Below are 71,663 nucleotides of genomic sequence, written 5' to 3' on the forward strand. Positions count from 1 at the left end.
AGTGGTGTCATTCAATACCAAATAGTTACTCTTAGGTTCCAAATAAACGCCCCCTTGTTAATTTTTCGAAAATTTTCCAACCCCCCGGACCTTATTAGGACGGGGGGGGGGGGGGGCCGTTTATTAATTTTTAAGAATATTTTTAGCTAGCAAGAAGAAGTCGCCTTACTTTGCTCCAAAAAGCCTATATTTACCTTATTTTTGGGTTTTTAGAAGTACAATCTCCAACCCCCCGGCAATTAGGTAGTCTTCCAATGTCACAGGCATAAAGCCTTAATTTCCAAGCCGCGAAAGGGCTAGATCCGAAACTCCTGGATTCTAAACTGATGACTTATTGCTTGAGAAAAATTCCTACTCAGTTGGTTTTATTAATATTTCTGATAGTGGCGCTACGAGTAAAGCTTTATATCTAATGATGGTACTGATCCCATCGCGAATAAACAATCCGCCCTAAATAACCAACCAATACCAAGGCTATTTACAACATTGAGTCAACCAATTGGTGATGGGTTAGCTGGAGTTTTCACAACATCGGCTGTAGTTGTATACACTTTTTCGACCGTAGTCGCGCGGTCATTTTTTTGTCCGCTTTATCCCACTAAAACCGTCCCAGTCCTTTTTTGTACAAATAGACAATAGAAAAATGCGTCAAAAAAGGATTGGAACAGTTTTAGTGGGATAAAGCGGACAAAAAAATGCCCGCGTGACAACGGTCGAAAAGGTGTATTAATATGTATCTTACAGAACGAAGGGATACAGAATTAAATCTTCAATTCTCTTCTGTAAATATTTTTTACCTCCATGGTCCCGAAGGTCCCGAGCACAAAGATATCAAAACTATCTCTGAAAAGAATCTCTAACTTTTTTTTCTTCATTAGTGACGGGACAGAATTTTAGTACAAAGTCGCACGGTAATTTTGGGTCAATTTTTTTAAGACTTTCTTAAGCAGAATTATCATTTGAAAAGAACGAGAAGATTAAATTAAAGATAAAATAGATAAAATCATTCGTCAGCTGTTGACGATGCATCAAATGACGTAAGCATAACTGTCAAAATTCAATTCAGTATAACCATGTGCAATGAAAACTCCAGTCTGAAAGGGATATGTCGATTTCAGATTATGAGTCTACTCTCCAAGATTTGACCTTTGCATGCCACAAGTCTCTGAAGGCGAGGCCTGGACTTCAAGGGTGGAGAGGGGGGGTTTCAGGGGTCTTAAATACCGTCATACCGACAAAAATTTGGGTCAAATGCCGTAATACCGTCGATAAAGGAAGCCTAATTACCTAATTACCGATACCGTCTATAGGGCCGGCGATTTACACAAAAACTTCGGCGCTGCGCATAGGCTTCGCAAGGCAACATTTAAATCTTATTCAAGTTCTTACTTTCGCAGCTTCGGCGCAGCGGCGAAAATCGTCGCGCAGCGCAACCTTTATCGCAAGAAAATATTTAATCTTATTTAAGTTTTTTACCTTCGCAGCTTCGGCGCAGCGGCGAAAATCGTCGCGCAGCGCAACCTTTCGCAAGAAAATATTTAATCTTATTTAGGTTTTTACCTTCGCGGCTTCGACGCAGCAGCGAAAATCGTCGCGCAGCGCAACCTTTCGCAAGAAAATATTAAATCTTATTTAAGTTTTTACCTTCGCGGCTTCGACGCAGCAGCGAAAATCGTCGCGCAGTGCAACCTTTTGTGAAATATTGACATATCTAATTTTTTATTCACAGATTAGAAACATTTTTTTCAAATTTATTGAGACCTTTAATATTTACCACGATTAATGAGTAAAAACATTTATCTTAAATTTTTATATACATCCCTATTCATAAATTTAAAAATATAGTTATAAATATCCCAATATTGTAATTTTTAACTCTTCCAACATCTTCATTAATTCTTTATACCAAAAAAATTAAACAATTTATAATTAAAACACACCTGCAACTAAAAGTGAACGAAACACTCGTGAAAATTTTGAATTATACAGCTTTAATTTAACATCTTTTTTAACCATCTCAATAACTTAACTTTTTAGAAAGCCTGGTGTTATAATTGTCATCCAGTAATTTCAATAAACATAACCTCTTTGCATATGTCATATTCCTTGTGATGTTTTTGTAACAATTCAGTACATGAAATGTTTGCTCACAGACTTCCGTATTCATCTTACGCACATCCTTAAATTTAGGAAGATCGGGATGGTATTTACAGTCGTCACTACTGAGCACGCATTTCGACTGCGTGTGTTTCTCAGCATGAAAAACGTCCACAATAAACATTAATTCTTCAATTTCCTTGGCAAAAACATTCCCTTCCCTTGCTAATCTACAGACGTACGGGTGTAGATCACAGGATCTATCATAAACTATACCTTTCAAGTTTCCATTAAGATTTCCTTGAAATATATCAATTAACCCTGTAAACACCATTGATAGACTTTCAGCAGTATACATTTCAAAATGGGACAATCGAATGCCGCATGATCTAAAAACATACAACATACCAGCAGTCCGTGTCTCGTACTTGTTGCAATTCTCTTCTTTCTTGCAACCTTCTCCACTTGTAATAACATTCTCCAATAGCTTTACTCTTTGTCTAGTCATAGGATAAAGGTCTAATCTTTCATTTTTGATTTCATTTTTCATCTCTCCTGACTCGTTAGAGTGGATGTGGCATAATTTGGATCCTTTTAAAGATTGATTTCCTCTAACCGGATTATTTATACAACGAACAACTTTGTTAACTTCTCCTATCTCATGAGGCAACTTAGTTATCGGTTTAGCGCAACAATATCGATACAATTTTTCGTTTCCGTCGATTACAACCATCTTATTCTTGCAACCTATAATTTAGAAAAGTCATTATTTTGATTAATTTTGAAAAACCCCACTGGGAAACAATTTAACCGGGATGCTGAGACAGGGGTGTAATAGTCATTTTTTCAATTTAAGCCTACACATATAATGATAAAATGAATCAAGTTCAAAATGTATCCGAATTACCTGTCTCGTTACATTCGTGTGAAAACCATTTTTGATCGATTACTTTTTTCAAGGTTGGATACACATCTTCACATATCTTTTCAATATCGAAATGTTTATTGTGGTCCTTTCTGTGCCATAACATTGTGGGGCAAATGCTTATTAGTCGTTTTATGAGCCAATGATTTTCGATGACTTCGGCAATCAGTTTCTTTGTAGAGTCATCAATTCCAAATTCAACATTGTACATTTCGGAAATCTTATCAAAACTTGTAGCACCAATACAAATCTGTAGAGAAATCCTCTCTAGATATCGTGTCGTAAAAGCTATGGATGACGTGATCATAAAGTAGTCATCTCCATCTGTTAGATACGTTCGATATCCATCTTTATTTTCTGTCCAGTGTCTGTAAAACTTCGTCTTACACGTCTTACCCAAACCATGGTAATTCAATCCATCAATAATGCCATTTTCAGTGTAAATCCTTACTTGGGATGCTCTAGGGTTAATCCTGATCTTCTTCGAGCAACAAGTAGTGGTAATTGGGATAAATGCTGGCTGCTCCATGTATTCGCTGTTCCCTGTTTTATACCTAACCATACAGGTGCTGCAGTGTAGGATATGACTTTCGATTGGACGAAAATAAACTTCACCATTTGGTAGGTCAAGGTCTACTAATACCTGTAGATTACTGTCACTAAATGTGGTTACATACGATTGCAAAGTCTTCGTTATGTATTCGATTCGGTGTGGAGTGCGTAATGAAACATTACTAAGTAAATTCTGTAACACTTTCAATACATCAATCCGAATAATCATCTTCGCGCCTCCCTCGCGCCTCTTAACTTTTCTCCGTATCTGCTTCCAAAAGGTTTGTACTCAAACAAATTTTTCTTTTGTACATAATTTGTTTCATAAAAAACTGACGTTACAATAAATCTTTCAAGAAGACAATGCAATGGCTTTTTTTTAGTTGTGACGTCGGATTTTGATTTTGGGAGAACATTGCATTGCCATCTTTAAAAAATTAGAAACTTAACGGTCATAAATTCATTTCACCTCAATCAACACTCGAGGAACAATCATGTCGAAACCTTTGAAAGAAATCTCAGACGATGTTTACCGGCGCGCACTGGAAAAATGTTGGGCGGTAAAGTTGGACACACAGAAAACCTTCCCTACACTAATCGATGAATGGATAACAGTGGAGAAGAAAAAACTTGGAGTTCCGTATTCTTACCTTGCATACCCACTTCTAACGAGTATATCATACTGTCTCGGTGTGAGCAGAGTAAAACTGGCTGAATCGTACCAAGAACCCGTCATCCTTTACTCGTTGGTATCAGGCAGAAGTGGTACAAATAAATCAAGCTGTGTATCACTTTTCCGAAATATCATCAACAAGATTGAAACAAATGAGCGAGATGATAAACAGCACATCTTTGACAGTGGCACTATCGAGGGTCTCATGACCACACTTCATGAGAACAACGGCTCCGTTTTATGCGCTGTAGACGAGTTTTCCACATTCTTAGATGCAATGGATAAAAACTCAAATGGAAATGTCGAACGCTCAAGGTAACTTTTTACTTAGTTTTGTAATTTTAAGATCCCATATACCTCACCGTCAAATATAGGTAATACGCACTCCAATGGAGAACCTAAAATCTTAATTGTGTTCGCACGGGTTTTCGCATAATCTCAGTTAGTATTAGACCTGACATCCGTATGTTCAATTTTAACGTTTATCTTTTGAAAATAGCTCTTCATGTAATGGTATATGAACATAAGATACTTTTATCTTTAGATATCTATCTCTTTGGTCCGGTTCATCATGGTCAAAAAAGACAAAGCACGGCGGAAAGGTGGAAATTGAAGACCCACGATTCAGTTTTTATGGGTTTAACCAAAACTACTTTCTTATTAACATGATCGTTAACAGCAATCATTTTGATGGATTCCTGCCAAGATTTTTGGTCGCTACTTCTGAAGAGGAGTATGTTCCAATAACGGAAAAAAATTGCAGCTTCGAAAACAAAAGTTCCACTCTGTATCCAGAATTTGTTTGACAAAATTTTCAAACACTTTTACTATAAAGGTCATGTTTTTGAGCTAGACACTGAAGCATTTACTTTGTTTGCATCATATGATCAAAAAGTTTTGGACTTCAGAAAGGCAGATGTGTTCGAAGACATGAAATCAATGATTATGTCCAAAAGTATCGGTAATGTGCTGAGAGTAGCTGCTCTCCAGTGCGCACTACGCGTTGTTACCTCAAACCTCGATGCCGATGACTTATCAAATCTGGATTTCACAATTGGGATGGTCGACATGGAACGAGCCATCACGTTGGTAACGTATTCGGTTAACTGTTTAATTGCATTGATAGACAGCACGAAAAATACTTCACGAAATGGAAGGAAACGACATAGCGAAATGCCTTTACCTGAAGTAATGGATGAGGAGTTTCTATTGGTCCACAAGGCGAAAATCAAAAAGATCTTCACGCAAAATTCAAAGATCGTACCGGTTTCATCCATCACAAGAAATCACATGTGTCCTCAAATAGGTGGGAAAAATGGTTCAGAAGAAGCTAAACGTTTTCTAAAGGGGTTAGAGTTGAATGGTCTTGGTAAGCTGTCAGTGGAGAATGATAAATCAGTATTTATTGTAACCGATAAAGAAAACATTGAAAATCAGATAGTCTCAGATTTGATGACTAAACTCGATCTTTGAGTCTTATACATTATCACACTTAATATTTATGGTTTGAATAATTAAATTTTTACGTGTTTGGATGATTTTTAAATTTGGCAGTTAATGATGTTTTAAACATTATCTTGTACTCTGCCTTAATTTCAAATTTTGGGTTTTAAGGTTAGGTTGACCAGATATTTATGGAAAAATTCAGTTTTTTCTCCACACATCCATATTTGTATTTAGTCAAAATCAAATCATATAATTGTATTTATTCTTCAGATGTTGAATTCTAATTATTATTTGTATATTTTCCAATAACTTATTAATCACATCCTTACTTTTTTCAATGAATTACTCTATCCACCATTTAAAAAAACTCATATAAACCGTTTTGGGTCACATCTATACATCATTTGATTTTAAGTTTTGATTTGACTTTAAAATTACAAGAACAAGTAGGTTTTATTGACTTAACCTTTACCTAACACATGTATTATTGACACCACCAGGCCATTTCAGACTTTATAGTATAATAGCTCCTATCACACGCGAAAGGCTTGCGCAGTGCAAACACTGACCTTTATATACCCTGGACCAAGCTTCTCAATCCCAGCCAAGCAAAGTCTTTGATCGGAGTTTTTTGAAAATTGATACCCTAATGGCGGCACTACTCGATAGCGGTGTAAATGCATCGAGAGCGCTAGGTCTACTTTTCCTCGAATTTATTTTATGATGTAGCGGCGTTAGATGTTAATTTTTAACATTGCAATGGCTTTTCCTCGGGTACCAATTCCAAAAAAACTCCAATCAAAGATGGCAGATATTTTTTTTTTTCGGTCAAAAAATCAAAGATGGCAGATATTGCTTGGTCCAGGGTTATATAAAGGTCAGTGAGTGCAGCATTCTTTACCGCTACGCCGAAGTCGCGAAGGCCATTTCAGACTTATAATAGCTCTTATCACACGCGAAAGGCTTGCGCAGCGCGCAACGTTCTTCGCCGCTACGCCGAAGCCGGGAAGGCCATTTCAGACTTATAAAAGCTCCCATCACACGCGAAAGGCTTGCGCAGCGCAACGTTCTTCGCCGCTACGCCGAAGTCGCGAAGGCCATTTCAGACTTATAAAAGCTCCCTATTCACACGCGAAAGGCTTGCGCAGCGCAACGTTCTTCGCCGCTACGCCGAAGTCGCGAAGGCCATTTCAGACTTATAATAGCTCCTATCACACGCGAAAGGCTTGCGCAGCGCAACGTTCTTCGCCGCTACGCCGAAGTCGCGAAGGCCATTTCAGACTTATAAAAGCTCCTATCACACGCGAAAGGCTTGCGCAGCGCAACGTTCTTCGCCGCTACGCCGAAGTCGCGAAGGCCATTTCAGACTTATAAAAGCTCCCATCACACGCGAAAGGCTTGCGCAGCGCAACGTTCTTCGCCGCTACGCCGAAGTCGCGAAGGCCATTTCAGACTTATAAAAGCTCCTATCACACGTGAAAGGCTTGCGCACGTCAAATACGTGCGCTAACTGCGTATACCACGCGAGGGCCGGCGATTTACACAAAAACTTCGGCGCTGCGCATAGGCTTCGCAAGGCAACATTTAAATCTTATTCAAGTTCTTACTTTCGCAGCTTCGGCGCAGCGGCGAAAATCGTCGCGCAGCGCAACCTTTATCGCAAGAAAATATTTAATCTTATTTAAGTTTTTTACCTTCGCAGCTTCGGCGCAGCGGCGAAAATCGTCGCGCAGCGCAACCTTTCGCAAGAAAATATTTAATCTTATTTAAGTTTTTACCTTCGCGGCTTCGACGCAGCAGCGAAAATCGTCGCGCAGCGCAACCTTTCGCAAGAAAATATTAAATCTTATTTAAGTTTTTACCTTCGCGGCTTCGACGCAGCAGCGAAAATCGTCGCGCAGTGCAACCTTTTGTGAAATATTGACATATCTAATTTTTATTCACAGATTAGAAACATTTTTTTTCAAATTATTGAGACCTTTAATATTTACCACGATTAATGAGTAAAAACATTTATCTTAAATTTTTATATACATCCCTATTCATAAATTTAAAAATATAGTTATAATATCCCAATATTGTAATTTTTAACTCTTCCAACATCTTCATTAATTCTTTATACCAAAAAAATTAAACAATTTATAATTAAAACACACCTGCAACTAAAAGTGAACGAAACACTCGTGAAAATTTTGAATTATACAGCTTTAATTTAACATCTTTTTTAACCATCTCAATAACTTAACTTTTTAGAAAGCCTGGTGTTATAATTGTCATCCAGTAATTTCAATAAACATAACCTCTTTGCATATGTCATATTCCTTGTGATGTTTTTGTAACAATTCAGTACATGAAATGTTTGCTCACAGACTTCCGTATTCATCTTACGCACATCCTTAAATTTAGGAAGATCGGGATGGTATTTACAGTCGTCACTACTGAGCACGCATTTCGACTGCGTGTGTTTCTCAGCATGAAAAACGTCCACAATAAACATTAATTCTTCAATTTCCTTGGCAAAAACATTCCCTTCCCTTGCTAATCTACAGACGTACGGGTGTAGATCACAGGATCTATCATAAACTGTACCTTTCAAGTTTCCATTAAGATTTCCTTGAAATATATCAATTAACCCTGTAAACACCATTGATAGACTTTCAGCAGTATACATTTCAAAATGGGACAATCGAATGCCGCATGATCTAAAAACATACAACATACCAGCAGTCCGTGTCTCGTACTTGTTGCAATTCTCTTCTTTCTTGCAACCTTCTCCACTTGTAATAACATTCTCCAATAGCTTTACTCTTTGTCTAGTCATAGGATAAAGGTCTAATCTTTCATTTTTGATTTCATTTTTCATCTCTCCTGACTCGTTAGAGTGGATGTGGCATAATTTGGATCCTTTTAAAGATTGATTTCCTCTAACCGGATTATTTATACAACGAACAACTTTGTTAACTTCTCCTATCTCATGAGGCAACTTAGTTATCGGTTTAGCGCAACAATATCGATACAATTTTTCGTTTCCGTCGATTACAACCATCTTATTCTTGCAACCTATAATTTAGAAAAGTCATTATTTTGATTAATTTTGAAAAACCCCACTGGGAAACAATTTAACCGGGATGCTGAGACCAGGGGTGTAATAGTCATTTTTTCAATTTAAGCCTACACATATAATGATAAAATGAATCAAGTTCAAAATGTATCCGAATTACCTGTCTCGTTACATTCGTGTGAAAACCATTTTTGATCGATTACTTTTTTTTTTTCAAGGTTGGATACACATCTTCACATATCTTTTCAATATCGAAATGTTTATTGTGGTCCTTTCTGTGCCATAACATTGTGGGGCAAATGCTTATTAGTCGTTTTATGAGCCAATGATTTTCGATGACTTCGGCAATCAGTTTCTTTGTAGAGTCATCAATTCCAAATTCAACATTGTACATTTCGGAAATCTTATCAAAACTTGTAGCACCAATACAAATCTGTAGAGAAATCCTCTCTAGATATCGTGTCGTAAAAGCTATGGATGACGTGATCATAAAGTAGTCATCTCCATCTGTTAGATACGTTCGATATCCATCTTTATTTTCTGTCCAGTGTCTGTAAAACTTCGTCTTACACGTCTTACCCAAACCATGGTAATTCAATCCATCAATAATGCCATTTTCAGTGTAAATCCTTACTTGGGATGCTCTAGGGTTAATCCTGATCTTCTTCGAGCAACAAGTAGTGGTAATTGGGATAAATGCTGGCTGCTCCATGTATTCGCTGTTCCCTGTTTTATACCTAACCATACAGGTGCTGCAGTGTAGGATATGACTTTCGATTGGACGAAAATAAACTTCACCATTTGGTAGGTCAAGGTCTACTAATACCTGTAGATTACTGTCACTTAATGTGGTTACATACGATTGCAAAGTCTTCGTTATGTATTCGATTCGGTGTGGAGTGCGTAATGAAACATTACTAAGTAAATTCTGTAACACTTTCAATACATCAATCCGAATAATCATCTTCGCGCCTCCCTCGCGCCTCTTAACTTTTCTCCGTATCTGCTTCCAAAAGGTTTGTACTCAAACAAATTTTTCTTTTGTACATAATTTGTTTCATAAAAAACTGACGTTACAATAAATCTTTCAAGAAGACAATGCAATGGCTTTTTTTAGTTGTGACGTCGGATTTTGATTTTGGGAGAACATTGCATTGCCATCTTTAAAAATTAGAAACTTAACGGTCATAAATTCATTTCACCTCAATCAACACTCGAGGAACAATCATGTCGAAACCTTTGAAAGAAATCTCAGACGATGTTTACCGGCGCGCACTGGAAAAATGTTGGGCGGTAAAGTTGGACACACAGAAAACCTTCCCTACACTAATCGATGAATGGATAACAGTGGAGAAGAAAAAACTTGGAGTTCCGTATTCTTACCTTGCATACCCACTTCTAACGAGTATATCATACTGTCTCGGTGTGAGCAGAGTAAAACTGGCTGAATCGTACCAAGAACCCGTCATCCTTTACTCGTTGGTATCAGGCAGAAGTGGTACAAATAAATCAAGCTGTGTATCACTTTTCCGAAATATCATCAACAAGATTGAAACAAATGAGCGAGATGATAAACAGCACATCTTTGACAGTGGCACTATCGAGGGTCTCATGACCACACTTCATGAGAACAACGGCTCCGTTTTATGCGCTGTAGACGAGTTTTCCACATTCTTAGATGCAATGGATAAAAACTCAAATGGAAATGTCGAACGCTCAAGGTAACTTTTTACTTAGTTTTGTAATTTTAAGATCCCATATACCTCACCGTCAAATATAGGTAATACGCACTCCAATGGAGAACCTAAAATCTTAATTGTGTTCGCACGGGTTTTCGCATAATCTCAGTTAGTATTAGACCTGACATCCGTATGTTCAATTTTAACGTTTATCTTTTGAAAATAGCTCTTCATGTAATGGTATATGAACATAAGATACTTTTATCTTTAGATATCTATCTCTTTGGTCCGGTTCATCATGGTCAAAAAAGACAAAGCACGGTGGAAAGGTGGAAATTGCGTATACCACGCGCAGCGCCGAAGTAAGTGTGCAAATCGTCGCCCCACTCCGATACCGGTAGAAAATGAAATACCGTAATCCCGTCGTTTTTTTTCTGGTAATACCGATTTACCGGAGGAAAAAAGCCCCAATACCGTCGTACCGTAAAAGTGAAACACCCCCCCCTTCAAGCCTGTCTTGACAAAATCCATAACTTTTGGGCTGGCAAATCCTGTAACAAAAACCTTCTAATATCTTTCAAAGATTATTATTAAAGACGGTCTCTCTATTGGTTAGGGCCTTGTGTATTTTAACCATAGTTATCGTAGCATTATCCTCTATGAAAATTAATTTTTAAAATTCCGTTGCAGCTCTAATTTAGCTAAAACGTTAATCTATTTCATATAAAATTCCTGCAGGGTGAATAAATCCCTTTTGAAAAGGTTTTGTGTTTTTTGACGGGAAAACGAAAAAAACTTTGTGAGAGAATTTTCTTCATGAGCTAACTTACCGCAATCGTTGCTGAAATAATCTACACTTTCAACCAACTTGTTTTGTGTAGTGTAAGAATTATAATCAGAACAAAACACTAAACTGCGAAGAAAAGGCTGTCTGAGAAGATAAAAAGCGTCAACCATAGCCTCATTTTGACGTACGATTTGAAAGAAATCTGCCAATAGGTATTCTTATTAAAGAACCTTCTCAATTTTGACGAGAAGATAAGGTTTCAAATCAATATTATGCAGGGTATCTCATACCCGTTACTAGTTTGTATTTAGTCTCAGTTACCTATTAGCTACCGGTCATAGAACTGTTGTTTTTTTTTTGTATCAAATGCATTGTTTTTTTAGAACCAGTAGATTTTGGCTCAGGCCGATCTGTTCTTAATTTTTTGAAATTTTCAGACTTGAATGTTCTTACGATGGTCTTAATACGTTTAGTTTTCCAGCTTATCCAGCTAAAAGCAAACCCTTGTAGTGAACTCTATAAAAAGTACACCATTACGAAGGTCTCGAAAAACCTAGCATTAAGGGCGGCACGTACTTTGGGACGTGCGTCGGCACGTGCACCCCCAGGTGAGGGGGTGATATGGCGAATCTGTGTCTATGCGATGGTATGGTATTTTTAAGGAAATCGAAAATTAACTAATCATATACAAATATATTCGGTTAGTCATGCATATGGAAAATTTTCTTCCCTGCTCAGTAATGTAGTTATAAAAAGCTCTCACATAAAATACTCGACCCTTTAAAAATCAAATCCTAATGATGAAGGATATACACTTATAAATGTAATGCTTTCTATAAGAACAACGAGGCTCAAAATCGTCGAATCCTCAAAATCTCTGAAAGATTGAAGATTGCATCCTCTAACAAAAATCCGTAGATATTGACCATCCAAGGCAATGTGCAAAATGTTGATTTAGTCACGTTAGTGGTTGGTATTTTACAGACCGGTCCGGCTCTTTACCTAAAATCCTCACTTTCAGCATAACCGCTCGTCCGATTTTGCTGAAATTTTGGCTGTAATCTTGTATCATTAATACCTGCCACTTGATAAAGTTTCAAATCAATAGCATTTTCCAATCACTAGATAAAGTATCCTAGGTCTGTTTAGGCAAAAAGGGGCAATTTTAGGCCAGTCTGTAAAATACATGATAGCAACAGTTGGAAAAAATTTACCCTCTGCCCTAAAAATACATGTCACGTGGAGTTGCCAAAATTTCAGCAAAAAAATGAAAGTGAAATAAAGTTAGAGGGAGGTCATATTTGGAAATCAAACGTTAAAATATCTTTGTTGCCTTTCATTCGTGAAAGTTTATTACTGGCAGACCCCATTGGCATTTTTACATAACACATTGAAAAATGTGTAAGATATACAGCAACGCACAATTTTGTTTGACTTTTTTTGTATCATAGGAAACATTGCTGTTGCAATTTTTTGTTTTACGTGGATGCCCAAAGTTTTATCTCTTCAAAATGAAAACGATAAGACTTTTAATTATTTTCCAAAATAAAACTAACAGACCAGCACAGTGTGATATTACTTAAATTTTAAGTACCTGAATTTAGGTATAGTTTCCATAATTTAACGAGTAGACACCCTTTTTTATTAAAACTTTTCATTAAATATAAAAAGAAAATAAATTTCCTTTTCGTTCAAAATTATGACTTTTCTTGCAATCCAAAAATAGCCTCAATAACAAAAGGATTATCTTCACCTCTTATGTCTGCAAAGTCTCTGTTTTTTTTCATTTCTGGCAAAACATTTGACTTTAGGCTCTTAGACAGTGCTTTCAATGTAAAACTCCGAGGCTAGTTATTTTCATGTTGAAATGATTTTTTCATTTTTGGTACTGGTGTTTCTATGCAAGAACAGTAAAGGTATTTAAAGTATATTTTGTACATTTTACGAGAACACAGCATGACGTATAGTCTTTAATAAGTAATAGTAAACTTTGGTAGACGTTAAAGGATTTGTTTTTAAATAAATGTGACAGTGTTTGCTTAATCATCAATTTTAATTTACAAGCTTTTTCATATTGATTTGACACGGAGGTGGAGCAAAATTGGTCAGAAAGAGAAACGGAAAAACATTTCTTTGCTCATACCAGCACAATATAACAATAGGAAGAATCTGTCCAAATATGAAATATGTGTCTGATATGAAACGGGAACACTCATGTAAAAACAAAACCTTTAAAGGATGTGCTATTTCTATGGTCCTTGAGCGTCACAGTGCCTATGCCCAGAGAAATGGAAACTTCTCTGGTATGTCACAATGTCACAACTGTTTCGTCCTTAGAGACCTGATTTAAGATTCAAATGTATATTCCATCTAAAGATTTGAATTCAGTGTACTTTCCAGATGGTAATGGATTTTTAAGTCAATCAGTGAGTAAAACGAGTAGGTAAGAAATTTTTTCGAACATATTTGCCTGGAAATCACCAACAATAAATCAGCTGAACCGCGCAAAATACACCGTGTATTAAATGTGAGACAATGAGAAATATAACACCCCCTTCTCACAGACCAAGTGGCTTTCCACTGGAAAAATTAGCCAGAATATCGTACGCAGTGGAACATTATATTCTAATTTTTGTCTCCGCCACAAATCCTCACTACAAAATATTGTACTATTGTTCCATCCCCACTCAATTTTTTGGCTCGAATACAATGGAATTCAAATCCCCAGCCTTATAAAGCGTGGGAATATCAATCCCCATGCAGTTTTAGTCCATTATTTTTACCCTCACTGACTAAAAAAATCTTACCAGGTACTGTTTTCAATTTCAGGGGATATATTTTACCCATACGGCTTGACGGAAAACGACACTCTGGTCAAATCTGACAATTTCTTCACAGTTGCGAGTGGTTTGATCAACCTTGACGTACCTTATAAAGGGTATCCACAATTTCACGTGAGTTGAAACTTAAAAACATTTTTCATGATACAGTATACAGTTGACGCTTTTCAATACACGGCTTGCAAAATTATATCAATGCAGTCAAAACATGTAATTACTCGCATAAAGTTCACGTGATTCTATTCCCATGTTACTTGCTTTACAAGTTACAACTGACAATTTTATTAGTGTTTTTTGGTCCCTTCAAAGAACTGACTCAATTCATTTCATTCACGTAATGTTTTCGATGGAAATATGCCGCATATTTAGTAATGGCAAATTGGAAATAACTTTTTCTAGAAAGTAAGTTTTCGGAAATTTTCCATAAAATGACGTCATTAACAGTGGCGAAGCCGAGAGAGATTTAATAACAGTGTTTCTTTTAGCCACAATCCCCACCGTAATATTTGGCACAAAAAGGGGAATTACCTTAACTCTGAGATTTAACATGAGACTTAAGATCTCAGGATCCAAAAGCTCAAAAATGTTCCAATAAGGCTGAGAATAAAGCCTGGAAGCCACTTAACCCTTCCCAAATCGAGAAATCCAATGAAACAAAGTAGAAGTACTGAAAATGAAAATTCTCGCCCAATCTTTAAATTCTGAAAAACGTTAAAATACCCAAAAGTGCCAATATATTTCGGCGTCGATAGACTTTCTCATAAATTACGTCACGAACATCATATAACTCGTTTTGAAATTATTGCCATGGTGATTAACTCACAGCGGATTTTATACAACTACTTTCTATTCATAAAAAAATCATTTAATGTCTCAAGGTATATAATCACAATGGAGATTATTTGAAAACGAGGCAAGTGATGTTCATGACGTAATTTATGAAAATGTCTTTTGCATACTCTTCAAAATGATATGAAGACTCTTCAGCTGATTTTTTTCCGTCAGCGGTCGCAGACCTGAATTAGCGGTCGCAGACCTGAATCAGCGGTCGCAGACCTGAATTAGCGGTCGCAGACCTGAATTTTTTTTTTTTTATCTATAGTATATGTAACACGAACAAATAGTACAAAACTAAGGGTTCCTAACCTCCCGCAAAAGGACCACCAGATCATACCGCCAGGAGGAAGGAACCCAAACTAAGCTAACAATAGATTAATAAATCAATTGATAAATGCATGGAAAAAAAAAAAAAAAAAAAAAAAAAAAATACTACAGAGGATAAATACTAACAAAAAATAAAAAACAAAAACAAAAAGAGCTTGGAGAGCAGTTAAAGTAAAAGACTAAAATAACGGTCCCCCAAAACGGCCTGTATTACAGATAAATTTTATTGTTATACTCAATATATCGTGATTTTGGACAATGCTAAAATCGGGGTCGCCATAAAGAAGTATTCTACACAATGTTTTGGGATTAAATGGAAACAAGGTTATGTCAAGTTGAAGAAGGCTGTCAAACATTACAAGTCTGTCATTAGAGTAATCAGAGCAATGCATCAAAAAATGCTGTGTTGTTTCTACTGAATTTTGTCGACAGTTGCAGAAGGGGTCAACTGTGTCTGCAAAATTATGCCTGAACTTATGCTCACGAAGATGACTGAAACCAACCCTTAATCGGTTAAGGAGAACAACACCATCGTTGTCACTAGCTCTGAAAATTGAGTTAGCACTGGGTCTGAGAAATCGGAGAATTGCTTGCTTGAAAGACTTAATAGTGGGAAGATTTCGTATATGATCTCCGAGGTTATTCCATTCATTTATGCAAAAAGGAAAGAAAGAGGCACGATAACGCTCGGTTCTACAAAAAGGTGCCTCGAGTGGTGGTTTTATCCTTCGCCCTGCATTGCGTTCTTCCTCTCCTCTCTGGGGAGGAAGAATATTCGTAAGATAAGCAGGAGCAAAGCCATTGATTATTTTATAAAAAAATACGAGTCTTCTAATTAACCGTCTGTCTGCCAGGCTTTCAAAGCCTAGCTCAAGGTATATTTTTTCTCTGGATGTTCCTCTGAAGCATCCAGTAATTGCAAGACAGGCATCATACTGAACAGACTCGAGTTTTTCAGAAAATGTAGAATTACCAGGACGATCATATACGATATCTCCATAATCTAGGTGTGGTCTAACATAGGTTTTGTATATAGTGACAAGAGATTCCCTGGGTAGAAACTTACGAAGTCTGCGAATAAGACCAATACCTTGATTAGCTTTTTTTATTTTTTCATCAAGGTGACGGTCAAAGGCCAGCTTTTGATCAAGTATGAGACCAAGATGTTTTTGATGATCCTGAACTGCAATGGCTGCATTATTGAAAATAATTTCTGGGGGGTCAGCTGGATTTAACCTCCGGGTAAAGTACACTTCAACTGCCTGTTTAGAAGGATCAGGGTTGAAGGACATTTTCCATTGATGAGCCCACTCACTTATCTTCTGCATGTCACTGTTCAGTTCTTGAGAACAGCGAATATGGTCTAGGATAAGCGAAAACAAGGATGAGTCATCAGCAAAAATTTTGATCATGGAAATGATTCCTTCAGGGAGGTCATTAATGTAAATCAAAAAAAAGAGGGGTCCGAGAATAGATCCCTGAGGTACACCTGCCAAGACTTCCGTCCAATCAGAAGCTTGACCATCAAGAACAACCCGCTGCCGTCTCCCGTGTAGAAAATTCTGGATTAATAAAAGAAGGGAGCCAGAAACACCATATGACTTAAGTTTGAAAATTAAACCATCGTGCCAAACTCTGTCAAAAGCTTTGGAAATATCAAGGAACACTCCACGAGTATCTAGGGGTGGATCAACATCAAAACCATTCAGGATGTTGTGTGTTATGGATAACAGCTGAGACACGCAAGAGTCACCCTTGCGGAAACCAGACTGGGAATTTGTGAAAAGATTGTTGTTTTCGAAATAGGTGTAGACGGAGTCAAAGATGCATTTTTCAAAGATTTTTCCAAAAATAGGCAGAAGAGACACTGGTCTATAATTTTTTACCACGCTCTTGTCCCCTTTGTTTTTGTACACAGGAACAACATTTGCTCTTTTTCCAGTTTGATGGAAAAATGCAAAAATCTAAAGAATATTGATAGATCTTCATAAGAGGTTTAACCAAGGATTCATCACAGATTTTAATCATCTGTATGGAGATGTCATCCCAACCATGCGCTTTGTTAGTCGTAAGTGCGCGAATGAGGGCTAAGATTTTGGCTTCATCAAGAGCGATATTGTTTATTCTAAGATTAGTTACATATTTTTGTTGCGGTAAAACACTATCAGTGTCTATGAGAGAGCACTGATTAGCAAAGAACTGATTAAATATATTTGTTTTTGTAGCGACGTCAGCAATAAGATTATTGCTGGAATCTCGAACAGGTGGAATTCTTGGCGACTTCCCCTATGAAGAAATTGATTTAGAATAGACCAGTATTTCTTTGAACCTAAGTTTGGGTCATTAAGGTTATTTGCTAAGCGGGAAAAATAAGAATCTTTAGCATCCCTGACAGCCCTTCTACACCTAGATTGATGTTCTTGAAGGTTTTTGAGGTCTTCTTTCTTCTTTCCTCCTCCCATTTTTTACATACCGCTCATAAACTTTCGATTTTACAAGTAGGGCTCTCTTTATCTCAGCCGTCATCCATACCGCATCCTTATTCCTGATGGTTATGACTTTATTAGGCACAAAGTTTGACATAATATTAATGATGGTTTCAGTCAAGAGGGAGACCCGGCCATCCATATCAGTACCCTCAAAACACCTATCCCAGTCAACCATGTCTACCGCCCTTCTTATTAGAACGGGATCTGCTCTGGAGAAGTCCCAAACCTTTCGTTCATAAGATGGAGCGAAGGGGATTTTAAAGTTTAGCTTGCAAAAGGTTATCTGGTGATGACACTTAGGGTGCAAAGATGGGAGGATACCAGTATCCAGAATCAAATGATCTGCTGATGAAAAAATTAGATCAATGCAAGAAGTTGAATTATCAAGGAGATGAGTAGGCCCATCAATTAATTGTTTCAGACCATGCTGGGTAGCTAGATTTTGAATTTCTCTACCTCCAGGATTGGTGACATCACCGCTCCACCAGTCAGAATTCTTGACATTGAAATCCCCAAGAAAGATTGTAGCAGTAGGAGAAAAATTTTGGATATTTATTATAGTCTCCTCCCATTTGCGAGAAAAAATATCGAATTCATCAGAAGTCTGACTGGGGGAACGGTAACAGACGCAAAGAAAAAACCGGTTCGCACCGGTTTTCATCTCAGCTACAAGACATTCGTCCAAAGTAGTGAGTTGTGGTTTCACATCGAGACCTAGATGATCTCGATAATATATACAAACACCACCTCTCTTATTATTAGAGGGATGGTCGCATCTTTTGATCTCATAATTATCAATAACCAGCCTAGGATCGTTATCTTTTATCTCAGAATTCAGAAAAGTTTCACCCAAACAGACAATGTCGAATTTATGAATGCTTAGAAATGCAGAAAGTTGTTTAATCTTAATAAAATCTCCCATAGAATCTTCTGAATTAGCGGCCGAAGACCTGAATTAGCGGTCACAGACCTGAATTAGCGGTCACAGACCTGAATTAGCGGTCACAGATCTGAATTAGCGGTCGCAGACCTGATTTAGTGGCCGAAGACCTGAATTAAAAACCGAAGATTTGATTAATTCAGGTCTCCGGTCGTTGATTCAGGTCTTCGACCGTTGATTCAGGTCTTCGACCATTAATCCAGGTCTTCAGCTGTTAATTCAGGTCTTCGGCCGTTGATTCAGGTCTTCAGCTGTTAATTCAGGTCTTTAGCTGTTAATTTAGGTCTTCAGCCGTTGATTCAGGTCTTCGACCGTTAATTCAGGTCTTCAGCTGTTAATTCAGGTCTTCAGCTGTTAATTTAGGTCTTCAGCCGTTGATTCAGGTTTTCGACCGTTAATTTAGGTCTTCCAGCTGATAATTTAGGTCTTCGGCCGTTTATTCAGGTCTTCGGCCGTTAATTCAGGTCTTCGACCGTTAATTTAGGTCTTCAGCTGTTAATTTAGGTCTCCGGTCGTTGATTCAGGTCTTCGACCGTTGATTCAGGTCTTCGACCGTTGATTCAGGTCTTTGACCATTAATCCAGGTCTTCAGCTGTTAATTCAGGTCTTCGGCCGTTGATTCAGGTCTTCAGCTGTCAATTCAGGTCTTCGACCGTTAATTCAGGTCTTCAGCTGTTAATTCAGGTCTTCAGCTGTTAATTTAGGTCTTCAGCCGTTGATTCAGGTCTTCGACCGTTAATTCAGGTCTTCAGCTGTTGATTCAGGTCTTCGGCCGTTGATTCAGGTCATCGACCGTTAATTCAGGTCTTCGACCGTCGATTCAGGTCTTCGGCCGTTGATTCAGGTTTTCGACCGTTAATTTAGGTCTTCAGCTGTTAATTCAGGTCTTCAGCTGTTAATTTAGGTCTTCGACCGTTAATTCAGGTCTTCGACCGCTCAAAATTTTGAACTTCCTCTCAAATCAACCACTGATTAAATATTATTAACTTTCCAGATCTATGACAATGGTTACCTGTCAGTCAAACCTTCTACAAGACCGCAACCAAAATCAAAGGACGTGACCGGCATATTCCCGTATTACGGAATGTTTTCCGTCAAAATGGGTGGATTGTACTATAGACAAGCTAATGACCAGGTTTGTCTATTTGCTGTATATTAATCAAGAACGATTTTGCTTAATCCGGCGGCAAATTTTTCTCCATCTTCAAAACTCTTAAGGCCGGTCTCCACTTTCACGCGACATGAGCGAAAACTTTTTGACGTTTTTGTAAGGTCATTGGTTGGTTGAAAAATGAAGCAATTCCATTGGTTGATGACATAACTGATTTTTTTGTTCGTGTGAAATTTTTTTATGAGGTAATGTTTTCTTCAAGCAAAAAAGGTTAAGAAAAAAACTGTCGCCCATTTCGCGCGAAAGTGGAGACTGGCCTTTACATAGTTTAAGTGTACTCTTTTGTCAAATTATTTAGGCTTTATTTTTATTTTTTTTCAAGTTGTAAACAACGGAATCTTAAATTACTAGCCTCTGCTTGAAACAAGAGATATCCATGCCCTATTTAAATTTAGCTCCTTAATTCTTTCATTCTTTATCCCTTCAACCCTGATAATTCTCACCGGGTCATTGAGAAACAAGGGTTTTATGATATTCATGACGTAATGTTTTTTAATAGGGAAGACCGGGTGTTTGCTACTAGTTTTATTGTTTAAATTTAAAATCAGTGACAAACACATAGTCTTGTTTCCCGAATAGACGGGGGAGGGTCCAAATAAGCAGGGGGTAGGAACATTTTCTAAATTCTAATGAGCGGGGGGATGGAATAAGAGAGGGGTAGTTTGAAGACGAAATTTTTTTAACTGATATCAATTTCAACAAAAAAAAAGAAACTTTAACAAATGAACTCATTATTCGAATTTAATCAGCGGGGGGGGGGTCTTAATAAGAGCGGGGTGATGGATTTTTTTCTCTTAACAATTAGCGGGGGGCGTCTATTCGGGAGACAAGAGTAGTTATCCGTGTAAAACATTACATCATAAATATCGCAAATGTTCATCTAATTTCATCTGATTTCATCCAACCAGGCCATACGACAGTACGTAAATGAAACTATACGAATGAGGTTTCCAAAGCACGATCTCATCCCTCAAAATACACTGATAGTCACCTATTCACAAAAATTCCAGTATGTATCTTTATCTTTATAAATAATACAGTAATATGGGTGTTATATGATAATACGTGATAATTGTAACGGGATAATGTCAATTCCATGAACAAATACTGCAATCTATTATGACTTCCATTATATTTTTGCTTTTTCCCTACTATTTCAACCAGCATGCAAACTTAAGACAGCGATTGTTCATGGATGGGAAGAGACTGTGAAATTTTTCATGCGCTTTAACAAGATTATGAAGAATGCGATTAACCTAACCAGTGAATGCGACGCTACACGCTTTTGTTTTTATAAGAATGGTGATTTTTCAATTCATCATGAATATTATTAACTTTTTGAGTAGAATCATCCTGAAATATTCTTACGGTACTCTTAGGTTTAGATCTAATCCCAGCCAAAATCTAGCATTTAATACTTACTTAGAGCAAAGATTTGGCACTTTTGTGAAACTTTTGTTGGGTAATTTTGGTAATAATGGCAATTTAACGGTATACTCTAAAAATTGCATTCTTAAGTTTCGTTGCCAATGTCCATGATGGTGATATTCGAAGCATATTCTTATTCTTATAAAGTATATTCTTATAAAGAAAAGCGTGTAGCCAATACTGCGTAGTGAAAAAGCAGTTTTCGTCGAACATGCTAGTCGAAGCACAAACTTTCTAAGATTTATCTCAGGCTGGTGACATTATTCTTCCATTACATTCCATCGATTGTCTTAGCGGACGAAATCTTTTATGGCTCTGGTTACTCTGACTGCACGCTTTATTTTTACAAGAGTTTTTTTGTTTCTGTAAAATGCCTTAAAAATGGTATTTTTAGCTTCTAGATTTTTCTAAATGCTAAATTTTATGATGGTAGTATTCTTAGCACATTTTTAATTTGTGTTGAATTATCATGATGGAAATTCTTGGAGTACTCTTATATAAAATATAGCGCGTATTTGATTTCCTTACTCAATAATTTGATTCTGGAATTTTTAGGTTTCACACCGAATGGACAAATACTTTCCAAATGATTTTAACGTACAACGACGAACACTCGTACCTCATTTCGAATTATAAAGAACTTAAAAACGATGGAGCAACAGTAGCCTACAATTTCCAATGTTACCATTCTTTTGCACCACCAATCAGCACCTCTAAGCTTCAACATAGTTCCAATATAGGTGTAAAAGGAAGATTTGTGTGGAGTTTACATGACATAGATTGTGATCCGAAAAGTATGTCTTTTTCGTTAATACTTGCATAAAAAATAATTCCCAAGTGACCTTCTTCTTTTTTGACGTTTCGAATTTCGTTTCACACTTGTTTCGGAACCGTTTTGTTTTGGAACCAAACGGAACTTTAGCGTCTGAACATAGTCTAGAAGGCAGTTTATTCTTTTTCCTCTCGTCATAGAAAATTACATTCACAAGGGAATGCATAACGTGAGTATTTTAAACAAAGGAGACAATGTGGAACAAAAGGTGAATTTGACAAAACCAATCCCGTTATTTGAAGGAAGACATTCTACAATTTATGTAAGTATTGTTACACCTTAGTGTTTAGAGACTTCCAAACAACTTGCCATACTTAGCAGGATACAACCTTCACGATCGAGATTCTCACTTTAAGGGCTCTAAGGGCCATTATTTTTATCTCTAACAGGAAAAACATCATGTATATTTGGAAGGCTGCACATGTGAAGTACAAAGTGGGTTTACCGCAGCTCTTTCCGAAACTTTACGCTTTTGATTGTTGAGCCAACTTTTTCGATTGTACGGTAAAACCTAGTGAAGAACAGCCGGCCTTTTTTGGGTGTGTCCGTTTAAAAGATTGCGTCAAGAATGTCAATAATTCTTATATTACTATAACAATCATGACTAAAAATGTTTGTCTTTGTTTAAAACACAGGAATTTGCAGTAGAAATGTAGAAAACAGACCCCTTCCCCCATTTGCAATGTTCAGTGTGCACGGCCGTTCCACCGTTCATTGAACATTGCAAATGGGGGGATAGATGGGAATTGCTTTTGTCTCACAATTTATGTCTATGATTGTAGCTTTATTCCGATGGATACATCCGAACAGAACCAGAAATATTTCCCTTGCCAGCGGCCACTAACAGTTACCTCTTACATTACGATATGTTGGCTTTCTTTGAACATGATTTCAATGTCACTGGTCGAAACCAAGGTATGTTTTATATCAGTAGTTTAGTAACTTATCCCGGGCTGGAGATTGGATAGATTCGTTATTTTTCTCGGTTAATCTACTTACTTGGGAAATTTTTGAAAGACTTCTCATTAGTTTTTTCGATTTTCTAAAAGTTTGATGGAATTAACGAGAAAAAACTTGGGGCAGGGCTTGGGGACACGAGAAATTTTTTTTGTGTTGTGCAATGCAACATGCTCCACCCCACCAACACAAGAAAAAAAGTAAGTGTCCCATGGTTTTTTTTGTCTCATGGGACAAAAAGTGAGGGAAATACCAAAAAGACACGCTGATTTTGTCCCTGGGACAATGGAGCAGAATTGATTCGAATTAATTTTTCTCCATTGTCCCAGGGAAAAATGGGATGGAGACACGAGAAAGCATTCCCGGTTGGTGGGATAGAGCATGTTGCATATTCCACCAACGCGAAAAAAACTTCTCGTGTCCCCAAGCCTTAACCCTATTCGGCCTAGGGGGGGGGGCTCTTTCTGTTCGGAGGTCAAATTATTGCTAATAGTTCCTCAAATTATAGACCTTTTGCCGTGAAATTATCTGTAAATTCCTAACTTTTATTTAGCTTCAAAATAAAAAAAAAATTGACACCTAAATATTTTCACACCTTGAGCATGATGACATTTCTGACAGTAAGGTGTCACAAAAATTGACACTTTTCTAATACAAATTTATTTTTGATGTCAAATATATCATTTAAACCGTAATTTATTGAATATTTAGGATAAAATAAGCATTTTAAACTCAGACAACTTTTTTCTAAAGCCTTTGTTAGAATACAATAGCTATTTATAAGAACAAAGGAAATTTTCGGTTTTTGCTCACTTTGGGCATGATGAGTGACGTCATCGAAAATTTTTTTTGTCAAAAGTTACCTTTACGTGACAAGGATCTTGTGTGCCAAATTTCATCCAAAAAGACCCACTAGATCAAAAGTTAAGGGGTGGTACAGGAAAAGCCCCCCCCCCCCCCCTCCTAGTTCTGAACCGCCCCTAAAAGCCTAGGTTGAATAGGGTTAAGAGAGCAAAGCATTGTGTAAAGTGGATAATTTTTCCTAAAACCACAATTTTTAGGGTAAAAGTAAAGGAGAGTCAAATCTTGTAGTTTGAAGAGCAGTTTTGCCTCCTATTATATTTCTAAAATCTTTTTTATTGGCTGATGGAAAAAGGAAATTTATGCGTTCAAATTTTAGTAGATTAAATCCTCGTCATTTCAAAACTTTAAAATCGATAAAAGTCAAAAGTAAAACAAATGAAGACCTTAAAGATCATATTCGAAGCTTTACAGATTATAATATTCGAATTATGCTTTGTTTTTTTTCTAGGTGATATTTTATTCTATGAAACGACAGATAACCAAGAATTACTGGATCGAGCTTCAGCAGAAATGACTCGTTTCTTTTGGAAGGATTTTGTTGCACAACAATTATTCGTGATCTCATATGAGAATTGCGCTTCAAAAATTGGGCTGGTTAGTGATATTTCTGTTCCGTTCGATTCTAATAAACTACGTCTGGCTGATTCAAATTTGAATGGGAAGTCTAATAAACAGGCTGCAAAATTAAAGTCTGAAGACAAATCACGCTTTGGTTACTCGAAGTTTTTATGTGCTTGTTACATAATATTTATTTCTAATTGGTTCGAATTTATTTACACTAAAAAAGTTATCAGCTGTAAGTAACATGGAATTAAGGCACGTGAACTTTTTCGAGTAATCACGTGTTTTGACTGCATTGATATAATTTTGCAATCCGTGTATAAGTTAGAATTACGAACAGATTCGATTATTTTACTAGGGTTTTTTCCCATCATGGAAAATGAGAATAACTTCGGATTTTAGAAAAAGTGGAATGGGGGGGAGTTTGAATCAGTGAGACTCCACTGGTTACTATTAGAATCCATTAATTAGTTGACGCTGTAATGGGCTTTTCCAGAAAAAAAACGTATACCCCCTGTTGAGGAGGTCCATTTCCGTTCCAAGGGGGTAAGGTTTGATATGTGGCGGAATTCCATAGGGAGATACAAAAATCGGTCAAAAATAACTGGAATTCCTCCATGGGGGTAGCTTTTTAAATCCTACTAAAATTCAGAATTCCAGAGCGGTTTAAACCTGAAATTGCCTGGAATTCCAGGGGGTTACAGCATTTCCAGCCACAGAGGGATAGACCTCCTCAACAGGGGGTATACGGTTTTTTTTTCTTGAAAAGCCCAATTCAACATTCTACTTTTCGATACGATCCGTTATTCGATAATATTGAAAGCCACCGTTAACAAGAAACTCTCATAAACGACGATTCATTATTCGCTACGATGAAAATTTAATTCACCTTCAAAATCGAATTGGAGAGCGTCAACTGTATTTTCTTTACTATAACAAAATGATATACCCGCAAGCTTTTTACTTTTATTAAAAATATCGAAATGAGATTTGTATGCAAAAAATAAATGCGATTCGTTATTTTTCATCATTTTTTAGAATGTCAGCTTCCAAATTGTACTCGTTAGCAACGGTCATGACACATACGCTATCATGAGTTTCTATGGCGACTACGTGCCAGCATATATAGGATATACATCAAAACAATGCAACTTGGATACGTTTTTTGGGAGAGGAGACAAAAACTATTTGGAAAATACAAATACGGGAAAAGAAGGAGAATTCATTTTCAAAGTCAATGATAAAGCATGTATTAAAAAAGGTAGAGCATCCGGCTCACAGATTTATAAAGCCCAAAGGGCTAGATGTCGTGCTTTAAGCCATCACAGGCAGAAAAAGTGAATAGCCGCAAGAAATATACTTGCTATTATTTTCAAAAATCCACGAAGCTTGATTGGTCAAGCAATGAAATTCTATTGTAATATCACGTGACCTAGGTAGGATTTCCTACCTAGATACGACACACTTTTCAGCCAAAACACGACATCTGGCCCTTCGGGCTTTATAAATGATCCAGCAACGTTATCTGATGATATTCCAAAGCGAATTGTCAGCCGTTCACGCTATAAAACTGTAAAGGAGCGGATCAATTTCGAGCCAATCAGGTGAAATAGTAGGCCTTTGATGTGCCGCATTCCTAGTCGGGTTCAATTACCCTTCCGCGTATACCTGAAAATATTTCGGTTTTACCCATTAATTCTCGAAAACGAGGACTGGGTCCAGACCTTCCGCTGTAAAATCATTTACGCAGTATGGCGAAATTTCCGTAATCTAAACTTTCCCAACCTTCCTAGCTTTTTTATTTTCGAACACCCAGTATAAAATAGTAAGATTTAAAAAATATCAAAGGAATGAGGAAATTTAGTTTGAATCGCAGACCTCTATAGATATACTTCCTATATAGAGGAAACTTTTTTTCACTAGAGGATGTGCAGAAGCCTAGAGGAAAAGCGAGCGTATTTGACAATGGATTTCCCGAACATTTAACCTTTCTTCATTTACGAGCCAGACTTTCTACAGACTTTTCTCTCATCTTTCAGTGATGTTACCGTACGGCGGAACGGAAGGGGATTACGTCATAACGGAAGCAGATGATCTTAATTTTCATATCCGTTTACGTAAATCAATGCCATTGTTTACAAAAATGGGACGCAACCTTTACGTAAGAAATTTTTATATTTTTCCAGTACTATTTTTCGAGAATCCTTGATATGCGTAAGTTTTATCTAGCGAAAACACCAGAAAAAATCCAAGATTTGACCACTCTTCGTTACAAAAAATAGAAACACGGAGGTCAAAATACGGCTTTTTTTCGGGTGCTTCCGTTGAAAATATGACGTCATCTTGACTTACGCATATCAAGAATAGGCCTTTTCATAAACTAAACTTGAATGCAACAACTATCTCGATTTAAGACCATTACCAATACGATTAAATCCCTCCAGTCTTCAATTTTGTGTTACGTATACAAATAGAGTAAACTTTATATGAACTCCTCTGGGAATCGATTACAATAGCAATATTTTGAGAACGAGGAAGTTTGAATTTGTCACTCTGCTGGCTAAAACCGGGGTATTTCCATAGGAAACATTACGTCATGAATATCATGAATTAAAAATCGATTGGCGAGACTGGAGCTGTACAGTAGACTTTAGACTTCAATTGATTGATATTATCGGGCTCTGTTTACTTATTCAAAATGTCCACCAGAAAGTAGCATTTCTCTTTAAAAATACCTGCAAATTCCCTTTATGTTTTTTGAATATTTGATAGTCTGAATCGCAGACCTCTAAAAAATTGCATGTAGTATATATAGGTAGTAATTATTTATAGGAGGTAACAATTCGATCGTATCGATAGAGGATGCGAGCAGCCTAAACGTTTGGCTTTAATTAAAGAACGCATCAAGCTAGCAGGGATTAGATCGGTATCTTTTCTTTTCAAAAATATTTCGTTACATTTTTTTCAGATCAGTTCTAACGGGATGGTTACCCACACAAGGAGTCCATCAAATGTTGTCACAGACTTCTTAAGCGATAACATTGCGTTTGCAGGGTTTTACACTGACCTAAGGACAGATGGTATAGGTCGAATTTTTCATCGTGAAACGTTCAGAAATGATACTTTGAATTTTATCAATGAGTTAATCAATCAAAAAGGTTAGTTTCGTGAGTTTCCTAATAATTTGTGTAAAGTCTCTTTCAATATAATCTGCAGCGGGACAATAAAATCTGTAACTATTGATATAATTGGATTTCTTAGCTTAACCGTGTCGGAAGAAAATTTCTACATCCATTGTCGGATAACCAGCTACGTTGCGTCAGGCTGTGGGTTCGATCCCCAGCCAGTTCATATCAAAGATCACCAAATTTTGTACTTGAAGTCTCGCTGTTTGAAGCTCCTAAATTAGATGCCATATACAGCCTAGAAACTAATAAGAAGGTCAATTTATTTGAAACATTTTTGCTCTATGTTCCTTCACTCTAAATATTACTTCATCAGTATTATTTTATCGAACTTTCCCTTTAAAATTTGGATACTTCACCAGAAGCATATTAGCTGATAAATTTCTTTTTTCCCAATGGTAAATTTCCGGAAAATCAAATTTTGCAACAGTGTATTGTTCTGTATTTATCAGTTAGATTTTACTGCATGCATAATACGTAAATTTTATTCATGGACAGCCCAGTCGTTGATCAACCTTTTTCATGGGATCAACCGCTTGCTCAGCTCTGCTCGTTTATTTTTTCATAAGGACAAACTATATAGCATGAATTTTTGGTGGCTAAAACATCACGAACAAATTGAAAGCAAGCAGTCTAAAGAAAGTCAGAAGGCTTCAAAATTTTTAGACAATTATTACTATATTTCTTTAGAAAATGTGTATACAGTTGTGTTGACTCTCTCTAATTCGATCTTTAAGGGACCAAGAATTTCCTTCGAGTTAGAGAAAGATTCTAATTACATAGAGTAACTTAAGCCACTATCCAGCTAAGGGACCAATATTTTTGTTCGAATTACAGAAAGATTGGAATAATAGAGATTCGAATTACAGAGAGTTGACTGTATTAGGCAATACATGGGAAGGAATGGGAAAGAAACAAACTGAAATTCTTTTTCTTGTTTGTCACCTTCTTGTCCTTTGTAATTTTCATGTTCGTTTCTAGATTTCAGTTGTAACCATGCTATAGTTGTTACATATGAGAATATGCCTGAGTTTGGTGTTTACACATCAAGGAATAGCTTCCAAATCGTGCTAGCGTCAGATGGGAAAGTTACCTATGGTCTAGCTCTCTATTATCGCGTAGACTCTTATGACCGCGCTATGGTTGGCTATGGAGAAGCAACATGTAACACAGGCATTAAGGTAATATATATAGTGGCTGTTACTCCCCTCCCGGTAGAAGCTTTACATTTCTTAACATCAGTCACTGTGGCAAAGAAGACTTACAAAAACCGATTTACTTTTTCTAATACATAATATTTTTTATCCTTTTTTAATCCAAATGTTTTTGAAATAAGGTCTAACTTCTTGGATACGATAGAATGAATATAATAACAAAAATGAAGAACATTGACGAAATCTTATCTTGCCAATACCATCCGTCATGTTGCATGAAGAAAACAACCAATTTGTTTTGGAGACCTTCTTTACGACAACATTCTTCAAATCTTTACTGCATATCAATTTGGGCTATAATAGACTTTTTAACCGATGATTTCCAAAGCAATGTCTGGACGAAAAATCCTCGACTATTTTGTAATCTTTGTAGCCTTTTCTAAAGTTTTGGCAAAAGTTAAATTTTTTCTAATAAAATAACATGTTCTTGACGTACCAAACCGTTTCTCGCCAGGTTGCACCTCCATCTCAACAACAATTGGACGAGTTTGGACATCGAGTGAACACAAAGATATTCTTATTGACAAATTCAGTATGTAAAGCCAAAATTGATAGTAAGTCTATAACAATTTGAAGATCTTTTAATACACATTTAAGCGGCTCCCAGCAGAGTCTCTGACCATACAAACAACTTACCCGTCTGGCACGCAACGTCAATCTAATGTTCACAACGTCCATTTAACATTAGATGAACGTACCAGAGTAACTTCAAGAAATTGAGTAACTTACACAGTCTCGGGGAAGGGGAAGGGGGAGGGAGTCACTCGATTTAAAAAAGACATTAAAAATTAGACATGTACTGTGCAGAGAAAATTAAGCCAAATTCGAGTAAATTTAGGCGGAAAATCGACTCTTACGGCGCATTTCTTGAACATTTTTCTGTCTATTTTAAGACGCTTTACTCCCTATTAAATCCTTAGAGTGCACTTTCTCTCATTTTAGCAATTACCGTATACTTTAATTGAAAAGCCTGAAAATATACCCCTAAAGGTCACACCTATGGTAGGTCGCTTAACTTAAGTGCCTCCCCCATGATGCATTCGGATGATGCTTGAACAAAACCAATTTAGTACATACACATCATTACTCTGAGTATCAGAGGTTAAGTTTTCAAAGAATATATTAACCTCTGAAGACCAATAATAGAAATTTTATCGCGCATGTGTCAATCTAATCACTGTAGAAAGAATCAAAGATGAAGAGCAAATATTACCTTATTAATGTCTAGCAGACTGTATCAGTATGCAGTTTACTATTTACGAATTCCCCAGAAACCTCCAAGTGTAATTGAAGTGAGTTTCTTCCGAAAGAAATCATTTACATGATTCCCAAATGTATAACAGTAATTACTAAACTATTAATTATGGAAATGTCACTTTTAATTGAATCGAAATAATAGACAGACTTTTGTTATGATTCTCTATCACTCTTTTTAAAAAGCATTGATGATATTTTTTAGTTGTGTTTTCAACGACGGGAATAAGAATATCAATTTTGAACTTCATCCAAGATCTTGGATGGTCGTCATGGTTACTTTTGTCTTCGTTGATTGCGCGATGAATAGAATCTCGATTCGTCGGCACAGCGTCAATATATGATTTTGACCTGTGCTTTTCACGGTAACACATCATTGATTGGAATACGTTATTTTGAATCATCCGAATGCATCATTCTCGCCTAGCCGCAGCTTAATTCACATTATAGTTAAGTCTCCATAACTAGAAAACAAAAATGGGGAGTAACAATTTGCTCGAGTTAATGTTGAGTTAGTAAGGTTTATAAAGCATTGTTAACTAGAGGGTCCATAAAGTTCGAGTTAAAGAAATATTCGAGTTATAGAGGTCATGATATGAGTCCTCCCCATAGGGGAATAGGCTCTACTCCTTGCGAAGTAGGAATTCCTTCTTTTTTCAAGGCGGAATGCTTAGCGCTGTTCAGACACCAATGGTACCAATTCGTCGCAGAACGGGAGGTCTGGAGGTCTGAGTCAAAGAAACTCCACTCCAATAAACTTAACGCTTATAAAAACAAACTTTTAATTTATTTTCCAGGCTATTTATATTCATATGGCGAATCAGTTGGTGATCAACTTCTGCCGTATGATAGCTTGAACCCTGTTCGTGAATTAGTTGTGGAAGATCCTTTCCAATATTTTGATAAGGATGTGTACAAAATATATGCAAGTATTTTCATCATGTTAATACACCTTTTCGACCGTAGCCACCAATTGCCGCGCGGGCGTTTTTGTCCAATTTACCACCCTAAAGAACCGTCCCAGTCTTTTTTTCGCACCTAGAGACAATAGAAAAAAAGTGTAAGAAAAGGATTGGATCGGGTTTATAAGGTGGTAAATTAAATAGTAAAGTAGCACGCGCTTGACCGTGCGACTACGGTCGAAAAGGTGTCTTGCTTTTTATTAAATGGCATAATTTAACGTATCTATCCTGCCATTTGCTTAAACAGCATTTATACTTTTTCCCCTTTCAGTGGCGCGCAAGCATAAATTTTGTGAAATTCTTTTGTTGGTTCTGCTTTGTAAACATATCATTGAATGATCCGGAGCTTCTTCTACCAGAGCAACGAGTTTCTATCAGAGGCTTCCATTTCCCGTTCGGTTCATAGATAACTGTGGGTCCCGTTAACAATCCAAGAAACCCTAAAGTATCTAAATACACCCCTGTCTCACAGACCCGCTGGGACCCTAGTCGCACTAGAAAATTTGGCAAAATTTTTGTCCCCGGTGAGAAAATACCCTGGAATTTCAACTGAGAAATTGACTTTGATTTCATCTCCAATCGAAATTTAATGTTAAAAAATTGCACTCCAAAACCACGCCACTGGATTTTTGAACCTTGGGACAATAAAATTGCTTTCCCATTGGGATTTCAATAGGAACTTACTTTTATCCCCCCGAATAAAAAAGTTCCACCGGGGCTATGGGACAGTGGTGTTTAAATTACTGATCTATCCATATAAAAAATATTACTCCCTCTTGTCCGTGTCTGTGTATTTGCATTGGTATTTATATCAATTATGCCTTCTGAAAAAACAACGTTATAAATGGAAATTTCATTGTAATGCAAGGTCAAAACTCAATCATGCAGGTCACCTTCTTTAAAAAATTACAGAAAAATGCTTACGCAGCTAAAAAACATATCTCATCATCCTTGAAGTTCAATATCTCGACAAGCAGACAATTGGCACATAGCAAGCAATACCATTTTCTGATAGAATTCTTTCAGAGCTATATAAAAATACCATCTAATGATCAAAAAAAGTTTTGGCTTCAGCAAAAATGCTTAAAAAGGGCCATATCGTTGGTCCAGATGGTCCAACCAAACAAACAACCCCGCATTATTTCATCGGCTCAACAAACTGAATCTTGTAAAGAGACCCTTAACGACGTAATTTTGCCCATTGTGACCCATCATTCCATATGATTGGAGTTTGCTAACACCAAAAATTCAATTCTCACATAACATTCGGAAACATTTTGCGTACAATTTTTCCGGTAAGCTAATTTTGACCCTCGATATATAAAACGTTCTTGATTGGTTTGGCTGTAAGGAAGGTTTTGTCGGGGGACGGCAGCGTAGAAAAGTGGCTTCATAAAATCTGTCGCTTAGAAAGGTCCATTTCATTAAGTTTAAAGCCCGAAGGGCTGGAGTAGAAACTCTAATCTTTCCCATGCAAGAAAACATGAAGCCACTTATTTCCCATCCAGATCGCGCCTAGAATGCGCCGCAATCACGACGACGAATTGTATCTAGGAGTTCCTTTGTTTTTGAGGATTGTTTTAATCTAATGATAGATTTTACTTTCAATCCGGCGTTTGTGTAAAAACCACGCAGAGGCGTTCTGGATGAGAAATAAGTGGCTGGTGTCGAGTCTAGCCCTTCGAACTTGGAAGTCAATGGTCCATTCCTGACAATTTATTTAACTGTTTAAATAATTATAGATCAGCAAGTATGGTTTTATATCATTACACGAACCCGCTCAACATTCACTCGTGTGGTTCCCGTATAAATACACTTCAATTATATACGGATATCTTACGCTTCTACCCGGTAATGTTTACTACCGGCAAACAAATGATACAGCGGAAATCAATGTGTTGTTGGAGAATCTGATTGAAATGAACTTGCGAACAACTTTTGACAGTGTTATTATTATAACGTAAGTGTTTGTCAAACAGATTACGATTTAACTTAAGAGAAGAAATTTTGGTACTACAGTTTTTTATCATGGCATATTTCTATCGAAACAAAAGTCTCAATTTTCAACTATCCGGAAAAGTGAAATGCAGGAAGTGGAATCTTATAAAAAACGACAGTACAACCATAAAATTTTTCTTTCCATTTTACAGATTGATATTTAAATTCTTCTAGATATCATACAGAATCTCGAAATGATCCTGAAGATTCTCACTTGCGTACCAACAACTTTCAAATTATTTTGGCAAATCGTCCAGGAAGTCCTGTCTATATTCGATTCATGTATGAACATTTTCATGACTTTTTTTCATTTTTCAAATTTTCCAATTAACCCGGTCAAAAAAAGAATATTAACAAAAGAAAATCTGTCCTCCATTAATTTTAAGTTTCTTTTGTAACCGCTGCTGGCGTCGGTATTTCGTTCTTTGCTACCCCGCATGTCCCCATTAAATTTCGCAATCGCCTATACAAGATTAGCCTATACTAGACGTCACCGCTTTTCCGTACGCAGTAAGATATTTTCTACTTTTACGACTTTTTCGAATGTTTCGGGCCAAGTTTTTTGGGTTCTAAACATTCGATATTTTGACGTCATTTTAAAGTTTTGAAGCTATTTTAACGTCTTCTAACATTACATCACGGAGACAACAGCTGATTGGTTGCAAGTGACGTATTAACTGACTTTACGTCACTTTACAACAAAACTTGCTGTTGGGTCTATGGTGTGATGTCAAAAACATTGTAGTGATGTATATCATGAATATAGAGCATGATCATAACATGTGATCAAAAAATAGTATGGTGGGATAGAGAAATGCTAATTTCACAAGTATATTTTAAAATTGTACACTTGTTTCCCCACTCAGATATCGTCGTTTGGACTATATATTTGGAATATCAGGATTCAGCGTTCCAGGTTGTTACCAAGGTCAGATTGTGGACCCGAGAGCTTCTCATTACTTGACAGTTACATCAAATGGTGAAAGACATTATTTCGGATGGTCAAACTGTAATACTAAACATACAGGTATAACAATACACTTTTCTCGAGATGCATAAATTTATTGTTGTCCTCGTTTTCAAACAGATTTCATTGCTATAAAATTACATGTTCACAATGATAATTGTGTTGTTTACACCTCATCAGACATTTTGAATTTCAAGTACTTTATAATTTCATAGCAATGAAATCTGTTTGAAAACGAGGACAACAATAAATTTATGCATCTCGAGAAGAGTGTATTTCGTTGTTCCTATGAGAAAAGGTTCGATCTCAAATCAAGTGTCTTGATAATGTTATAATTTTGCACTCCTATTCTTTATGTGAGATTGGCCTTTTTTGTTCTATGGAAATATTGACTATTGCTCCGTATGTGCCTAATCTCAATATCAAAGATAAAAGTCACAGTTAAACTATTGATTTTGCAAGGCACTCATTTTCAGATTGAACTATTGGTCATGTAAACATCTAATTAGACTATGCTATATAATCTAAAACAAATCACTATCTAAGAAATAAGCCTACAGCCGAAGAAAATTCTCAAACGGATTTTAACCTTGCCAGTCTTTTTTTTCTTCGCTTCTTTGAAACTCTCCCGCCGATTATTTTCCCGTCTACCACCATAGCGGCTGTGAACACCGCGCATAATATGATTTTTCCACTTTTACCACCCCTGTAACGAACGGTAACATCATGTAGTAAAACAATTAAACCTGTGCTACACTTTCTTTATATAACAACCCTTTCTCACAGACCCGGTAGGATTTTTTCAGCCAGTGTGAGTAAAAATAACAGACCAAAAGTAGATGGGGATTGATATTCCCATGTTTTTTATGACTGTGGATTTGGATTCAATTGTTTTAGAGCCAGAAAATTCAGTGGGGATGACAAAATAGCACAATATTTTGCAGTGAGGATTTACTTTTTGATTATTTTCAGTGGGGAAGAATTTAGAGAATAATTTTCCACTGGGGACGATATCTTGGCTAATCTTTCCTGTGGGAAAGGGTGGTATATAAAAGCAAACTATTTAAAAACCTAAGACTTAAAAAAATTACTCTTCTCCTTGCTAGTTGCCCATTTTGGGAGCATAAATTTCCATACCAAGGGGGGGATGGACCAACCGTTTCACTTCGAAAAAAGATTCTTAGAAACGTGTGCACACCCTGTGGAAAAAAACAAAATTCGCAAAAGAACCCTTGGAAGAATTGTTTTCATAACTTAAAGTAAGGGTAGACGAACTGAAATCAGTTTTTTGCCCCCCCCTAAATATTTTAGAATAACTTTTTTCCCCTGGAAAATGGTCCTGCTTAACTTTAATGTTATCTCTATCACAAACTCAACTTTGTGCAACGTTAATATTTTTTTCCTGCACTGTAAAACATCTGATATAGACTTAGACTCCTACTTTTTCACTTTTCAGCATTTTTACCAAACGGAGCTGTTTGTGGGGACTTGTTTAATTCAAACTTTAACAATGATTTTTACCAAGAACCTCAACGTGTTGATTATTGGACACAAAAAAGATACATGCCTATCTTTTATGGTAGAAGTTTATTTCTGGTGAAGGTAGGTTATCCCAGCTGGCACACAACGTTGTTTTAACGTTCATCTAATGTTATATGGACGTTGTAAACGTTAAATAAATGTCGAAACAACGTTGTGTGCCAGCTGGGTATTGTTTTTATTGCCACAATCTGGGTCAAAATATATTGAGAATTTTAGTTATTTCCTCGTCTTTAGAAATTTAAAGTTCGGGCAGAGAGTTGCTTTTTGGCTATCTATTGAATGTAATCAAATATTTCAATTCAGGAGGGGTTCATAGACTTTCAGAATATATTTTTAGCCTTACTAGACCATTCTTGAACTTTTGGATTCTTCGGAGTCTTGATGATAAAACTCTATCCTTCCAACCTAAGTAAAAATGCTTCCAAATTGTTCGTGGCTGTAAGATTTCTTGGGAATTTCCTTTTTATCTCAAATAATATTGCCAGTACAAACAGGGGGGGGGTACAGAGGCAGGGTACTAACCCATAGGGTACTAATTTGATTTTTTACTAAAATAATAGGGACACCACCCCTAAAATCTTAAATTTTACAGATTAGGCCAAGAGAGGGGTACTATTGTTAGTTTTTCAGACTGAAAATTGACAGATAATTCAAGCAAACTATCAATGATGGAGTCAGGAGCTTTTGTCCTTTGATTTTCATCACACTTGTTGACCATTTTGGAAGTTTTGTCTTCAAAAAAATCAAAAAAATTTTCAAAAAAGTAAAAATTATTTGTCGATTTAAATTTCAAATCAAAAAAATTAATATTTGAAAAAAGTCAAAATATTAGAACAAACTACTTTTTTTATTGAAAACAGCAAAATTCTGTGAAAAAGTACCCAAATAGTATCCTGTACTTGCTTGAAGAGTAAAAAAATACACACCCCCACCCCCAAAGTAGTACCGGGTACTAACTTTTTTGAAATGCAAAAATAGACACCACCACCTGGCTATGGGTCAGTACCCTGTGTCTGTACCCCCCCCCCCCGTGGTGCAAAGATTTAAAGTTCAGTCACACAATGGCCTTTAAACCGATTTAAATTCATATAGCTATGGAAGAATTATCCGTGCTAACTACGGAGCATTCTTTCTTGACTGCTCCGATGGCCGTAATGTTTATAGTCTCCGAGCAGATTCTGATACTCCGCGCATGACACGTATTCACCTTAACGGTCAACCTCCGTAAATGTTATTTACGAAAAACATACCTGACAACTTTGGATTCCTTGATACTTTCAATCGATCATATCGTCTTTTGTATGAAATTCTCATTTCTAAAAGAAAATTCTTATAACTTTTCCGGAATCTTTCAGCTAATTTCACGGAATAACCGGCATAAGGTTGGAAAGGGTTCTTTTCTAAAGGTACGGAAAATTCTCGTGTTTTCTTACGAAACTGCCTAACTTTCCGAAGTTTCTTTTTCAACTACCCGATGTGCTGGTCTTTTTCCGCTAGCAAAATGGCAAAGGAATCTTAGTGCGGAAATGGAAATCTTATGCAAAACGACGGTAACTGAAAAAGTAGAAACTAGACTAGAAATGAATCTCCATATCAACAGAGCGCTATAAATGGCTTTAACACAAACCTCTAGATTTAAAAACGACAATTAAAATATCTTCCAAAAATACACTTTTTCGGCTGTAGCCGCCAATTGCCGCCCGGGCATTTTTTTTGTCGTTTTTAACACCCTAAAACCGTTCCAGCCTTTTTTCGCACCTTAAGACAATAAAACAAAGTGTAAAAAAAGGATTGGATCGAGTTTAGAGTGGTAAATTAAATAATAAAGTGGTACGTGCCTGACCGCGCAACTACGATCGAAAAGGTCAATTGTATTTTTATTTAGATTCATCCAAATGGGTTGATTACGTTAAATCAAGATCTTGCTGCTGAAGATGTTTGGAAGATCAACCAGTACAGTGTAATAACCGGTTTCGTTGATCCAGGATGGAAGGACTTCAGAAAAAATGTAAGAAGTAAATTTATGTTTTGAAGCTAACCTTTCCCTTGCCTGTACCAGACGACCACGGCTTTTTCCCATAGATTTATAAGCCGAAAGGGCTAGATGTCGGGCTTTAAAAATCCGCGAAGCTTCTGATTGATCAAGCGCTGAAATTCTATTGTAATGTCACGTGACTTAGGTAGGATTTCCTAACTAACCACGACACACATTCCAGCAAATGCTTGACATCTAGCCCTTCGGGCTTTATAAATCTATGCTTTTTCCTCGACACCGTTCCGTATGTTTCATTTATCCCCTAGAGATCCTTTGGGGAATAAAAATACTCGGCTTCAAGCCAATGGACCGTAGCAAAAACTCTACCAATAAAATTTGTCACCGCGAATACTATTTTAACCTTTCAAGTGAAATAACCTGTTAGTGAGCTAAGGGACTGGGTTCGAGCTTAGTTGTTTGTTACTATTTGTTTTTTTAAGGACGGATTAAATTTTCGTGAGATCGATAATTTTGGTTCCACGTTTGACCTTTTGACTCTCCGAATGTTGAACGAAGCAGTATCCAAATATCTTGGTGAAGATGAACCATTTCATGGGACAGGTGGTCTGGTCATTACTTTCAACAGTATAAACAAAATGGTATACCAAGTGGCGATCGTCTCCAACTATACACAAACCTTTGTTGTGATGAATTTGCTGGAGCTAGGTAAAGGACAAAAGTTTGTGCTTTACACGGAGCTGTCTCCAACTATACACAAAGCTAACCAACGGGAAACCGTTATCAGGGTGCAATTAGTCCTGATTACCAATAAAATCCATTTCGACTGTGAAGTAGCCTATGCTAAAAAAAGCTACGCTCTACGACAGAGACATCCAGAGATTTGCGTAAAAATATCTTGCAGACACCGAATGATGCCTAACCGTAACAAACAAACTTTGCGCTATATTTTCAGTCAGCGAAGAAGAGTTTGGTATATGCTAACTGTAGCTTATTTCTCTACCTTTTACACTGATACTTTTACCTCAGGTCCGTACGGTTTCCACGGAGTATCAAATCCGCATTGTCCTTACCCCATGGTGAATTTCATTTCTCAATATGCAGACGTAGTGGCTTTGAAAGATGGCTCAAATAATGGTGTCTCTGGACAATATGTGTATCCCCTGACGGACAGGTTGTGTATAGGTATGTCAAGTTCTCATATCTCAATTAGTACAAAGTGTCGCTTCAACATTAATCTTTATATTTCCCGTTTGTGAAATTTAAACTAACGTTAGAATAATGTCATGTGTGTCCTTTGGTCGCTCTTTTACTTTTTTTTCTGGACGTGGCATCATCATACATTCAATTCATGGCGAATTTTTCTTTTTTTTAGATTGTGTATTAGTCAAAAATTAATCTGTTGCATAACCAAAGCTTAAGGTCTTGTTTTGAATATTATCCCTCAGTATACCAGCAGATTATTTATCATAAAGCTTCAAGACATTTCATATATATTATACAGAACTTTCATATATCATTATTGTTGTTATTATTAGCTTATTATAAACACTATTTCATTAAGACCCATCTACGATCACAACAACAACAACAACAACAACAACAACCACGACCACGACCACGACCTTCAACACCTCTACTCATACTAATAAACCATCTTTAACTTCAACACTATCGCTTCACAACAATACTGTCCCACCTCAAACAACAGAGGACAAAGAAGAAGATAATCACCATGGTAATGATTCACTCGCAACAACACAAACGCCATTGCTGTATTCAACATTATCACCAACCACATCGGGCACCACTTCAACCACGCCCTTCAAACGCCCTGGAAATGATGGTAATGGTGGTGAAAATCGAGTCAAAAGTAAACGAGGTGAGCACACCACGTTGTTTCAACGTTTATTCAATGCAATATTCACAACGTCCATATAACGTTAAGTGAAACGTTGAAATATCGTTGTGTTCAACTTGGGTGACAATACAATTGCTTTGTTACTTCAATCTTATCAGCACACTTTTAGAAGTAGGATAGCAGACTTTGTGGTCTTTACATTGTTCATAAAAGGTACACAATTTCCACATAACTTTAGATGGACGTTTATACAATGTAGCCAGATGGAAGATATGATATTTCTTTGTACAATAGATAGGCACTGTGTGTTCACAGAACTCCCTTTCAAGTATGTTTGACTGTTAAGTCAGCTAGTTGTTTTAGCTTCACTAAATTTACGAAGTGACGGTGACACCAGACATTTTTAGAACCTGAATGGTCAATGAAATGGTCAATTTTCACTCGCTGCTCTAGAGCAGCGTTGAAAAAAAGTGGCATTAGGTTCCCTCTTTTTTCTTTCCCGGCACCATTATCAGCTACTCAATGAAAATATATTTTTAGTCCATCCAGTTTCATTTGAATAATGTTTTTCAATGCATTTTATTTTCGTTGATTTCGATAGTGAAAAAAATGGTTTGTTCTTAAACCATTAACTTTCACTAGCATCGTGTTACTTTCTTCGGTCCTGTACTAATACAGGCGCAGTAGTGTAGTGGCCATCGTTCTTGACATCCGTGCTGGAGGTCAGGGCATGATTCCTACTGGAAAATTTAGCAAATATTTCGTCTCTGGTGGAAACATACCCTTGAATTTCAGCCCAACTGAGAAATCAACTTTCATTTTATCCCCACTCGAAATCCAATATTCGAAAATTGTGCTCCGAAACCATTCCCACTGGATTCTTTAACCTTAATCCCTATAGGGATTTCAATAGGAATTTTTATCCCCATTTGAGGAAAAAGTTCCACCGGGTCTGTGAGGTAGGGATGTGAGACTGGGCATACTTCAGGACAAAGTTTTTTACATTCTCTTTTCTTAACTTTCGATTTTAGAAAGTCAAGTATCATCTGAAACAACGTCGATCATTGGTTGGTCTGTTGGAGCTTTTTCTTTACTCATTTTCTGTATTATTGTGTACGTCGTTTTGAAAAGAAGACCACGTGATCAGTTCGAACAAGCCTGATTGGTCAATGGATTCCACGTGATCATTTCGAACAAGCCTGATTGGTCAATGGATTCCACGTGATCAGTTCGAACAAGCCTGATTGGTCAATGGATTCCACGTGATCAGTTCGAACAAGCTTGATTGGTCAATGGATTCCACGTGATCAGTTCGAACAAGCTTGATTGGTCAATGGATTCTAAGATTCCACTACTACTTTTCTTGGATTTTTTCGCTTTTTACCCCAGTATAGCCGGCCGGCCGGCCGGAGATTGGAAAGGGTCTTTATCTATAACACCCCCTTCTCACAAACCCAGTAGGATTTTTTTTTCAGCCAGTGGGGATAAAAATAACGGTCTGGAACTCGATGGGTATTGATATTCCCCTACTTTTTATGACTGGGAACATCAATTCTTTTGTTTTCAAGTCAGAAAATTCACTGAGGATGGGAAAAATAGCATATGATATTTTGCAGTGAGGATTGGTTTATTTGATTATTTTCAGTGGGAACAAAAATTGGAGTATAATCTTCCATCGGGGAAGATATTTTGGCCAATTTTTCCAGTAGGAAGGCAAGGAGTCCCAGTGGGTCTGTGAGAAAGGGGTGTTCCTTAGATACGGAAAATCTTGTGTTTACTTACGAAACTGTCTGCCTTTCCTTTCCATTTATCAATCATTTATCCAAAGGTCCTTGTGGAATCTTAGTACGAAAAGTGGAACTAATCTTATTCAAAGCGATGGTAAAGTAACAAATTGATTGGATAATATTGTGTAGCTGATAGTAATTTCATTTGTGAAGCATGATTTGATATATGGAGTGACATTTGTTGATTTAAACTGACAAACTTTTACTTTTCTGCATCAATTGTGTTAGTGTTATTTAGAAACAAATGCAACAATAAAGATTGGCTAATCTATGGATTTATGGAATAATTATGGATAATAATAATTTGGTTGATTTTAACTGATAAATTTAATTTCAAAAAAGTTAAAGAACTGATGATCCCTAATGACATTTTTATTAGATCTTTTCCTAAATGTCTGGCTATTTAATCGTCCGTCGCAAAAAGATTACGTAATCTTAACAAGCGGACATCATATCTTTTTTATCATAGATCTTGAGCTCCAATTTAATTAGGTACTACTAAATATTGTTTCGTTTTACTGATTTTACCTTCATGCTTATTTACCTTGTAAAAGTTGATTAAAATTTATTCATTTAGAAGATAGAAACAAAAAGTAAAAAGGAAAGTCGTTAGCACCATGTGTTAAATTATTCCCAAAACCTGAATTTTGTGAATTTTTGTTCAGAGGAGTCGGCAGGGTTATTAACTCCTCATCAATTTAAGTGAAGATTTAGAATCAGCAAGAGGTTAGATTGGACATGCTGCCCAGTTTGACTTAGAAACCGTCATTTTTCGTCTAACTCGTAGGAATTGGATTGTGCTTCATGGTCAAGCAAAAAAAAAAAAAGCAAAAATATGACATAAATCAACTTTTTGATATATTGACTGTTTTTTGACCATTTTTGCTCAACGAGTGATCCAAGAACCTCCAAATTTGGTGCTGGTTTTACTTGATTCTGAATTGATGAATTGATTTAAAGTGTCACCACTTGGCACCTTTCCTTCATTCTGTCAGGTCCCTTAGCTGTCGCTTACCCCACCCTTCCTAAATCGGGCGGCGCTGAAAGGGCCCAAAAGAAAGAAGAGACGCTAAACTATCAAACGAGTTATGAACGAGCTTCTAACTCCTTCTAGATCCGGAGATGTAAGCCTTTAATTTTGAACTAGCGATTTTCTTAAAAAACTTAGATAAAAAGGACCGTGGCACTTAAATAGTTGTAGTTTCGATCATGACACTTAAATCTTTCGCTTTATCCATCAATGAAGATTTGGAGAGCCTCTTGCAAAAAAAAAGAAAAGAAAATAGGGCATTAAAAAGGCATGGATTTTTAGGATTTTTCCATAAATTCAGCAACGTTTTTTCTGGACACACTGTACTGTAGATTTTTAATTTCATCTCTTCAATCTAAGTTAATTTGATTCAATGCTGTCTATCAAATAATGCGTAATCGATAATAATGGATAAGTACCTGGGTACCCTTTAGATGGACGTTGAAAAGATGTTGTGTGCAAGATATTGGTTACTTAAATGCATGACCCTCTAATTACTAACGTTCGACTATTACTTTAATCGTCTGTGTGGTGCGTGTACAAAGTATGCGAAAAATAAATTGATTGTTGATTGACATTTTCTGGTTTCTTTTGAATTGACCACTCATGAAATTATCTGTCTCCAGACCTCTTCAGATTCCATATATAGTTGGGGGTAATGATATATGGCAACATAGTTTTAAACATCATTCAATTTTTGTGTGGATGAAGGATAGTTGTGGTACACGATTATTGAAACTCGGAAGGTATTATGGCTTGTTTGTATACACATTTACGACCGTAGCCGCCAATTACCGCGCGGACATTTTTTGTCCGCTTTATCCCACTAAAACCGTCCCAGTCTTTTCCACACCTAAAGACAATAGAAAAATGTGTCAAAAAGGATTGGATCGAGTTTAGGGGGATACTTAAATGATTAAGTGGCACGCGTATGACCGCGCGACTACGGTGGAAAAGGTGTATAGATCCAAACTTTTACAAAAATATCAACTTTGAACTTCATTCAAGATCTTGGATGGTCGTCATGGTTACTTTTCTCTGCGTTGATTGCGCGCTGAATAGAATCTGGATTGGTCGGCACAGCGTCGATATATGATTTCGACCTGTGCTTTTCATGATACCTTCCTAAATTTAGCACCTATTACGCACGCATTTTGTATTTTTAGAAAAGTCGTTGATGACGTCTAAGACCGCTAGTTCAAAAGTCATAGCTTTAAAGTACCTCTAAATTCTGAGCAATTAATTTATAAATGCCTTAACCAGGTAATGCCTTGTCGTTAATGCAATGAAGATTTTTCTAGCTAAAACTAGTTTTAACCAGTCGTTACAATAAGTTAATAGAAGTTTTACAAAAAAAAACTCCATGTATGGTTTTATTTGATAGGAAGCCAGTTCTAGGTTATAATATTTTCACAGTGTTGAATTTATTAATATGACTTTTCGATTAGATGTGTATGATTACCGAACTTTTTTACCAAGGGTCTTTCCCACCCTTATGGCTGAAACGATGGACATGACTTATTAGACGGGTATTGCCGAAGAGAATAAACAAAGTAATAATGCGAAGGGACCGTCATTTTGGTATTTCGTAGCCATCGGTTCCGGTATTTTTATAAAGATTTTAACCTGTACTGTAATCTGTTTTCTTTCATTTCCATTGAGTTTAAATCCCGAAGAGCTAGAGTAGAATCTTTAACCTTTACCAGGCAAGAAAAAGTGAATTAACTTATTTCCCATCCAGAACGCGCCTAGAACGCACCGTATCCAGGACGATGGGTTGTATCTAGTGGTTCTTTTGTTTTTGAGGACTGCACTTTTTTTGAAATCTAGCGATAGGTTTTATTTTCAATCTGGCGTTTGTGTACAAACCAAGCGCGGGCGTTCTAGACGGGAAATGTGTGGCTTCAATTCACATCCAGGAGTCTCAAGTCTAGCCGGGCTTGGAAGTTAATGTTCACATCGCAGTCAGCCTGAATTTCTAGACTATTTCCTGGTACCATACGGGAACGTTCTTTTTTTCTCGATTTTGACACTATTCACTTAAGTGAAAAATGGTCTTGTAGTAGAGATATTGGTATTGGTAACTTTATTAACACCTATTATCCCCTTCCTACCACCCAGCTGGCACACAACGTTGTTTCAACGTTCATCTAACGTTATATGGACGTTGTGAACATTGGATGAACGTTGAAACGACGTTGTGTGTCAGCTGGGCAGTATATTAGTCGACACCTGGTTAGTTGGCTACTCCAGAAATAGATATTACCGAGTTTATGTATTTGCACTTTTGAGGACGGTAGAGTGACTGAAGCGATTTGGAATAACCCGCAATTCCACCCCGCAAAATCGAGGACGGTAAAAGTGCTGATTTACCGTCGTCCTCAGCTAGTCAGGATCTAGCCAAATTAGAACCTTACCGTCTCCGTCGCTGGAAAATACACATACATAAACTCGGTATTTTTCACCATGGGGGAGGGGGTTCACCAAAAAGAATTCCAGGGGAGCCTCTCCAAAATAAGTAAAATTCCATGGATATTGGTCAAAAATTCTAAGGGGTTATCAGAAAAAATTGCAAAAGATACAGGAGAAATGAATTCTTCGACACAGGGGGTTAATTTCTTATGCTGGTGAGTTATCACGATTAGGGACTTTAACCTTTAATTGTTCTAGAATATTGTATGGAAAAGTTTTGTTTAGAAAATTCTAACAGTCAGGCTATCCCGGCAGCGCCTTATACAAAAATATATTAGTCAAAACTAGAGAATCTAAAGATCAAGACGTGCATCATCTTCCAAACAACGTTTTTTCACATTTACCTAACTTCACAACGTCCATATAATGTTGGAAAAAGGTTGAAACAACATGTTGTGTGGCAGCTAGGTTGTACTTGCTAAAAATATCTCGATTGGTTTGGCGCGATCTTGCGAAATTCCGTGATCTAAAGCTTCCAATTGAAATTTTTCCCACCAAAAGGGATTTAGCGTTTCGGATGAAAGTTTCTGCATCTAGGTGTCAAATAAGGTTATACTCTTACAATAGATTTTAGCCCTTGAGCGAGGGAAGGGGGTACTAGGGTTGGCGGATGAAGGGTACCGACCCTTGAGGGACTTTTTTGAAAAACTTCCTTCTAATTTGAAAAATGTCTTACCCTTAGATGAAATTTTTTTAAATCAAAAAAGTTTCCTAAAAATCGTCAATTTTCCGACCCTTAGAGAGACAAGGTGAAAACCCGACCCTTACCACCCGAACATACACAGCACCCATTTTTGCCCCCTCCCCCGGTTTTGACTGAATTCGTGATTCTAGACACATTCTTGTTAATGAAACAGATGGTATGTCAGCACACCTTTTTACAACGGAAAAATGTAATTATGATTTTAAGATATCTAAATTACTCGTTAATTGATTTCAATTTGCATGCAGTTTCTTGATTACGTTCTACGATAATCGATATCTATCCGCAGACACGTGCTTCGTCCTTCCCAGGACTCATCAGTGCAGCTTGGGTAAGCGAGCATAGACTGCTGTTGTCACCAGAGTGCTCAAAACATTAAGTGTCGAGCTTTTCAAAATAGTGGCGGTAGAGTTTTAGAACAAAACAAAACACTGTAAACACCTCCGCCACTGATTACTCCGCCCCGAGCTAAACTCCCTTTTCAAATTATTCCCTTTTTCAGTGATAATGTGTAGACGATCTAGTTGGGAATTGGACGGGTTAAAATCAATTTTCTTCTTATACTTTTGAAGTTTTTTTTTCTTTTTCATTTTGAAGAATTCTAATTTAAATGCTCTTCAAAACCTTTTGTTACATTGGTAGTTCCTTTATACTTTAAAAACTTTTCAAAACATGTTTGTAACCTACTTTGCCACGCGTCTTTCAATTTCACACTCGATTAGATATAACGTTAAAGCTAAGTTGGATTTAGATACTAACCTAAGTTTGATTTTTTCTATGATTTTTCCCCCATAAACTTAAGAATATCCATCAAAAAGCAATTGAGTCTCTGTAAGGGCTTTAAAATTACGAAAATCAAAAATTGACCCTGTGAGGGGTCATAAATTGAAATTTGGACTAAAATTTGAAAGTTTTGGCTGAAGTTTTTGGGAAATAGTCTCTCTAAGGGTGGGAAAAACGTCAAAAAAAGAACTTTGGCTCGGATATACCCGTCATCTTGTGCCCCAGTCTCAAGTTTCATTGCTCATTTTATTTAAACTCACATTTTTCCAATTTTTAATAAATTTGTCACTTTCTTTTATGATAACTGATGGTGATGTAAACTGTAAATTTGTTATCAAATATATTTCGATTTCAAACTCAACAACAGCAAGAATCCACTCAATGTTTGAAACACTTCAAAACGTTTCATATCAAAATTATTTTTAATTTTCTAGAATTTGTGTCTGAAAGTTTGGAGAAAAAAAAACATGATGTCAAGTTGGATAAAGTCATTTATCATTTCTGCGGTGGCATTTTTGATAGTTGAAGGAAAATTACGTTTCGTTGATTTGTCGTTAAAATATGATGAGAAAAATACACCTTACTATGGTATCTATAAAAGCCATTTCAAGTTTCTTCAACAGGTAAAGGTCCATTTATCTAGAATGTGATTGCCCTTCTCTTATCTGAGCCGCTCTTGTTGCCTGTGGGAGAGGGGCAACCATTTTAGTGTCAACTATTTACATTCGACTGTCTTTAACTCGAAATTCTGTTATTCCAATCTTTCTGTAATTTGTACTAAAATATGTGGTCCCCTTAGCTAAAGACTATAGTAAATTACTCTCTGTAATTCGAATCTTTCTCTTATTCGAATAAAATTTTTGGTTCCTTTAAGATCAAATTAAAAAGAGTGACTTATATATCCAATATGATAACTTTTATTTATCAATCTGACAGGTTTCAGAACCATATCCAAAGTTTCAACTTGGTTACAATGTTTTTAGTACGAATGAGCACGTGGGAACACACATTGATGCTCCATTACACTTCGTTAAAGATGGACAGACTGTTGATCAGATACCTCTAGAAAAATTAGTAAGTATACTTAATTACACATCTAAAAGAAATTTGCATTTTTGTTCAACTATACTCACTTCCCCTTCTCATAGAATCAGTAGGATTTTCCCAGCTGATAATGGGAAAACTAACGGACTGAAACCCGGGATTGATAAATGCTTTTTATGGCTGGGATTTGAATTCCATTGTTTTCAAGTCACGAAATCTAGTTGGAATCGAAAATAGCATAATACTTTGCAGTGAGGATTTGTATATTTAATTATTTTCAGTGGGGACAAAAATTGGTGTACAGTTTACAACTTTTTTTTTTTTTTTTTTTTTTTTTTTTTTTTTTTTTTTTTCTTTATTGAAACAAAAACACGTGTACACTACGAACATATTACAAAACATTACTTAAACATAAAATATAGTCCCTCCCCCCGCTAGGAACTAACGTTATATCGCCAGAGGTACTAGACTATGTAAAAATAAATAAATAAGTAAATAAAGAAAAAATCTTGGAGAAGGAAGCTACAATTGTTAGGTAAAAGCCTAAAATAAAGCACCGCTAAACCTTCCAGCTTCGTTAAGAAATTCAACAACAGAACAAAGAATAGATTTATTTAGATTTGAATTCAAACTTTCATCCCCATATAATAAAAGCCGACAGAAAAAAGGAGGGTTAAGCGGCGGATGAAAAATAATGCCTAGGGTCTGAAGTTTGTCGAACAAAGAATGTCTTGCATGGGAATATATAGAGCAGTGCAGAAGAAAGTGCTGAGTGTTTTCAACAGAGTTAGTTCGGCAACCACAGAAAGGGTCTAAAGTGTCGCGGAAGCCATGTCTAAATTTATGCTCGTTGAGATGGCTGAAACCGACCCGAAGTCGATTAAGAAAGATCACTCCTTGAATGTCAGGAACATCAAAAACATGAGATTGCTTGGGTCTCAAAAATTCATAGATTGCTTTTTTGAAAGTTTTAATTGAAGGTAGATCTCGTATATTACCTCCCAGAACATTCCACTGAGATATGCAGTACGGAAAAAAAGTGTTACGGAAACGCTCAGTTCGTATATTTAGAGGATAAATAGGATTTCTTGTTCTAAGGCCACCTGGTGCTGTAAGTCTTACTGGCAGGTAGTTACGTAAATACGAAGGGGCTAAATTGTTAATAATTCCATAGAAGAATGTCATTTCTTCTAGCAAAGCGCCTGTCAGCAAGACTTTCAAGACCAAGTTCTGAATATAGTTTTTCTTGAGACGTTCCACGAAAACAGCCTGTTATAGCTAAACAGGCATTATATTGAATAGATTCAAGCTTCTGCACAAAGGTAGCATTTCCCGGGCGGTCATATACGATATCACCATAATCAAGATGAGGCCTAATGAAAGATTTATAAATGGTTAGTAGAGATCTCCTAGGCACATGCTTGCGAAGCCGGTTAATAAGACCAATTCCTTTATTGGCCTTTTTTATCTTCTCGTCTAGATGGCGATCAAAAGAAAGTTTTGAATCTAAGATTAGACCAAGATGTTTCTGGTACTCACTGGTCGCGATATTAGAATTATTAAAGGAGATTACTGGAGCATTAGGAGGAGTGAGTCTACAGGTAAAATAGACTTCAATGGCTTGCTTAGATGGGTCAGGGTTAAAAGACATCTTCCATTGATGAGCCCAGTCAGTTATCCTGGAGAGATCTCTGTTAAGTACTTCAAGGCTCAAGAGTTGATCAATCACAAGAGAGAATAAAGAGGTATCGTCAGCAAAAATCTTCGGTTTTGACTCAAGGTTTTTTGGAAGATCATTAATATAAATTAAGAAGAACACAATGGACCAAGGATCGAGCCTTGAGGTACCCCAGCATTGATTCGCTTTCCACTCAGATGTTTTTCCATTTAACACAACTCTCTGATGCCTATCGTTAAGAAAGCTGCGAATTAAGGAAAACAACGGTCCAGTCACCCCATAAGATTTGAGTTTTTTTTTTTAAGAGTAAGCCATCGTGCCACAACCCGATCGAATGCCTTTGAAATATCTAAAACACCCCCCCTGGTATCTAGAGAAGGATCTTTGTCAAACCCTGTATAAATATCATGCGTTATGGATAACAACTGAGAAATGCAGGAATCCCCCTCCCGAAAAACCAGACTGACAAGGAGAAAATAAGTTATTGTTTTCAAAATACCTGTAAAGTGTATCGTAAATACACTTTTCATATATTTTTCCAAACACAGGAAGAAGAGACACTGGTCTGTAGTTTTTGGCTATGCTCCTGTCTCCCTTTTTATAGACAGGAACCACGTTACCTTTCTTCCACTGTGATGGGAAGATGCCAGAGTTGATGATAGAAAGATTGAATATGCTAAGCAAAGGTTTTACTAGAGACTTACCACAGATTCTGACCATACGAGTAGAAATATTATCCCACCCATGGGCCTTGTTAACATTCAAAGAATTAATAATAGACTCGATTTTTTCTTCTTCAAATACAAGATTATCCCAGTCTAGAGTTAGTAAGAAATTGTTCAGGTGGCAAAACACTGCCAGTATCGATAAGTGAGCATTGGTTTGAGAAAAAAGAGTTAAAAATATCGGCCTTCTCAGAAACATCACTTACAAGGACGTTTCTTTCATTTCGAATAGGTGGAATTTTCGGGGTTTTACGTATGTTCAGAAACTGCTTCAGCGTAGACCAGTATTTCTTACTTCCTATGTTTGGATCATTTAAAGAGTTGCCAAGACGAGAAAAATAACTATCCTTGGCAGTCTTGATGGCCAATCTGCACCTGTCAACCATGTTATCAAGTGTCTGACCATCTAAAGGATTTCCCCATTTTCTCCAACGACGATTTACAACTGGGGACAACTGCTCATTCAGGAGATTTGAGTTGCAGTGCAGATGTATTCGCTGAGTACTGTAAACTGGCTGTGAATATAGAGACAGGGTAAGGCTGTATATGGACTGAAGGGAGATTAATTATCTTGATATGCTATTATTCAGGTTGGTCCGCCGTATATAATTGACGTAGAGGCTGAGGTTGAAAAGAATCGAAGTATGTACATTACAACCCAACATATAATGGATGCTGAGCAGAAGCAGGGCAAAATTGAAAGTGGATCTATCTTATTGATACACACAGGTTTGGATACAATTGTTATAACTTTTCTCGTGGGTACTGGTAAAGTCGAAAATTCTACAGATATATCACCACGTTACTAACCGGCAAGTTGTCTAGCTTGACCCCCCTGCATCAATAGTTGTTTTTTAGCCTTTTTCACAAAATTTTATCTTCTAAGAGGTTCTACCCCAGATTTCCAGGGCAGGGCAGTATAATTTGTTCATCAAAATTTCCAGGGAGAGTTGGTGTCGGTACTCCTGTTTGAATGTTGTTTTTTTTTGGAATAACCCATTAAACGAAGTCCAAAACTACATATTCTTAATGAGGTGGAGATCGCCTACAATAAAGGTCATAATATTTTGATAATTTTGGTTATTTTAACGTTCTTCAAGATTTAAAGTTCCGGCGAGAAAGTCGATTTTGGGCTATCTCTTTAATTTAATCGAATATTTCAATTCGGAAGGGGTTGGCAGACTTACAGGCTATATTCTGAGCCTTATTGGACTATTTTTGAACTTTTGGATCCTCAGATCTTAAGTTTCATATTAAAATTCAGAGTTAAAACTCTACCCTTCCAACCTACTTTAGAGCATTTACAAATCGCTTGTGGTTCAAAAACTTCCCGGTGTATTTCCCTCTTTTCTCAAATATTATGACCTTGATTGTAGCAAGAATTCAAATTTGTTCGGCGTAATGGTTTGCTAAAATTTACTGTATTCTTGCTAGTCTAGCAGGACAGGCTATGCGTGATTAGGGCTATTAAAGGTTTTGTTTTGAATAAGACTGATATCGTTTGCTGGCTCATTAATTTTATAGTACAAGCTTTTTTATATTGAATTGACACGGATGTGGATCAGGATTGGTCAGAAAGAGAAAAAGAAAAACATTTTTCGCTTATATCAGCATAATATAACAATAGGCAGTCACTGTCCTGATATGAAATATGTGTGTGATATCAGACGGAAACACTTATTCTAAAAATAAAACCTTAGATAAAACTTAAAAGTTTACTATTTGTGTCCTAATTTTCAGGTTTTAGCAAGAGAGTTTCAAATTTTACTGACTATTATGGTGGCAACCATTCCGACCCATCAACTTATGATTTTCCTGGCATGACTGGGGAGGCTGCTCAATGGATCGTTGACAATCGAGAGGTATAACAGAGAACTTAGATATTCGTAATCTTTGAACCCTAACCCAAGTGTTAACACAAATGCAAGGTCTTGACAGATCTCACTACAACCTCGCAAAAACATTGCGCAATGAGTATCATAGATTAACAAACTTTCTCTCATATTTATAGATTGCCTCCTTTGGCGTCGACACGCCATCTTTCGATCACGCCAAGGGCGCCGATGACTGGTATCCAGTGCATCGAGTTTTTCTGAACAAAAACATCTCTGGATTCGAAAATATGGATTTGTCCAAAATCAATGAATTTCGTGATAAGAAGGGCGTCTTGATTATCGCTCTTCCGATGAAAATTGCGGGCGGAACGGGTGGACCCACCCGTATTGTTGCTATGTATGATGACTCGGTGACAGTATCAGCCTCGTTTTCGTACTGCTATGTTGCTATGGTATCAATCATAGTCCCAGTCCTGGTTGCATTGGTTAATATGCTGTATTAAATGAAAGATTCAAATTAAGAAAGTAAAGATTCAAAAATATCGACTATGCTATACCGTATGAAGCACTCGATATAACAATTTAAATTTCAGAATGTTAATGCAAAACTATTCAGACTTCTTTCGAAATAACGAATTTGGAGGACTTGAACTATTTGGACCGTTGAGTTTAAAGGGCGAAGGGATAGAGTAGAATCTCTAACCTTTCCCAGGCAAGAAAAAGTGAAGCCGCTTATTTCTATGCTTATTTCGAGTGGGGAAATAGGTGGCTCGAGTCTAGCCTTTCGGGCTTGGACGTCAATGATTTGGACGAGTATGATTTGGATCACTCACTTGAGACTCTGTGATGACTGTAGATAAATGGGGAGAAGGGAATACCTAATGAATGTATTATAATGCTTTTCTAAATACTGTCTTTGGTGAGACAAACCCACCTTCTTTTATACCTATACGGTAGAGTCTCCATAACTCGAGCGCGCTCGGGGAAAACAAATTTGTTCGTGTTAAGAAAATTTCGAGCTATGGAGTAAGGTTTATAGAGCATTGCTAACTGTATGGATGAGGAAACTCGAGTTAAGAAGACGTTTGACACTGGGCGAAAAGTCAAATTTCCAATACATTTGAAATCCCAAAAAAATCCTAAAAATGTCTGGAAATTCCAGATTTTTGGAACTTAATGAACATATGGAAATATCAAATTTTCCAAAATTGGAAAGCTCATTGTGTGACATTTTCTAAATTTCCAAAATTTAAAATATCAAATTTCCTGGTCTTTTCTTATGTTTTAAAATTCATCTTTTTGGGATTTCTTGAGGAATGGAAATATCAAATTTTGCAAAATTGGAAAGCTCATTGTGTGACATTTTCTAAATTTCCAAAATTTAAAATATCAAATTTCCTGGTCTTATTTTATGTTTTAAAATTCATCTTTTTGGGGATTTCTTGAGGAATGGAAATGTCAAGTTTTCCAACTTTGGAAACGCTACTATGTGTGACATGTTCTAAATTCCCAAAACGTTGAAACCTCAAATATTTCCTGGTATTCTTTTCAATCGAAAGGTCATCTTTAACATTTTCATTGACAAAATCTACTACATACAGTACATTATATCTTTATTGTAACATCTTTCATTTCAAAGATAAAAAAGCAAATATGTTCTAAAAAATCTGCCGAATCTCTCATCTCAATATCCATCCCATTCTTGCCGAGTCTGTATTAGAGCCTCACATACGAAATAAGCAGTCGAGCTCAAGTTTCTGGACTACATTGTACACGTTTGTTTTTATTACATTTCCGAGTTTAAATTTTGTATATGTTTGAAGCGAAGGAGATATGAGTTTTGAGTTTTCAAGCCACCGATAAAGTCTGTCATTCTGAAGCGTAATGTATCGATATACTTTACATTGGAAATCCAAATGAATTTACTTCACCGACTGCAACAAGACTTATATTCGAGCAAAGGCTTCAGTTAAAAGTTTTTCTACAATAACAACATAACGATGATAACAGTTTTGGCGGTAGAATGATTCCATGGTTGCGTCTATGCTGAATTTGTTTCCATTTCAAATATTTTTTTTCTAAAAACAAAATAAAAACATTAGATAATGTGAAAAATATATAACTTTACGCGCCAGAAATTCAACCAAAACTCAACACCACTTCATCTACCTAAGAACTTTTGAGAGAAATAACGAAATAAACATTCAAACTTTCCACATGTCCGCTCAAAATCACATGATTGAGTACTCGTATTTGATTGGCTGGAGACATTGTATAAATTATTTTATTAATTATTTTTTACCGACTAAAGTGGTTTCAATTGGTAAATTTTATATGGAAAAACTTGCTTTTTAATTTTAAAAGCGATAAGAATGGAAAAAAATTGATATGACTTACCTGGAAAAAGTTAGTAAGAATAAGACGCATCAAACTTGGTTTGCTATTTTCTTCTGTACAAAAGCTCAACACGATGTTTATTGAATTAAGATAATAAACCACGTTTTCTTTCTTTCGCTTTCTTTTGTTGAAAATAATAAACAAATCTAATGAATAAAGGAACTTTACGTCATACCAAAGGTGGTTCAAAAGTATAGGGAGAGCAATTACTTCCATATAAGGAATAATAGCAGAAAGAACAATTTTCTTTCTTGTGCTGTTTTTATTTTTGTACTAAAGCTTCACGTTTCAGCTAGTTTCAGCCTTCTTCGAGAAAAACTTTAGAATTTTTGAGGACTTTCCACAAAATTTATGCTCCTAATTTTTCTAAAGTCGTGAGCCACCTAATTCTCCATTTTTTAGATTTTGCGACCTCTTAGGAGAATAATAAGCTATAGATGTGTACCCCTTTGAAAGACTTTTGAGGTATAAAAAAGGGTACCCTTACTGCTCGGACATATCGGTGTCATTTCCAGGTAATCGAAAAAGTCGCCTTTTTATTTTTGAGAATCTTTTGGGTTTTTCTAGCAACTGAAAATATGAAATTTCCTGAACTTTTAAGAAGACCATAAAATATGAAATTTCAAGTTTTGAAAGCATCTAAAAACATCAACTTTCTGAGTTTCTCAAAAACTGAAAGTTCAAATTTTCAAAAACATGGAAATCTCTGGGAACATGAGATTTTCAAAATTTGGAAATTTCGGAAAGACAGCTTTCAGCTCTTTTTCAATGTTGGAAATTTCAGATCTTTAGACTTTTTAAAGTCATGGAAAGTTCGTATTTTTTCTCTTCAAAAATTTTGGAAAACTCATCTTTCAGCTCTTTTTCAATGCTGGAAATTTCAAATTTCCAAATCTCTGAAAAGGTTACAAAATTTCAAATTTCAAATCTAGAAATATCAGTAAATATCAATTTTCTGATCTTTCAACAAACTGAATGTTCAGATTTTGAAATATTTGGAAACATGACTTTTTTTAAAAAAAAATCCAGGAAATATGAAATTTTCGAAATTTGGAATTGTAGGAAAGATGGCTTTTCACCCAGTGTGAGTTATAGAGGTTCGAGTTAAAGACTATATATATGATATATAAGGCGAGACCAATTTAATTTGTTGTTCTACGGACAGATCGTTAGAAAAATATTGGTCGGTCGGTCGGCAAAATAAGAATAAATTTTTTATTTATTAGGGTTGGTAAAGTACCGAGACAATTTTCAAGTATCTATGGATCAAAAATTCACTTTGTTTTTTATCTTCGATGAAGATCATAATAAAATTTTAGTGTATGGAATGCTTTTTATGATTTTTCAATTTCTTGAATTAATTTTCAGCTTTATTCAATTTAATTCTTACAAATAACTAGTGTGTAAAATATATTGTAGCGGAAATTCGATACTATTATTTTTTTTGATTTTAGCAAATATAGGGTCGGTCGGACCCGTAGAACAGCAAATTAAATTTGTCTCGCTTTATATATAAAATATTATATTTTCACTGTATCCTCGGTACTTTTATTGTATTATTGGGCTTTTCCAGAAAAAAACCGTGCACCCCCTATTGAGGAGGTCCAACCTTTTGTGACCTACCCCCTTGGAATTCCAGGCAATTTTAGTAGGATCATACCCCTCTGGAATTCCGAATTTTTACAAATTTTCAATCATTACCCCCTTGGAATTCCGCTTATTTTTGACGGATTTTCGTCTTCCCTTATGGAATTCCACTGCATTTCAAACTTTACCCCCTTGCAACGGAAATGGACCTCCTCAACAGGGGGTGCACGATTATTTTCTGGAAAAGCCCATTTCTACTTTATTGGTGACTGAAAAATTAGCCGAGCAAATAAAAATCATAACAAACGCTTACCTTTAATATGGTCCTTGGACTTTATAATTCGCTGTTTGTCCGACGAATTTCTCGGGATTTTTCTGCTAATTTTAAAGGATACCCGACTCAAATTTATATAAGCAAACTGGGTTACATAATAATTTCATTCCCCATTTGGTAAAAGTGCAAAAAATTGGTTAAAATGGTCCCTGTTGAGAGAAATGACCTGGTTTTTATCATAAGCAATAGTAACTCACGGAGTGCAGTTCCTTACAAATCAATATAACTTATCACTTAAATTCTTAAGTTTGAACAACAAATTTTTGAATCGCCGTCAATATAAAACAGATGATTTTCAATCCCCATTTCCCATTAGTATTTAGCCATTCCACCGGGGCAATGAAACAGGGGTGAAGTTTCCTCATTAGAGTGACGATATCCAAAGATTCTGGACAATATTCGAACTATGATGATCGATCATAAAAGCAAACTACCCTGTCCTGTTATGTAGTGATGAAAGCATAACTTCACTTCTGAACCAACCGATTCTTAGATGGGGCCCCGTCTACTCACGATTTTTTCTGAACTCTATAGTAGACGGGTAGTTTTGGACAAAAATTTCTACAATTTTTTGTAGAAACGCTTCTGATTGGCCGATTATGTCTATTGTTCTCCCGAAAAATTTATGCAACAAAATTCTGATTGGCCAGTTTTCAAACGGTTTTTTTCTGGTGGCAAATTCAAAATCTCTAATTCTACCATACTAATTTTTATCTCATGTGAGCTTTGTGAAACGGAGTAAAAATTTGTATGGTTCCAGACTAACCGATTCTTTGTTCTTTGATTCTGCTTTTATAAGAAAAAAAAAAAACAATAAAAACTTGTCCTAAGGATGACAATGAAGATGTCCCTTTGAAGAAGGATCACCTTTGCAGAAAAGATGAATTTCCCTGAGGGTTAGATATCGGAGGTCTCAGCATCCGCCCTCCTTTTCGTTCCTTTCTTAAGTCTTTGAACGCAGACACAACAGGTAAATTTGCTTAGCGAAATAACACAATTTAGGACTACCTCTGAGATGATGTGATTGAATGAAAGATATCTCCCGATTAAGCATCTTCGAATTTTAATGACAATAGAATGGAGGGGCTTCATTACGATTAGGATGGAATGAAGTTTTTATAAGATACTTTAATAATTGGTCATTTGAAGTAATAAAAATGACGCGTTCTTTAGAAAAAGTAACAAAATTGTTTTATTACTGGTTAACAATCAACCACATCAAACGAGAGCTTTTGAAATCTCCATCTCGTCCGGGAAAACATCTTGCCTTTATTGGGCAGGAATTTTAAATCATATTGTGTGTATTCTGTTACTCAAATATTATATGGAATTTTTAACAGGCACAATTTTCAACAAGATTACCGGGCGGTCCAAAAAAAGTTTTCCATAAATTTCAAATTTTGACGTAAAGTATCCTATTTGTGCTATTGGCTTATGAGGTTTTGTTTGACCATAAATTGCGAGCTTGGCAATTTATTGAATTAATGGAATTTATGCAATTCTTGCAATTTGGCATTTGGACCAAAATATTTAATTTAGAGCATTTTGACCTTTAAATTGCCAATAGTTTCGCTTTGGGTACGTATCACATCTCGTGTAACTTATGTGGCATGTTCAAAATTGCCATGAGTTTGGCACAGAACACTGGAGGCTTTTGACATGATTATAACCGCCAAAAGAAGCATATTAGGATGTAGATCTCAGAAATGGCTGTTAACACTGGTCAATGAAATCCTTATCAAAATAACATGAATTTTGCCCAGTGAGGGATATTGTCAATCTCCAAATTTTAAAACAAATTTTCTTGAATATTTTTCAGAAGATACTTTTCGAGAATTTCTTATGTTTTGCATCTTCGGTGAAAACTTCATAATATCTCCATCAGGTCATCACAATAGCTGGCCATTCCTTTAGAGCAGATCGACGTATGCGCAGAATGGGTGATCTTTTATATGCGATTAATTCATTTCACACTTTTCAAAAATAAATCTCAACCTTACAAGATTTTCAAAGAAGACGTTATTTTGAAAAATTTACTTTACAAAATGAATGCTATATACAAAAACTTACAAAAAATACAAAATAGGATCTTGGATAGAACCCCTTCCCCTAGCCTGAGGGGCTGAAGTCATTTATTTGGGGGGGGGGGCTGAATGATCAGGTGGTACTTAGTTTTAGCTTGGAACTAATTGACGTTCAACTCTATTTTAGTAGATATTATATTAAAAATCTGCTTCTTAACCTTTCCATGTAAGCAAGAGAATAAAAGTACTTAGCAACTACACGATCTTTATAAGAACAAACTATATAAGAACTCGGGTAAATTAATGCGTGTCCAAATTTTCGTTAATCATTCGGACCCATCATCACCCCTCCTAGCATAATAAATTATACCTTTAAAGAAGCGCAATACGATGTAGAACATGAAAATCGGTGTTACTTAAATTTAGGTTTTGCCAATTTTGCGAAAAACTGCAAAAACCAAAAAATGCTGACGTCAGCAAAACTTGTTTTTTAAATAACTCCAGTTTGGCTAATGGTATAAACATGAAATTTGGACAAAAGTTGCATATCATTAGTAAAAGCATTTTTGCATAATTTATTTTTTTAATTTTGCTGACGTCAGCAGAAATCAGCAATATACGAAAATTTGCAATAAAGTGCAGACATCAGCAAAATTTCAAAAAAATTTTTTTTCAAAATGATCCTTTTAAGGATGTGCAACTTTGGTCCAAATTTCATGTTCATACCATTAGCCAAACTGGAGTTATTTAAAAAACAAGTTTTGCTGACGTCAGCATTTTTTGGTTTTTGCGGTTTTTCGCAAAATTGGCAAAACCTAAATTTAAGTAACACCGATTTTCATGTTCTACATCGTAATGCGCTTCTTTAAAGGTATAATTTATTATGCTAGAAGGGGTGATGGTGGGTCCGAAAGATTAACGAAAATTTGGACACGCATTAATTTACCCGAGAACATAAGGCTTCGATGGCCGAAATGTTAAAAACAAGTTAAGAAAATTTTTAGGCTTTATGGACTCAAAAACACCCGTTTTCTTAGGATAATGGGTAAAAATGGTCGCCAAATGGTGAAAATATGAACATTTTAAGAACATTTTAGGATGGAAACTCAAAAAGTTAAGAACATCTGAATGCTTAAAAATTTTTGGATGTTCTTATAAAAAAACGTGTATTAAGTATGAAGTCGGACGAGGTCCTAAAATTCCAACGTTTTGGCATCCCTTTTTTTTCTGATCGTCCAAAGAGGAAGGGTCTGCGCTTGACCCCATGTCATTGGCGCTGGCGTTTGTTTGACATCTGTTTAACGTTCATAATATATACATCAAGATATGGATCCAGAGTAACTGCTACGGTCTTCGTTTTCTGAAGGGGCGCGTGTTGTCTAAAGTGTGAAGGAATAAAAATTTAGTATTCAAATATTTATCTATTATATGGTTATTAGATATAATTAACCAAAGTCAAGTCTTAAATTAAACTCTTATCCCATTAAAACGGCGCAGTATTTCAAGTTCAATCTTGTACCTTAGAGTTATTCATTTGCACTACTGGACGTGGTAGGACCTTCCCTAACTGAAGATATCAGACATCAGAATCGTAAAAAAGAAAACTATATGATTGGGTGTGAGTTTATTGCTTCTGATGTTCCTTGAGCAAAATTTATTTGAAAAATAACATTTTTTATACATGTCAAGTACATTGAATAACTTACAGGTCGCGTTCGATTCGAAGATACTCTGGTCTCATAACCATCATTGTCTAAATGAAGAAAAGATTTTACAGCTAGTGTAAAACGGCAAAATAACTCCCATATAACATTGATATAACATTGATATAACATTGATATAACATTGATATAACATTGATATAACAATTGATTGCAGTGAGGTAATGTCGGAATAGTGTCGGAATATGCCAGACTATTAGAAAAACTATCCCCACCATCTCGAAAGCCAGAACTTAGCAAGGCAACATGCCTAAGGAAAATCTACACTAAAATGTGGAAGAATAAATAAACACCTTGGACTTTCATCATCTACACTGATTAGTGTAAGCAATATTGATTCTAGCTAAGGAAGTTCTAAACTGCTGACATCAAAAATTACAAATGGATTCCTGTTGCAATTTTTTGTAGAAAGGCATATGTATACCTTATCAGGGAAAACTTCGCCGGGGAAAAGTGACGAAATTTCGGCCAAGTGACGAATATTTTTCCCCGACAAAAATTCTCCCCGGCCTTAATGCGTTTACCAAAACCAGCAAGTGACGAATATTTTTCCCCGACGAAGTTTTCCCCGATAAGGTATGTAATGATTCTGAAAATTTGGTGCTTAGTTTTGAATTTTAGCACGGTTTTCTTGCCATACCCGGTATCTCTCAATCATTGTTATTATGGTTACCTTTTTCCGTTGCTTGAAAATGGGGATTCCCCAAGAACAACTCGTCCTCGTCAACGTGTCTCTTGTAATGAACCGGCTGAAAGTTGCTTTTCGTTACTAAAAGAATTGAGTATTGATTAATTCGGATAACGCCCACAAGGCGGGAGATTGAGATCGTACGCTTATATACAAAGCTAGTTGGGGAAATCCATCTGCAATAATACACTAAGGTGAGCCTCGTCTCTGAAAATAATTTTTTCCCTTACTTCAAAATGACGTTTATTTTCCAATCGAGAGTAGAATACTGCAAAAAAAGTTAGTTTCCGACCCTTTTTATTGACAAGTTATTGATTTTAATTTTTTTGTAAATGAGTACTTAAAAATTCTGATTAGTGACAGAGCTCACGTCGGTTTATCAGGTGGGCTTGCAAATGCAGGGAAGAATTGGTTAGATCAGAGTGTGAACCAGAGACATGATTTAAAAAACTATACGGTAAATAAGTACGGTACTGAGTACAGATATCAAGGATAGAGATGAAGTCCCCAACCTTTGTTTTTAGACGGGGCGCCATTTCCGAATAATTCATCTTCATCACAAAAGTTTGGGACGCGGATGTGACTAAAATCTTCTTCAACAGAGCTGTAGGAGGAGTTTGCACAATGAATCAAACCTGCGTCCTAATAAAGAGAAAAAGTCTTTGAACAGTGACAAAATTTTGGCATTCTAAGAAGTGCTATGGTTACGAGGAAGGCTTTCTTTCAGAGTTAAAGTAAACCTCTCCCAACTGGCACACAACGTTGTTTCAACGTTTATCTAACGTTCACAACGTTCATATAACGTTAGATGAACGTTGAAACAACGTTGTGTGCTAGCTGGGCTGTATTACAGTATGGCGAATTTTTTTTTACGGGGATGAAATAATCCATCGAAATTCTTATGGGGATATAGGGATAAAAATTATATTATAATATATATCTATTACTGAGGTTAAGTATGCTGGGATAATCACGACGACGGACGAAAAACTACGAAAAATGTAATAGGCTAGTGAAAATACGAAATTTGATTGGTTAAAACTCACTAGACTGTTACATTTTCGACCGTCGTCGTGATTTTTGCCGATTTACTTAACCTCAATATTATAATTCTAAAAAATCAAAATATATTAGCCGCATTCTTTTTCACCGTCCAACATATTATAATTCTGATTGAATAATGGGGTTTGTTTTTGAGTGCGAAATTTTCTATTACCAATTTCCCAGTGGGGAAATTGTAGGGTATTTTTCCCAACGGGGAACAAATTTCGACTAAATTTTCCAATGGAGTCAGGATTCTACTGGGTCTGTGAAACAGGGGTGGTAACCACTGTTTTTTTGTTTAATAAACGTTCATATCAAAAACTGAGATGGTCATAACATAAACACCCCAGGGGGGAGGGTCACTGACCTTAATGGCCGACGGGACATGTCAGTGGAGTTTGAAAAGTGGACCCTGTTAAATATGAATTTTTGGTAAATTTGGGATCTTATCAGAACGATGAATCGAAAATTTCTCCCATTTTGACCCTGAAAGGGGGCAAAATTAAAAATCGAGGCAAAAATGACTAAAAGTAGATGAAAAATTGGAAAAATAGCTCAAAATAACCAAAAGTCGACTCTGTCTTGAAAATTAGTAATTTTGGGATCTTTTAAGAGCCCTAAAAAGGTTACCCTGACTAACGGCACTCCCCGAACCCCCCCCCCCCCGGGTTGAAAGAGTTCTCTTTTTAATTCGAAATGGGGTGAGAAAACTAACCTCAGCCGGTATTGTATTTTGAGCACTAAAAAGAAAGGATGAATAATAATTTTACATGGATAGTCTTAGTTTGAATTCAGGACATTTTGGTATTGCCATGAACATATAAACGACTGGACATCCATCTCCTTTGTCTTTTTGAAGATAACACAGCTAGCTTCGTTGCCGCCTCGTTGAAAGCATAAAGTGAAACAATAGATTTTGATGATATACCACTTGGGAATACCTTACTAACAACGTCAAAACTTTGACAAAAGTCTCTGTTGTTCTACTCTTCTGAAGTCTTTTATATATATCATAACAAAGATAACGGAGGCAAAATCATCGTCAGCTTGTCAAAACTCCGACTAATATTTCTAAATTTTGACTTAAAAGTGTCTAATAATTTTAGAGAGTGCCACATTCTAATTTCGATATTCTTATTACACAGGCTCTAAACTTTGGCAAGTTATTTTTTTCAAGTCGTAAAAAAAATTATTGGAGTGACAAAAGGGATTCAAAAGTATTCACGCAGTTGAAATTCTGCATTTCAGAGTTGAAAATGTCGAGAAAATATATTACAAACTTGTAAAAAAATTCGAAAATAATTTTTTTATACATTAGGAATAATGTTCAAGCTCTATCAATCTTTTTGCCTAAATAATTCAAAGAAATAAAATTATGACGGAATATTGTCGGATTTTTCATACCAATTTTGAAATACAGGCGGCAACGAAGCTCGCTTCAAAGAGACAATAAAAGATAGATGTCCAGTCGTTTATATGTTCATGGTATTGCTAATTAACAGATGATGGATCGATTTCTAGGAGCTGGAAGATGAGAATCCTATTAAGACCCTTACAAAGCTGTAGGTAGTAAAAGATGCATTAATCCAATAGTTGATGCTAGCAACCTATCTCTTTCCAAGATCGAATTGAGGGATGGATCCGGGGGCAGTGGGTTAACCAACTGACAGTATGTGTGCAGCGAAAAAATGTATTTTTAAAATCGCACACTTACAGAGCAGCAAAAAATCGGTGATATTTGTACCCTTGCAGTGAATCTTTTTAAAATTTTCAACAAATTTTCAACTCTTCGAGTAGAAATCAGAATTTTTCTTGGATTTCCTATAATTTTCACCTTTACAGTCAGTCCATTTATCAAAAGTCCACTCTTACTTTGTATTTTTGGTATCTTGAATAACATACCCTTAACCGCCGCACATACCCGTCGGTAAAATTGCCTGGCTGCATCCCCCGGGGGATGGATTTCGAAATATCCTGTGTCTGATCAAGTTTAATCGAGAAATTTGACATTTGCAAGACCCAATTCTTGCAAGTGCCTAAACCGTAAATAAAACAGATACCTTTTCTTACGATAACAAAAGCAAGTGATCATTGCACAAACCAAGAAAACGATCAAAATCACCAACAGGGAAATTACGATCAGCAATTCTTTTTCTTCCTTTACGAAGGACTGGTATTGAAAAGAAAATTTAATAAATTGATCTTGTTTGAGCTCTTGTTTAAACGACTTACTTGCTACCCCGGCCTATTCTAATTGTGAATTTAAGTGGGCAGAAAGTTGGCCGTATAAAGTCAATACATTGCTCCCGTTTGACGTCAATGCGATGTCTTATTTCAATCTTTTTCAAGCGAAGATTTCAACTGCCAACATTTTACCAATTCTAACATTGAGTATAGGCAGGGTAGAAAGTCGGCTGTCCAAACTAGAGCTACGGAAGTGAGTGAGTGATTCCAAAGAGACTATCAATCCCTCCCAGCTGTTAGCGTGACGACTAGGACTTTTTCGTAATTCCAAAGATTTTTCAGCAATGCGTGACAGGGCAAAAGAATTGAGGTGTGATGCCTGATTATTCACTATTTGTGCATGTTGAGACCAACAAATTTGACATGGTGGTGCGATGCGAGTGGAGTGGGGGTGGAATGGATGAAAAACAAAGTATCTTTAAAAATTGTGGGGAATAGATTTATATTTTTCAATTAACCAACAACGAGCAATTATTTTATTTTTTGACGATATATTTCGATCTATTGATCATCTTCAGGTCTAAAATTCAATAAAAACAAGATTATAAAAATCTCCGATAAAAATGTATATGTTCACATATCTACAGTAAAAACAACCATAAGCTTACAGAAAAAAGTGAGAAATGAAAATGCTACTGCAAAAAAAAATATAATATGTAATAAAATTGTTGCTACTAAGGAAAATCCCATGTGACAACAAACAATAAAAGAATAAAAAACTACAATTAAAACTTGACTACTAATGTACGGCTTCTATACTCGTCTTTTGTGTTCAGTTGAGGCTTTAATTGATTAATAAAAAGTGCCTCTAGTGTCATTAAATGGCTTGCCGAACGAGAACTACCTTTCAAAATGGCTACGTCCTCCATTGTTAATGAGTGCTGGCATGACGTCATGTGAATGGTAACGGGTGCGTTTTTCCTACCGTGCTCCTTAATTCGGGTGATAAGATGTCGCCGTGTTTGGCCAACATAGCACGAATTACATCGTGGACAGGTAATTTATAAAACTACACCACTTTTTAAGGATTTTTCCACGGAGGACTTCAATGATGGTAGCACTGTTTTTAACTTTTTCAAAGTAAATATGACACGACAAGGGGCTTTCAACTTTCCAAGGTTATATTTCAATTCCTCAGATAATTTTCCCCTGTATTCAACAAAAAACATTTTCGGCTCATCTTCTTCATCTTCATTTTCTTCCACCACAGGAGGTTCTTCTTTTTCAAACAATTTGTTTAAAGTATCTCGTATGATAGAATCAACTAGCGGTTCGGGATATTGATTTCTGTTAAGGATTACTTTAGCACGCTCTAAACCCTCATGGAATGTTTTGTAAGAGCTACATGCTCTGAAAATACGATGAATCATTCCAATAACAACAGATTTTTGAAAGTTGAAAGCCCCTTGTCGTGTCATATTTACTTTGAAAAAGTTAAAAACAGTGCTACCATCATTGAAGTCCTCCGTGGAAAAATCCTTAAAAAGTGGTGTAGTTTATAAAATTACCTGTCCACGATGTAATTCGTGCTATGTTGGCCAAACACGGCGACATCTTATCACCCGAATTAAGGAGCACGGTAGGAAAAACGCACCCGTTACCATTCACATGACGTCATGCCAGCACTCATTAACAATGGAGGACGTAGCCATTTTGAAAGGTAGTTCTCGTTCGGCAAGCCATTTAATGACACTAGAGGCACTTTTTATTAATCAATTAAAGCCTCAACTGAACACAAAAGACGAGTATAGAAGCCGTACATTAGTAGTCAAGTTTTAATTGTAGTTTTTTATTCTTTTATTGTTTGTTGTCACATGGGATTTTCCTTAGTAGCAACAATTTTATTACATATTATATTTTTTTTTTGCAGTAGCATTTTCATTTCTCACTTTTTTCTGTAAGCTTATGGTTGTTTTTACTGTAGATATGTGAACATATACATTTTTATCGGAGATTTTTATAATCTTGTTTTTATTGAATTTTAGACCTGAAGATGATCAATAGATCGAAATATATCGTCAAAAAATAAAATAATTGCTCGTTGTTGGTTAATTAAAAAATATATTGCTCATGCCACAATGTTTTTGCCGAATAGATTTATGTCCGAAATGATTTGATATTTTAACCATGGGCCCTTAAACCCACGTAATCCATAGTAATAATTTACCAATAAAGGATCAACAAGACCACTGGAATACAACATTAAACTTGATGATGTAAGGATAAAGCATAGATATATAAAATTACGCGCTTTTATATATCCATGGATAAAGTAAGGAAGAAAAAGGACCTTTTCGTGCGGCACTGCAGTTGGAAGAGAAATCTTTGGTGATGTAACATGTTTTGTTGGCAATTGCTGTGTAGTACATACTGCGAAATTGAGAAGAAAGAAAATGAAAAATATAGACGGAGAAAAGTCTTTTTGATATTTTGCGTTGATGACAATGTTAATACGGTGTCAGGTTATCAAATTCTCGATCGAATTAAGGACAGACAATTTTAACATGACGGTTCCTTGACTAAACAATCTCTAGCTTCACAAATATATACCAGGACGCAAAAACATCCAATAAGTGGGGTGCTTCTCTTTGAGAAGTTTGAGAATGGACTGAGGTCTTTTATTTTTCTAAATAAATACTAACCTGTACCACACTCTTTTTTGCCGGAGAGACGCGCAAGAAGTACACATGTCTACATAAGGTACTGGCTAAGTCTCTGTGGAATGAATGTGGTTGACCAGATGAATTTTAGAATTTAAGAAATATCTATCAAATTGTAAGCAAACAAACAAACCTCCATCCTTTGGTTTACACTCTTTGGGTTGGCAATCTTCTCTGAAAACCCAATCACTCACACAAGTCACGCATTCATCGGGATTTCCATTGATGCACTTAAAGAATTGGTGATGATTCGAAGGGTTGGTGTAAACACTGTCTGTTTTACCTTTGCAGAAATTCGTTGGAGGACCTACATAAAGAAAAATAAACGAAGCGTTCTTTTTATTAATAGAAATTTAGACTTCGCCTTCAGTTGGCATTAGCCTATTAGCCTATTTTATTAGGTTCGTGTTTTAGTTCATCATTTTTTAAGGGTTAACTGCATACGCTGCAACATTTCATCTCTATTTTGAAAATTCATATTTTTTCAAAAATCACTTAAACGGAGGCAAGGGAGTAAGTTGACCGTCGATATTACTTTAAACATAAAACCTTTTGCGAGCAGAAACTTTCGTCCTTGGGAAAATATAATACGTCTTTGAAAATACTTGAAGGGGCCATTCGCAAAAAGTTCATGTCCGCGAAAAAATTCTTAACAAAATAGAAAAGCTGTAAAACTTGAAATTAAATGTTAGAGTTATATCACTTGTCAAAAGAAAAAGGTTTTGATCCAATTTAAGAAGTATTTTGTTCCCTTAAAAAAATTTTTCGTGTGAAACATTTCAATCGCCAAAAATATTTTTTCGTCAAACTCGCGAAAGTAAATATCGTAAATTTCGTGACTTTTCGACCTTGCGAAAATGTCTGCTCGTGAAAGTTTGTACGCCTAAAGTAAGTCTTAAAAAAGGTTTAATTACATTTGTTTTCGGGCTGGTCTGTCGGGGGTCTCGTAATTTGCGTTGTCGTGTGTGTCGGTGTTTGTGGTGTTGATTTTACGGTCGGGCATTTCTGACTTTTGCTTAAGCATTGTACACATTGCGCATGGAAAGTCAGTGTTGTAGGGCATTGTTGACAGGGTGTTGCTTTCCCGTTTGAACAAGAAAAGAATTGTGACAGATCTGAAGGGTTTCCGTACCAACCATCCTTCTGATTGCTGCAGAATTCGTCAGGTGGACCTGAAAGAGATAACCAGAGGATATTCAGGTCTTTCTTTGGGGTTGTAAATTCAATCTATGGTCCTGAACAAAACCTCCAAATCTTTTGCCTTAATATTTCAAAAGTCAAGTTTTAAGTTTTTGACATCCAACAATACTGAGGTTAAGCATACCAGGATAATCACGACGACGGACGAAAAATGTAATAGGCTAGTGAAAATACGAAATTTGATAGGTTGAAAGTCACTAGCCTGTTAAATTTTCGTTCGTCGTCGTAATTATACCGATTTACTTAACCTCACTAATAAGAGACACAAATAATGAGATTTCAACGTAAAACTGTTTGTAAGAGCCGGCATTTTAAAATTTTAAACTCTAGAAAGTTAGGTTCAATTCAAGAAGGATATTGGTTGAAGAAAGCAAAAAAATAATCAGCTTATTAAAAGGTAGTTGTTGACCAAAGATTTGTTGTGACATAAAGTGCATTAAAAATAAGTTAATGATTAAAATTGTCTTAATGACAAGTAGTGTGTTACAATCAACTTCGAATCACATTGAGAATTCTGTTTTTCGGAGTTTAAAGCGAGAGTTGCGATTTCAACATTTCAACTCTTTGTCATTCAATATTTCTATTTTAGAGGGTTTCGATGGCTTCTAGGCTCTCAGCCACATTGGAACAAATTTTAGTGTTTAGATTCTGACACCCTGTCTAGTCTTAAGTCTCATGCTAGAAACACAGAGTTAACTCTACATTTCAAAAGTTTCTAGCACCTAGTATTAGAATAAGGTTGATTTGCTTCATTATTATAATTTAGGGAAAACAAATCCAGTATATTTTCGATATCATTACAGTGGGACTGGTCCGCTAGTTGAGTTTCTGTCATACATATCAAACAACTTTCTGTGAGTATCTTGTCAGACCTTATATCTAAAACATGTTTTCTCAAAGATCGAACATTTAGGAGAGATATAATGATATCATTTGCATTCGGTACATCGTTATTTTTAGTTTGAAATGATACTAAAAATAAATTTTGTGATGTTTAAAAAAAGAAATTCACGCGTTTTTATCAAATATTACGACTTTGATTGTACAGCGGAGTGTCTTTAACATGAACCTCTACTATAACTCGAATAAGTCCCTTCAGTTAACGATGCCTAACAAACCTTACTCAATAACTCAAAATTCCTTAACACGAACAAATTCGAACTCCCTGTGCGTCTTCGAGTTATAGAGACTCCCCACTGTAGTTCAAACATGGTTCAAACGACCGCAGGGGAAAGGTTACTTACATAGTTTAGATGTTGTAGATGATGCGGGATGTTTTGTTATTGTTGTTGTTGGAGTTGTCTGTGAACAATTTGGCAATGGTCCAGAAGAACCTTTGGAACAGAGAACCCTGTAGGGATAGAACAAATTATTTTGTAAGTTAAACCCAAAAGGAAAATAATCTTTGGCGTCTATCAGTAACGTTAATAAAGCCTATGTTACACAAGGACGAATGTTTTGATCTTTTTTCTTTAAGATCTGAAATTGTAGATTTGAGATTCTTGATATTAATTTTTTATAGTTTTCGCGTTCTTAAAGGCAAAATAATCTTGAACCTGCAAATCTAGGTCCCGGTCATATGTCCTAAATCATTTTACAGAATTTTCAACGCGAACACAACAAAGTTTCTAATCTCCATTGGTATTTTTATTAAAGGCCTAGCTGAAACTCAACGTTCTTTTAACGTACAAACGTTAAACACTAAATACAATACTCTTACTTCACAAATTTCTTACACGTATTCCAGCTCAATTGTTCTGTGTGTACCTTCCTCTCTCAAAGTGTCCAACTTGACTAAACCAGCATTTTCTTTCGTCAAAACGAATTTTTTTGTCAAAACCAGAAAAAGTTTTGACTCTTTTGCTGTTAGTGTATATAACTTGGCTTGGATGGTTACTTCAAGCTGCAAAATGGAAAACATTTGTTTGTTTTACTGCTAGATTTTTAAAGTTTAAGTAAGTAAATTTGCGACTGCAGTGGAGGGTGACCCGTAGGGCTTCCTTTTCGTATAGCTGTCTACCCGAAGGTAGGGGAGGGTGCCTCTCCTTTCCCTGGATTTCTCCACTTACCCTTGATCCGTCTCTTTAGTTGCTGAGCATCAAGCAGAGAGGCATCAAGTACCACTTTGGGAATCTTTGGTATGACCCGGCTGGGGATCGAACCCACAACCTTGTACCGTGAAAAGCACAGGTCGAAATCATATATCGACGCTGTGCCGACCAATCTAGATTCTATTCAGCACGCAATCAACACAGAGAAAAGTAACCATGACGACCATTCAAGATCTTGGATGAGGTTCAAAGTTGATATTTATATTCCCGTCGTTGAAAACGCAACTAAAATATGTCATCAATGCTTTTTAATAAGAGTCAGTGATAGAGAATCATAACATAAAGTCTGTCTATTATTTCGATTCAAACAAGACGACTTGAAGTCGAAAATTTCGCCTAGAATTTGAACTGCATGGGAAAAAGAAGAAGTAGAGATTAAAGCTAATCTGAAATCTACTTTACATCGAGCCTTGATGAAACAATTTTACAAGAACAAGGAGACTTAAAATCACTAAAAAAATAAGACCAATTTAAGAACAATTGCTGTTTAATTTTTAAGAACTCTTACAAAGTATATGCTTATAAAAAATAAATATGCTCACATTGTGCGCCGTCCCTTGTTTACTTTGTAAGAACTAATTACCGAAAGGTATCTCACCGTCTATCAAGAGTTATTTATTTGATTCTTATAAAGTATATGCTTACAAGAAAAGTAAAAATGCTCATACTTTACACCATCCCTTGTTTACTTTGTAAGAATTAATTACCGAAAGGTATATCACCGTCAATCAAGAGTTATTGAGTTGATTATAAAGATAGCTTATAAGAAAAATAAATATGCTCATATTGTTTGCTGTCCCTTGTTTACTTTGTAAGAACTAATTACCGAAAGGTATATCACCGTCTATCAAGAGTTATTGAGTGATTTTTAAAAAGTATATGCTTATAAGAAAAATAAATATGCTCATATTGTTCGCCATCCTTTGTTTACTTTGTAAGAAGTAATTACCGAAAGATATATCACCGTCTATCAAGAGTTATTGAGTTGATTCTTATAAAGTATATGCTTATAAGAAAAATAAATATGCTCATATTGTTTGCTGTCCCTTGTTTGCTTGTAAGAAACTATTACCGAAAGGTATATCACCGTCTATCAAGAGTTTAATGAGTTGATTCTTATAGAGTATATGCTTATAAGAAAAATAAATATGCTCATATTGTTCGCCACTTTGTTTACTTTGTAAGAACTAATTACCGAAAGGTATATCACCTTCTATCAAGAGTTATTGATTTGATTCTTATAAAGTATATGCTTATAAGAAAATAAATGAAAAAACAAACAGTTATATGCTTAAAATTTGTGGAATTAATATTCGAGCAAAAAAAAACGCGACTTATGATTATCTCCATAGTATACCGAACCAACTAACCAGAGAACGCCCGGGTCAAACGCCAACGCCATAATCTTCGCCCCAAAAAAATTCTCCCCCGCCGCCGCCGCAGAAAGGCTATCGTAATACTTTCGCTAAGCGAAATTAATAAAGTGACATTTCCATGATTAAAAGTTTAGTAATTACTGTTATACATTTGGGGATCATGTAAATGATTTCTTTTGAAAGAAACTCATTTCAATTACACTTGGAGGTTTCTGGGGATTCGTAAATAGTAAACTGCATACTGATACAGTCTGCTAGACATACCAATATTACCAATATGGTAATATTTGCTCTTCATCTTTAATTTTTTCTATAGTGATTAGATTGACACAAGCGCGATAAAATTTCTATTGGTATTCAGAGGTTGAGATGTTCTCAACCTCTGAAACTCAGGGTAACAAACTTGCGCACCGTAGCTGGATGGTCTACCTTCATGCTACGGTTGCTATACAGCTAGATTTTAGATATGACGACAGAGTGGTCACCAAGGTTTCATAAGGTCATTGAGATTTAAAAGGGTCTATCCAGGTCTATCCAAGGTTTATCCAGGATAAATAGCAGGTTAATATCATATTACACCTATCTCACAGCCTTGGCGGATTTTTTCCTCGTTAAAATTCCCATTGAAATCCCAATAGAGATACAATCCCGGTCAAAATATATTGAGAATTTTAGTTAATTCTTTCTTTTTAGCAATTTAAAGTTCGGGAGAGAAAGTCGTTTTTGGGCTGTTTGTTAAATTTAATAGAGTCTGAGACTTATTGGACCATTCTTGAAC

General features: G+C 36.1%; 5 protein-coding genes across 5 annotated transcripts in view; 3 read left to right on the forward strand and 2 right to left on the reverse strand.

Annotated features, from left to right (window-relative positions):
- Nucleotides 1–1,905: 1,905 nt before the first annotated feature.
- LOC136818822 (uncharacterized) lies at nucleotides 1,906–3,551 on the reverse strand. Its single transcript, XM_067075056.1, has 2 exons — nucleotides 3,005–3,551; nucleotides 1,906–2,844 (listed from the first exon to the last, which is right to left on the reverse strand). Exons 1-2 carry the CDS (start codon nucleotides 3,549–3,551, stop codon nucleotides 2,018–2,020), a joined length of 1,374 nt encoding a protein of 457 aa, XP_066931157.1. The 3' UTR covers nucleotides 1,906–2,017.
- A 491-nt stretch (nucleotides 3,552–4,042) lies between these two features.
- On the forward strand, nucleotides 4,043–5,795 carry LOC136818845 (uncharacterized). Its single transcript, XM_067075076.1, has 2 exons — nucleotides 4,043–4,562; nucleotides 4,792–5,795. Exons 1-2 carry the CDS (start codon nucleotides 4,069–4,071, stop codon nucleotides 5,051–5,053), a joined length of 756 nt encoding a protein of 251 aa, XP_066931177.1. The 5' UTR covers nucleotides 4,043–4,068; the 3' UTR covers nucleotides 5,054–5,795.
- Nucleotides 5,796–13,026: 7,231 nt separating this feature from the next.
- On the forward strand, nucleotides 13,027–41,764 carry LOC136818823 (uncharacterized). Its single transcript, XM_067075057.1, has 23 exons — nucleotides 13,027–13,136; nucleotides 14,050–14,174; nucleotides 19,648–19,788; nucleotides 20,733–20,833; nucleotides 21,808–22,046; nucleotides 22,225–22,346; nucleotides 22,867–22,999; nucleotides 24,354–24,499; nucleotides 25,505–25,727; nucleotides 26,506–26,627; nucleotides 27,435–27,624; nucleotides 28,633–28,832; nucleotides 29,320–29,419; nucleotides 30,917–31,044; nucleotides 32,824–33,041; nucleotides 33,254–33,361; nucleotides 33,946–34,106; nucleotides 35,503–35,648; nucleotides 37,474–37,596; nucleotides 38,064–38,289; nucleotides 38,611–38,766; nucleotides 39,146–39,463; nucleotides 40,474–41,764. The coding sequence occupies exons 1-23, from the start codon at nucleotides 13,088–13,090 to the stop codon at nucleotides 40,602–40,604; spliced, it is 3,606 nt and encodes a 1,201-aa protein (XP_066931158.1). The 5' UTR covers nucleotides 13,027–13,087; the 3' UTR covers nucleotides 40,605–41,764.
- A 4,916-nt stretch (nucleotides 41,765–46,680) lies between these two features.
- On the forward strand, nucleotides 46,681–52,011 carry LOC136818844 (kynurenine formamidase-like). The gene is made up of 5 exons (XM_067075075.1): nucleotides 46,681–46,840; nucleotides 47,154–47,291; nucleotides 50,255–50,393; nucleotides 51,405–51,526; nucleotides 51,676–52,011. The coding sequence occupies exons 1-5, from the start codon at nucleotides 46,685–46,687 to the stop codon at nucleotides 52,000–52,002; spliced, it is 882 nt and encodes a 293-aa protein (XP_066931176.1). The 5' UTR covers nucleotides 46,681–46,684; the 3' UTR covers nucleotides 52,003–52,011.
- Nucleotides 52,012–59,075: 7,064 nt separating this feature from the next.
- The window catches only part of LOC136818824 (uncharacterized), a 17,887-nt gene continuing 5,299 nt past the window's right edge, over nucleotides 59,076–71,663 (reverse strand). Inside the window, exons 4-14 of the mRNA XM_067075058.1 lie at nucleotides 69,135–69,301; nucleotides 68,643–68,749; nucleotides 67,113–67,370; nucleotides 66,332–66,505; nucleotides 65,829–65,908; nucleotides 63,355–63,464; nucleotides 62,010–62,034; nucleotides 60,763–60,892; nucleotides 60,236–60,331; nucleotides 59,548–59,594; nucleotides 59,076–59,220 (exon numbers count right to left, since the gene is read on the reverse strand). Coding sequence (XP_066931159.1) covers nucleotides 59,161–59,220; nucleotides 59,548–59,594; nucleotides 60,236–60,331; nucleotides 60,763–60,892; nucleotides 62,010–62,034; nucleotides 63,355–63,464; nucleotides 65,829–65,908; nucleotides 66,332–66,505; nucleotides 67,113–67,370; nucleotides 68,643–68,749; nucleotides 69,135–69,301 — 1,254 coding nt within the window. The 3' untranslated portion in view covers nucleotides 59,076–59,160. The remainder of the gene's footprint in view (nucleotides 59,221–59,547; nucleotides 59,595–60,235; nucleotides 60,332–60,762; nucleotides 60,893–62,009; nucleotides 62,035–63,354; nucleotides 63,465–65,828; nucleotides 65,909–66,331; nucleotides 66,506–67,112; nucleotides 67,371–68,642; nucleotides 68,750–69,134; nucleotides 69,302–71,663) is intronic.

Source organism: Clytia hemisphaerica, unplaced genomic scaffold (genome assembly GCF_902728285.1).
Source record: "Clytia hemisphaerica strain Z4C2 unplaced genomic scaffold, Clytia hemisphaerica genome assembly, whole genome shotgun sequence".
NCBI lineage: Eukaryota > Metazoa > Cnidaria > Hydrozoa > Leptothecata > Clytiidae > Clytia > Clytia hemisphaerica.

Excerpts from the sequence above, each read along its gene's own strand:
- LOC136818822 (XM_067075056.1), bottom strand. The coding sequence starts at position 3,551 with ATGGAGCAGCCAGCATTTATCCCAATTACCACTACTTGTTGCTCGAAG. Across the intron at positions 2,845-3,004 it reads ACACGAATGTAACGAGACAG|GTTGCAAGAATAAGATGGTT; the intron begins GTAATTCGGATA and ends TCTAAATTATAG.
- LOC136818845 (XM_067075076.1), top strand. The coding sequence starts at position 4,069 with ATGTCGAAACCTTTGAAAGAAATCTCAGACGATGTTTACCGGCGCGCA. Across the intron at positions 4,563-4,791 it reads GGAAATGTCGAACGCTCAAG|ATATCTATCTCTTTGGTCCG; the intron begins GTAACTTTTTAC and ends TTTTATCTTTAG.
- LOC136818823 (XM_067075057.1), top strand. The coding sequence starts at position 13,088 with ATGATTTTTTCATTTTTGGTACTGGTGTTTCTATGCAAGAACAGTAAA. Across the intron at positions 31,045-32,823 it reads AGGATGTGTACAAAATATAT|ATCAGCAAGTATGGTTTTAT; the intron begins GCAAGTATTTTC and ends AAATAATTATAG. Across the intron at positions 38,767-39,145 it reads GACGGACAGGTTGTGTATAG|ACCCATCTACGATCACAACA; the intron begins GTATGTCAAGTT and ends TATTTCATTAAG.
- LOC136818844 (XM_067075075.1), top strand. The coding sequence starts at position 46,685 with ATGATGTCAAGTTGGATAAAGTCATTTATCATTTCTGCGGTGGCATTT. Across the intron at positions 46,841-47,153 it reads ATTTCAAGTTTCTTCAACAG|GTTTCAGAACCATATCCAAA; the intron begins GTAAAGGTCCAT and ends TCAATCTGACAG. Across the intron at positions 50,394-51,404 it reads TATCTTATTGATACACACAG|GTTTTAGCAAGAGAGTTTCA; the intron begins GTTTGGATACAA and ends CCTAATTTTCAG.